Source organism: Gossypium arboreum, chromosome 6 (genome assembly GCF_025698485.1).
Source record: "Gossypium arboreum isolate Shixiya-1 chromosome 6, ASM2569848v2, whole genome shotgun sequence".
NCBI classification, from domain to species: domain Eukaryota; kingdom Viridiplantae; phylum Streptophyta; class Magnoliopsida; order Malvales; family Malvaceae; genus Gossypium; species Gossypium arboreum.
The window spans coordinates 9,648,907-9,709,854 of NC_069075.1; the positions used below are offsets into that span (position 1 = coordinate 9,648,907).

At 33.1% G+C, this 60,948-nt stretch overlaps 4 protein-coding genes across 4 annotated transcripts; 2 read left to right on the forward strand and 2 right to left on the reverse strand.

Moving 5' to 3' along the window:
* Positions 1–28,337: 28,337 nt before the first annotated feature.
* Positions 28,338–30,871, reverse strand: LOC108485057 (cation/H(+) antiporter 4-like). The gene is made up of 3 exons (XM_017788916.1): positions 30,641–30,871; positions 29,545–30,555; positions 28,338–29,447 (listed from the first exon to the last, which is right to left on the reverse strand). Exons 1-3 carry the CDS (start codon positions 30,869–30,871, stop codon positions 28,338–28,340), a joined length of 2,352 nt encoding a protein of 783 aa, XP_017644405.1.
* Positions 30,872–33,445: 2,574 nt separating this feature from the next.
* Positions 33,446–35,745, forward strand: LOC108484539 (staphylococcal-like nuclease CAN2). The gene is made up of 9 exons (XM_017788360.2): positions 33,446–33,773; positions 33,945–34,000; positions 34,073–34,187; positions 34,285–34,380; positions 34,466–34,653; positions 34,748–34,804; positions 34,873–35,032; positions 35,120–35,188; positions 35,475–35,745. Exons 1-9 carry the CDS (start codon positions 33,648–33,650, stop codon positions 35,571–35,573), a joined length of 966 nt encoding a protein of 321 aa, XP_017643849.1. The 5' UTR covers positions 33,446–33,647; the 3' UTR covers positions 35,574–35,745.
* LOC108484540 (uncharacterized) lies at positions 35,701–37,770 on the reverse strand. The gene is made up of 4 exons (XM_017788361.2): positions 37,078–37,770; positions 36,361–36,430; positions 36,191–36,282; positions 35,701–36,023 (listed from the first exon to the last, which is right to left on the reverse strand). The coding sequence occupies exons 1-3, from the start codon at positions 37,426–37,428 to the stop codon at positions 36,230–36,232; spliced, it is 474 nt and encodes a 157-aa protein (XP_017643850.1). The 5' UTR covers positions 37,429–37,770; the 3' UTR covers positions 35,701–36,023; positions 36,191–36,229.
* A 4,739-nt stretch (positions 37,771–42,509) lies between these two features.
* LOC128293817 (protein LURP-one-related 14-like) lies at positions 42,510–43,837 on the forward strand. The gene is made up of 4 exons (XM_053029361.1): positions 42,510–42,634; positions 42,858–43,164; positions 43,227–43,442; positions 43,527–43,837. Exons 2-4 carry the CDS (start codon positions 42,937–42,939, stop codon positions 43,653–43,655), a joined length of 573 nt encoding a protein of 190 aa, XP_052885321.1. The 5' UTR covers positions 42,510–42,634; positions 42,858–42,936; the 3' UTR covers positions 43,656–43,837.
* Positions 43,838–60,948: the final 17,111 nt, after the last annotated feature.

Below are 60,948 nucleotides of genomic sequence, written 5' to 3' on the forward strand. Positions count from 1 at the left end.
TCCCTAAGCAGTAGTGAAGCAAATCGAAGACAGCGAATCTTATCTCCATGTAGCGACAATGGAGCAGATTTAAGCCACTAGTTTTATCTCCCTAAGCAGTAGTGGAACGGGCTGAAAATTGCAGATCTTATCTCCCTAAGCAGTAGTGGAGTAGATTGAAGACGGCGAATCTTATCTCCATGTAGCGGCAATGGAGCAGATTTAAGCCGCTAGCTTTATCTCCCTAAGCAGTAGTGGAACGGGCTGAAAATTATAGATATTATCTTCTTAAGCAGTAGTGGAGTAGATTAAAGACGAAGAATCTTATCTCCATGTAGCGGCAATGGAGCAGATTTAAGCCATTAGCCTTATCTCCGTAAGCAGTAGTGGAACGGGCTAAAAATTACAGATCTTATCTCCCTAAGCAGTAGTGGAGCAGATCAAAGACGACGAATCTTATCTCCATGTAGCGGCAATGGAGCAGATTTAAGCCACCAGCCTTATCTCCTTGAAGTTGCAGTGGAGTAGGTTCAAGATACAAGTCTTATCTCCCTGAAATTATAGTGAAGCGGACCGAAAATTACAGATATTATCTCCCTAAACAGTAGTGGAGCAGATCGAAAACGATGAATCTTTTCTCCATGTAGCGGCAATGGAGCAGATTTAAGTCACCAGCCTTATCTCTCTGAGGTTGCAGTAGAGCAGGTTCAAGATACAAGTCTTATCTCCCTAAAGTTGCAGTGGAGCAGACTGAAGATAGCAGATTTTATCTCCCTGAAGTTGCAGTGGAGTAGATCGAAGCTATAAATCTCTTTTCCCTGAAATTACATTGGAGCGGATCGAAGCACCAATTCTTATACCTCTGAAGATACAGTGAATTGGAACGTGGTTACTTAAAGGGGAAGAAAAGAAGCGCCGATCCAGACAAAATTGGCCCTTTTATAGTCTTTGCTCCATTCTCGTTATACGACAATAAGCGAAGAGGGGGCAGCTGTAATAGGCCAATTTTGGCCTGGGCCCGGAAAAAATAATAACCGTATAAATAAAGCCAAAAATGGTCAAATTGAAAGACAATCATTAAATTGGGACCAAATCAAAAAGATTGAGAAAGCCAATGAGTTATCAAATTCTGTTGACTTGGTAAAAGGCCAAAAATAGAAAGATATTATTTTATTTTTATTTTATTTTAATTTATTAAATTAGTTAGGCTATTTTTAGTAAACTCCATGTATATAAGTAGGGATATTTTGTTCTTTGAAAGGGAGGACTTTTGGTATTCCTACTTCAATTTGGAATTGGATTATTCTCTCTTTTCCTATCTCCATTGGAATGGAATTATTTTCTTTTCTCTTTCAATTACGTGGGAATTTTGTCCATTTCATTTCAATTTCTTTGTTTTTTCTAAATTCGTCCAATTGCTTTTAGCCCTTCCTTTTTTTTATTGTTTTGCAATTAAGTTTTCATTATTCTTAATTTTTGCCCTAAAATTTATTTTGACTGCATTTTGGTCTTCCTTGAAGCTGTGCGTTTTGGAGGGTGGGAATTATTTCCCTTTTGGTCTCTCCTTGTTATTCGCACGTTCAAATTGGTCCATTTCCTTTTATTTATTTTTTATTTGCCCCAAAATTTTGCTTTAAGGTTCTATTTAATCTTTTTTATTTTCGCTATTTTATTATCAAATTAACTAATTTAATATATTATTGCTATTATTATTATGTTTCCATTTATATTTATTTTGTTATTCTAAAACTATTATTATTTATCTATTTTTATTTTTTATTTATATTTATACTATTACTATATTTCTATTTATTATATTTCTATTTCTATTTATATACTAATATTATTTTCATTATTATTTTTCTTATATATGTTTTTTACTCTTGTTATTAACATTTTATTTATTTATATCGTGTTGTTATTCATTTATTTATGTCCTCTTATATGATTTTAAAACTTTTATTATCATTATTATTATTATTATTATTATTATTATTATTATTATTATTATTATTATTATTATATTTCTATTTATATTTATGTATTAATATCATTATTTTTTATTCTTTTATAATATTATTATTATCATTATTATTACTATTACTATTATTATTATTATTATTATTATTATTATTATTATTATTATTTTTTAAAAGCATTTTACTTAATATTTTTATTTATATGTTATTCAACCTACTTTAAATTTTTAATAGTATTTTTGTTATTTCATTTACTATCCCTTTGTTCATTTTTTTTGCCCTCATTATTATAATTCAGTTATATATTTATTTATTTATTTATTTTAATACTTTTGCATGTTATGTATTACAACTTTTTTTTTTTGGTGTTTACTTACTTACTTATTATCATTATCCTTACTTTTAGACATTTTTATGATCATTTTATTATTCATTTACCTAATCTTTTTAAGCTTTAGATTACTTATTATTTATATTAATATTATCATTATTATTATTATTATTTAGACTATTTTACATAGCATCTATTTATTGGTTTATTTCTAGGTTTTATTTTTTTAGTTTTTACCTATTATTTTTTCCCTTTTATAGTTTCTTTGTTGTATTTCTTTATTCCATTTTATTTTCGTCATTGTTATTACCATTTGCATTACGCATTTGTTATTCTGGTATGCATCTTAGTACTGTAATTTTTTTCATCAAATTGCATTACATTAACCTTGACCCAATTCATGAAATTTTGTTTTAAAATAAAAGCAATATTCCATATTTGTAAATTTGAGAAATTGTGTCCTAACGTGCTGGGTTTCGGTTTCTTCGTTTGATCTAAATAACCGAATACCCTTTTGAAATTGAAACACACGAATTTCAAATAAGAAGCTTATTCTCGAGAATTTGAGATGTTGTGTCCTAACTTACTGGATGTGACATTTTGTTGTCTCGAGGTAAGAATTTCTAAGAAATAAAAGACAATCTTATTCTCAAAGGTTTCAAATGTCGTGTCCTAACTCACTGGGTGTGACATTTTATTTCTTCTAAATAAGAAGGTCTTAGCATCCAATTTAATTTATTCAAGTGTTCTTTTTAAATAAAAGGATCGTATTCTAAAATCTTTTCAAATTTTCAACATTAAGACATTAATTAATCAATTAGGTACCAATTTTGGGCGTTACGAGAGTGCTAACCCTTCCTCGTGCATAATCGACTCCCGAACCCTTTTTCTCGAATTTCATAGACCCAAAATCATTGTTTTAATAAATCAAAATGTTTTGTTAAAATGATCAATCTCAAGGTGATCCGATCACACCTCGAAAAAAGATCAGTGGCAACTCTATTTTTGTTTTTAAGTCGACTCCCGTTTTTCAAATTAAAAATGGTTTCGACAACGCGAAAATCAAATATGCCATAAGATCTCATAACATGAGAATGAGATTTTTATAATTTTCATATAATTAATAATCAACAAATCACACATCATACATATCACCAAAATCAATGGTTTCGAACCACTTACTTGACATAGTCCATAACGATGAGTTTTATCTCTCTTAATGGATACATAAAGTATCCTCATCAAACATAATTTAAATAATAATAATTTTAACAATATAAAACATAGGTTTAGTTTCGTTTAATGTTAAAACACACACCTAATCTAAGCAACTCTAATGCGAAAAACTCCTTCTAACGCCCACTTCCAGATTTAATTAGAGCCATCTCGGATCTAAACACAAAACAGATAATCCATCATTAAATCGTCACTCAAGTTATACTTTTAAATAAAAACAGATTAATCATGATTTCCAGTACCACACTTACGCTAATATGACTAAAATCAGAGATATGATTCACTTCCCAAAAGTCAAAAGTGTTCCAAGTTGTTAGCAATTGAGCTTTCACACAAGATCAATGTACGAGATGTTAATATCGAAGAAAAACGATGTCTAACACTAATAGTAAATTCGCATATTAATAAAAAGATGAGGCAGAAGTGATGATTTAGTACCCAATATCATTTCATACTTACGTTATTCTTTAACTGAATATTTGTTGAATCAATCGATCAAAAAGAGAGAAAGGATAAATCAAAGAATTAATTTATAGCAAATGATATTTTTAAGATAAAAGCAATAAAATTCTAGCAAGGATTTATCAAAACTAAAAAGACGGAAATTAAGGTAGAATTGGCGAATTTTTGAGAATAGAAAACAAAAAAATAGGAAAAATGGTGTCGCGGCAGTGGTCCTGTGGTGGTCCAGCAGTAGTAAGGTGGTGGAGCGGAGGTGGCGTGGTTAACTAATAGTGGTGGAAGATAGAATAAAAGTGGAGAAAAAGAGGTGCAATGGTGGCTCAAAGAAGAAGGAAATGGAAAAGAAAGGATGAGCAATGGAGGAATTGGTTAAGAAAGGATGATGAGACACAAAATGAGAGAAGAAAGTGAATGGTGGCTAACTTAGGTGGGATGGATGGTTCAAGCTTGGTAAATAGGAGAAAATGGAAGCTTTGGGAGACAGTGGCATGAAAAGTGGATCAATGGGGAACATCTGGAGTGAAAAGGTTGTTTTTGAGGGAAAGTTGGCTGGCTAAAAGAGTTTAGGGAATTAAACATAGGACCTTTAGGAAATTAACTAAACACTTAACCATTTAACTATTCCCTAGCTTATTATAATTCTTACAACATTTATTTTAACAACATGGTGTAACATTTGTTAAGGTTTGAGGTAAAATTACACCACATAGAAAATAATGTAAGGGAAGGGATTCGAACATAAGTCATCAATGATAGCTCCATCATTACTCAACCACTATACTTGATACTTATCTATTATCAAATGAGTAAAAGATCTTCTAAAAAAATTCAGATGTGACCATTCTCAGTTCATTAACCTGATTTCTACTAACTCAGATTTTGGGATGTGACATATCCAAATAAAAATCCATTCCTATTTATAAAAGTTTTCATGTATCTTTATAAAAACACTACTGTCCAAATGGATAGTAATGCAACATCTCGAGATAGGGCCTAAGAGTTTGCGCCTCGCAAGCAAAAGTTCACTTGTGGTTTGGTGAACAGGTGTCCGCTAAAATACTTTCAACAAAATTCGTCATTGATTCAGCAATCAGAGTATGCCAAAAGACATGGTAAGGAGGGTTCACCAGTTTTGAGTGAGTTGAGCACGCTAAGGGGTTTGGCAAAGCCGGTGTTCGCTAGTAAGTTTGGCGAGTTGAAGTTCGCCAACAAATTTGGTGAACGGGGTTCACCAGTATAAGTCATACTTGAATTAGGAAGTTGACTTGTATTCCACTTAGGATACTACTCATACACGTAACCTTTTCCCTTTGAAATTTTAAGTGTAAACTGATGAACACAACTCTATTTACTTACAAATTTTGCACTCAAAAATAGTTCCTAATCAAACAAGTAATGTGCTTTCTATCTCATACTTTCTAACTTAAATGAGTTGTACAATATATAGGCAATAAAAGGCTTGTTGTTATTCAATCAATTACAATCACTAGTTCCACTAAAATAGCCACTTAAAAGGTCTTTAAGTAATCACTATACAAGCAGAGATCATTTCAAAATCAATCTCCTTTAAATATCAAATCTTTTAACTAAGTGAACTTCAATTACTTTAAAAGTTTGAATTTGATCCTTGCTTGTCTTGATTCTTCCACATAAAGCCTTTATAATATGTTGGTAGTAATCCTTGAAAAAAAAACAATTAATGGTTCAAGCAGATTTGGGCAAAATACACTAATCAAATAAGGCAAGTTTTAATGTTCTGGAAACTTTTTCTCAAGTTACAACTGGCATTGTGATTAGCAATTATAACTAGTATTAACAATTTTTCCTTTTTGGCATTTATTAAACAAAAAAACTTAGAAAGATATCAAGTATGGATAATCAACTCAACACTCCCCCTTAATCCACATGTAACACCCTTTAACCCTTATCCGTCGCCAGAATAGGCTTGCGGAGTATTATCGAACATTTCAGAACAAATACGAACAATCATATAATAATATTACATATCATAATTTAACCATATCATCCCTTTATTGAGCCCTCAAAGCCCAAATTACGTGTTAGAAACAAATCGGGACTTAATCAGAAGTTCAGAAATTTTTTTATGAAATTTCAAAAAAAATTCTAAGTACAGGGCTCACAGGCCCATGTGGCCCAAGGAAATGGCCGTGTGACCTGAAACATGCCCGTGCTTAAAGCTATGTCTGACCCTGTGTAACTCTCTGACTTAGGCCACACGGTCAGCCACATGCCCGTATGCTATGCTGTGTGCCTCATATGATTGAGACACATGCCCGTGTGCAATTTTCTGGGCATTCTGTTTTAAATTTTTAAGATGTAGTGGACACACGACCTATCTACACTCCTATATGTAAGCCGTGTGTCTCATACGGTTTGGTCACATGTCCGCGTGACAGGCCGTGTGGACTCAAAATGAGCATTATACATCAAGTTTACCAACCTTGCAAACTTAAATAACAAGTTACTCAAAAACCAATCATTCAACCAATCCAAAACACATTCAAATACATTTAAAACATGTCAAATTAATCATCCCTAGTGCCCAATCAATATTCTCCTATAGGTATTTCACATATAATATCCAAAACAATTTAAATTAACATCATTTAAGTCATTTCTAAATTTATACCAATTTCAACTAAAACACATCATTTAATAGTTTTAAACATGATACATATGTTCATATATATATTCAACCCATATCAAATTAGAGCATCATTACAATCATTTCCCAAAATGACAAACACAACATCCTAGGTACATGCCATTACCAAAAAGAAACATATTTCACCACTTTGAGTTCAGGATTGACTTTGGATGTTGATTCAACGCTCTGACTTTAACCTAATGTAACACCCCAAATAATTTATTTCTGCTCCAATAAAATATGACACAAATAAATCTCTGATTCAGTGGTTAAGTGTTCTGGGTGTATGTGTGAGGTCTTGAATTCAAGCCCTACCTTTGGCAAATTTAGGTTCTTCTTGGATCTAAGCCTTACCTTTAATCAGTGAGATTATATTAAATTTCCTGTAAATCCATATCAAAATGAGTCTGCTAGTTCTAGTGGTAAGGGAGTTAGTGTGTTGGAGGTCCTGTCTTTGAATCTTGGCGCGAGCGTGGATATTAATTTTTACTTAGTTGCTTGGGAGAGAGTTTCGATAGAGATGGGATTCTGAGTAGTGGTTGTTAGTGCGATAGTGGGGGGGATTTGGATTTATTTTTATTTTTTCTTGTTTTTCAAAATTCCTCCCTATTCCAGGAAGAAAAAAATCGACGTTCTTTTTCCTTGCTTTGCTCTACTTTTTTGTTCTTCATCTGCTGATACTTTCACTTATCTTATTTCGACCGATCAACGAATCTTTGTATCACGTTGTTCTACTTCCTGTCAATTTTTCGATAAGTGGGGTTTTTTGTTTACGTAGTTCGTGTTCAAAATTGTCGGTTGGAGCCTTATTATTCTGTTTTGACAGTGGTGATTCTCGAAGAACGGGACTCTTCTATTTCAGATTTGCAGTTAAAGGCGTTCGAGGTTTGAAAGTAAGTGTTGAGCACTTGAATTGAGTTTTTGGTACTATAGTTTCGGATTATTGTGTTTTAAGACTGAGTTTGGGGGTTCAGTTTGTCGATTTTAGGTTTTGGTGGTTTCGGGGTTGGTTTCGCATCAAAATTGTAACAGGTGTGTTCCCAAAACGCGAAAAATCGAGTTTCAGCGTAAGCCGAAAAACTACACTATCATCTCCACACGAGCGTGTGGCCACCTGTGTGGATGGCCGTGTGCGAGACATGGCCATATGGTGGACGAAGGCATGGCCGTGCACAGCATACAGCCGTGTGATGGCTCAAGTGTGGCTGTGTGAGCTATACGGGCATGACCAAGTTGGGCGTGTAGGCTACACGGGCATGTTACACGAAGGTGTAAATTTTGGCCTAGGCCATGTGAACCACACCAATAAAGGCCTATCTAGGCGTGTGGGCCCACATGCCCTCTGAAATTTTCCCTAGAGTCGCATGGGTCATTCCGATCGACTGTAGGCCTACCGTAGGTTCGGTAAGGGCTAACCAAACCTTAAAATTGTGAATCTGATAGTCTGATATTCTGTTCTGAGTGTGAAAATACTATGCGTGTCTGATTAACTCGATATCCATTTAAAAGCATGTTGAGATATTAATCTAATATTCTATATCTAATTTCTGTATTTGTTATTGGGGTAGGATTTTTATGTATGGAGGAAGTATTCTATTTGGTGTTAATCGCCTATTTTCTAGCAACTTGGCTGTATAAATTCTGATATGTCTTAAGGGCACAATGTGGTGTGTAGGACTGGGTGAGTGTTTTAAACCACACATGGTGTGATGGGATGGTCGGAGATGGTGCGTTGAGGATGACGGTAAGATTTTGCATATCTTAATCTGTATCTGTATCTAACTGTACATATAGTTATGTATCTTTGCATGCTTATTTTTGTTAGGTTACACACTGAGTTTTTGTAAACTCACATCTGTTGTCTGTTTTGTCAGGTAATCCATAGACTTAGGCGGATCGGTGCGGCAGAGACTCAGCAGTGACCACTCATTTGTAAAACTATTAAAACTTGATTATTTATGGTTTATTTATGATTTTTGGATTATTTTTGAGAGTTTTTAATTTCTGAGACTTTCCAGACTTTATGATTTTATAACTGTTGGTTTTGGATTTATACATTGCTAATGCATGCTTAAGCAAAATGTTTCTCTAAAAATGACAATTTATAAGCAAACAAAGATTTTTCTAAAACACGATTGCATTTTCATAATACAACTGTTTTAAGGCTTTTGCTGTATTAAGTTTTGGAAAATAGATTAATTAGATGGTGTTTTCAAGTAAAAACATGAGTGTTCTGACGTGACAACTCCGTTTTCAAAACCCCTACCATGTGACACTTCTCGATGCGGCATAACGTCTAAGCTAGGTTTGGGGTGTTACATTTAGTGGTATCAAAGCGAGGTTGCAAAACTCAGCTGAGAATTTTGGGTTCCAAAATTTTGTTTAAAAAAGAAATTGGTTTTCAAATATCCTAAATAATTTGAACAATTGAGAAGGAATGTGGTACACTAAGTCTTCGGCACCAATCCTGTAAGTATTTCTAAAACTTAGTTAGAACTGCTCTGAAACACTGTAGATAATACCTTTCGAAACTATACTAAGTTAGCTAGAGACTGAAACCTCTGAAAATAATTTTGAACTTTTGAAAATTTATGCATAAAACATCTACTAATAACTATTAGAACTGATGCATAAAATTTTATAATGTATATAAAAGTCGGAAGTTTACGATGAGTGCTCGTGAAACTCGTAGACGTGGTATTTGAGGCCACGGTAGAGGCCGTAGAGGGCTCGAGCTGAGTTTTGCTCTCTAGGTAGTATGCCAAATCTAGATACTAGTGAGACACCGGTTTCACTTACCACTGAGCCTGGTCTCAAAGTCACTCAGCTAGGGACGGCACACCGTCTTAAGCCATGCTAAAGATCTTAGAGAGGGTCACTGGACCCCATTTTGAAGCTAGGGGCCGAGGGTCGGTAACTGAACGACTCTGGTCTAATGGTACTGAGTTATTTAGGGGTGTCACTGGAGTCACCCCTAATGTGGCCGAGTATTGGTTGGAGGCCACTAAGAGGATCATGAATAATCTTGATTATACTCCTAAGCAGAAACTAAAGGGCTATGAGGATTACCAGTGGTGGTTGATAGTTGAGAAGGGTACTCAGCCTGATCGACTAAGTTGGGATTTCTTAAGCCATGCTATGTGGATGCTCGTAGGCGTGAGTTCATGAATCTTACGCAGGGCGATAAATCTGTGGCAGAGTATAAGGCCAAGTTTCTAAGACTGAGCCGCTACGCTCGTGGCATGATGGAGACTAAGTATGAGAGGTGTATCCGCTTTGAGGACGGTTTGAGGGACAACTTGAGAGTTCTGATTGCTCCACAGAAGGAGCGAAAGTTTACGATTTTGGTTGAGAAGACGAAGCTCGCCAAGAATATTAAGCTCGTGGAGCGTCAGAATAGGGATTGAGAGTGGGATAAGACTAAGAGGGATGCAGAGCCCTCTAGTTCTGTTCAGATGCCTAAGAAAAAGGCTAGACCGGATGAGCTTATTAGAGTAGGGGCTTCTGTAGCTCCTACTGGGTTGCACCTATGCGATGATTATGGAAGGTGCCATTTGGGCTAGTGTTGGAGGAGGATTAGGGCTTGTCTGAGGTGTGGGTTATTAGAGCACTGTATTCAAGAGTGTCCACAAAGGGCTGATCAAATACAAGCTACGGGACCGGGTTCTGCGCAACCTCAGAGGGTAGTTCAGCAGCCACCTAGGGGTCATGGGTAGGCTAGAGGTGGTAATGGTATAGGTCGTGGGCAGAGAGCACCGGGCAAAGGTGCTGGTCAAACTGAGGCGAGTCAGCCTGCACTGGTTTATGTTGCACGACGCCGAGAGGATAGAGATGTTCCAGATGTTATCACCGGTATGTTCCTTATATTTGATGTACCTTATACAACTCTAATGGACATAGGTTCTATACACTCCTACGTAACTAGTACTGTATCTGAACATACGATCAATTTATGTACAATTCATAAATACATAACAAACATATTAAAATTAAATCATAAAGTCCCTTTAATGGACCCTCGAGGCCCAAATCGCATAGTAAAAATGGAACGGGACTTCTTCAAGTACTCTGAAATTTTTTTGTAATTTTTTTTAAAAAAAACTCAATATATCCCCTTTGTAAATATCTAACCTTCCTTGTAAATTTTCAATCAGCAACCAATACCAATTTCAGTAATTCAACCAATGCATTTACATACTCAAGTATACCTAAATTATACTTAACATATTGACTTGATAACTTAATTATCATTTCTAATTAATTAATAAAATCATTCAAACCAGTTTAATTCATACTAATACCATAAACAATTTTCTACCATTTCACTAGTTTAAAACATCAAAACACCAAATACTTTTATTTACAACATAATTATATAACATACTAAAATAACCATTATAATACCTATGTACATGCCATTTTCATTTAAGGAAGAAAACATCACCAAAAATTTTACGTTGAAGTCGGGATCATTTAGATGCTGAACCTAGACTCTGGACTTCTATTGACCTGCGCACGAAAACAACCATACACTGAGTATTTTATACTCAGTGGTATTACCATAACTCAAACTATATAATTCAAATAATTTAAATTGTATTTATTATAAACATTATAAATCATAAAGATTAATTTCTATTTAATATCATATAACAATTATATCATTTCATCAACAATATTACATTTTTACAATCTGTTCTTCCATCAATTCATAAGCTTTAATTACATATTATCATATCACATAAATCAACTTATACCTCCTTCTCATATTTTCAACCATTCAAATAATCAAATTCATTCAATTTACTCATTTCATTTGTCACCCTATTAACATAAATCAAACTTTGACAGATACACGGATTCCATCCAAACACACCAGAAATGTCCAACCAAAACACACCAGTATAATCTTCCAAAATACACCAGTATCATATAATCCTCCCAAACACACCAGAATAATATAATCCATCTAAAACACACCAGAATAGCACAGAGTGCCTCTTCAGATAAATCCGAAGGATATAAATATCAGCATATCCAAATCACATCTCCAAATCCCTTCTCAAAATCTTATGGCATGCCAATTATATATGACACAGTCCGACTAGTTAATAGGGTATTCTTTTACTTTTTTTATTTCAATTTCATTTCCATATCAATTTCAATTCCATTTGAATATACAATCAATTCAATATACTTCTAATCTCAATCCACATGTAATTCAATACTCATACTTATCCATACTTCATTTCAAATTTAATACTTACCTTATAAGGTACTTACCTTACATATAAATTTAAATATAACATTTAATAAATAATAGTTTGAGTTATAGTAATACAAACTGTAAATTTTCTCGAGCTACTGCTCGACTATCTTTTCCTTCCCCTTTTATGTTGACGTCTTGGATTCTTTATTAGCTACCAAAAATTAAAATAATTTATACTATTAATTACAACACTAGTTTAAAATAAATAATTAAATTCTATTCAATTTATATCCCACTTTCAATTTAATTTTAACTAAACTTACTTATTTTCTTAACTCAAATCATACTTTGTTTCTATTCAAATTCCTTCCATATTCAACTTATTTATCTAATATTCATAACAAAACCTTAATTTAAAATTTCTTTCAATTTAGTGGTTCAAGGAGTTGTCTTTCGAGCAAATCTGATAGAGCTTTTGTTTGGGGCGTTAGATTTAATTATGGGGATGGACTGGTTGGTTGAGCACCGAGTCAGTTTAGACTGCACAACTAAGAGGGTCTTTCTGAAGACCAAGGATGATTTGGAGGTGGTTGTGATTGGTAAGCTTCGAGATTATTTGTCCAATGTGATCTCCACTCTTGTGGCTGAGAAACTGGTTCAGAAAGGGTGTGAGGCGTACTTGGCTTACTTCAGTTTTTTTTATTCTGGGGATTCTTCTGTTGGGGATATTAGAACAGTGAGGGACTTTCCAGATTTCTTTCTTGGGGAGTTACCAAGTTTACCTTCAAATTGATAAGTCGAGTTTAGAATTAAGCTTCTACTGCGTGCAGCTCCGATGTCTATCGCCCCATATCGTATGGCACCGAAGGAGCTTATAGAACTTAAAGCTCAACTGTAAGAGCTTCTGGATCGTGGTTTCATCCGTCCTAATATGCCTCTATGGGGAGCACCAGTTATGTTTGTTAAGAAGAATGATGGGACCATGACGATGTGTATCAATTATCAATAATTGAACATGTTGACTGTGAAGAATAAGTATTCGCTTTCAAAGATCAATGACTTTAGGGCCTTCAGTGTTCTCTAAAATGTATCTTCATTTGGCTACCACCAGTTGAGGGTTAAGGAGGTGGATGTTCATAAGGCTGCATCTAGGACTCGTTGTGGACATTACGAGTTCCTAGTGATGCTTTTTGGTCTGACGAATGCTCCGGCAACATTCATGAATTTGATGAACTGAGTCTTCCAGCCATATTTGGATCAGTTTGTCATGGTATTTATCGATGATATTCTGGTATACTCTAAGACCGAGGATGAGCATCTTAGAGTGGTACTGTATATTCTAAGTGAAAAATAACTTTACGCTACTGTGGTCTTTGCGTTAAAAATCTGTAGGCACTATCTGTATGGTGAGAGGCACATCATTTACACGGATTATAAAAGCCTCGAGTACTTTCTTACACAGAAGGAGTTAAATCTCAAGCAGCGCCAATGGGTTGAGTTGCTCAAGGATTACGACTACACGATTGAGTACTATCTTGGTAAGGCCAATGTAGTGGCTAATGCTCTAAGTCATAAAGCAATAACTGATCTGAGGGCGATGTTCGCTTGCCTTAGTTTGTTTGACGATGGGAGTCTGTTAGCTGAGTTGCAAGTTAAGCTGACTTGGAATGATCAGATTTGAGTTAAGCAATTGGGGGATAAGTATCTAGGTTTGGAGTTTCATCAGGTTGAGAGTGGCAATACTTCAGATTTTGGGTTGAACAATGAGGGTGTGTTATGTTTTCAAGAATGGATCTGTGTACCGAATGATTCTGATTTGAAGCAGTCAATTCTGAGGAAGGCGCATAGTAGCCCTTATGCTATGTATCTCGGTGGTAATAAAATGTACCGCGATCTCTGTGAGTTGTACTAGTAGCCAAGATTAAAGCGTGAGGTTACAAATTTTGTGGCTCGATGTCCGACGTGCCAGCAAGTTAAGGCTGAGCACCAATTACCTTCGAGTTTGTTGCAGCCAGTTAATATTCCCTTATGGAAATGGGAACGAGTGATGATGGACTTCATTAGTGGGTTGTCCTCGACACCCGCTAAGAAGGATTCTGTTTGGGTTATCGTGGATCGATTGACCAAGTTTGCTCACTTTATTCCGATTCGGATGGGCTATTCTCTGTAGAACTTAGCAAAACTCTACATTTTTGAGATTGTAAAACTGCATGGGGTTCCTATTTCGATCATTTCTAATAGAGATCATCACTTCACGTCTCAGTTCTAGAAGAAGTTGCATGAGGCCCTAGGTTCGATATTAGACTTCAGTACTACGTTCTATCCTTAGACCGATGATCAATCTGAGAGGGTGATTCAGATACTGGATGTTATGCTTTAGAGCTGTGTGATAGATTTCCAAGGTAGTTGATAGGATTATCTGCCGCTAGCTGAGTTCGCCTACAATAACAGTTCCCAGTCTAGCATCCAGATGGCACCTTACGAGGCTTTGTATGGTCATAAGTGTCATACCCCGCTATGTTGGACTGAGTTGGGTAAGTATCAGGTTTTGGGTCCAGAGTTGGTTTCTGATACCGAAGACAAGGTTAGGCTGATTCGGGATCGTCTAAAGGCGGCTTCTGATAAGCAGAAGTCTTATACAGATTTGAAGAGGAGAGATGTTAAGTATTTTGTGGGGGACTTCGTGTTTCTTAAGATTTTTCCATGGAAGAAAATTCTCAGATTCGGTCGTAAGGGCAAGTTGAGCCTTAGGTTTATTGAGTCGTACCAGATTTTGAAACGTGTGGGACCGGTTGCTTATCAGTTGGAGTTACCTCCAGAGTTGGATCGTATTCATGATGTCTTTCATGTATCGATGTTGAGGTGGTATCGATCTGATCCATCTCACGTCGTCTCAGTTGAGGAGATCGAGGTTAGACCAGACTTGACTTTTGAGAAGGAGCCGGTTCAGATTCTAGATCGAGATGTTAAAGTTCTGAGAAGAAAGTCCATTCCTTTAGTGAAGGTTCGGTGGCAGAATCATAGTGCTGAGAAGGTCACGTGGGAATCTAAGGACTCAATGCGTCAGCAATATCCTCATATGTTCTGATCAGGTAAATTTTGAGGTCAAAATTTCTTTTAAGGGATAGAATTGTAACACTCCAAATAACTTATTTATGCTCCTATAAAATCTAACACAAATATGTCTCTGCTTCAGTGGTTAAGTGTTCTGGGTGCGTGTGAGGTCTTGGGTTCAAGTCTTACCTTTGGCAAATTTAGATTATTTTTGGATCTAAGCCTTACCTTTGTTCAGTGGGCTTATATTAAATTGCTTGTAAATCCATATCAAAATGAGCCTACTGGTTCGAGTGGTAAGGGGGTCAGTGTGTTAGAGGTCCTGTCTTCAAATCTTGACGTAAGCATGGGTATTAATTTTTACTCAGTTGCTTGGGAGAGAGTTTCGGTAGAGATGAGATTCTAAGTAGTGGTTGTTAGTGGGATAGTGGGGAAGAATTTGGGGGATTTGGATTTTATTTTTATTTTTATTTTTTCTTGTTTTTCGGAATTCCTCCCTTTTTCCAGGAAGAAAAAAATTGACATTTTTTATCTTGCTTTGTTCTACCTTTTTGTTCTTCATCTGCTGATACTTTCATTTATCTAATTTTGACCAGTCAACGAATCTTTGTATCACGTTGTTTTACTTTCTGTCAATTGTTCGGTAAGTGGGGTTTTTGTGTTTACGTAGTTCGTATTCAAAATTACCGGTTGGAGCCTTATTATTCTGTTTTGGCAGCACAATTCTCGAAGAACGGGACTCTTCTCTTTCGAATTTGTAGTTAAAGGCGTTCGAAGTTTGGGGGTAAGTGTTGAGTGCTTGAATCGAGTTTTGGTATTGTGGTTTTGGATTATTGTGTTTTAAGACTGAGTTTAGGGTTTTGGTTTGTTGATTTTAGGTTCTGGTGGTTCCGAGGCTGGTTTCGCATCAAAATTGTAATAGGTGTGTTCCCAAAACGCGAAAAATCAAGTTTCGGCGAAAGCTAAAAAACTTCACTGTCGACGCCACACAGGTTTGTGGCCACCCGTGTGGATGGTCGTGTGCTAGATACTGTCGTTTGGTCGACGAAGGCATGGCCGTGCGCAGCATACGACCGTGTGATGGCTCGGATGTGGCCTTGTGGGCTATACGGCATGACCAAGTTGGGCGTGTAGGCCACATGGGCGTGTGGGCTCATACGGGCATGTGGATTTTAGGCTAGGCCGTGTGGGCCACACGGGCAAAGGCTGACCTGGGAGTGTGGGCCACACAGGCGTATGGGCCCATAATTTTAAAATTTTTCCTAGGGTCGCACAGGTCGCTCTGATCGACTGTGGGCCTACTGTAGGGTCGGTAAGGGCTAACCAAACCTTAAAACTATGAATCTGATAGTCTGATATTCTGCTCTGAATGTGAAAATACTATGCATGTTTGATTAACTCGATATCTGTTTAAAAACATGTTGAGCATATTAATTTGATATTCTGTATTTGATTTCTGTATCTGTTATTGGGGTGAGATTTTTATGTATGGAGGAAATATTCTGTTTGGCGTTAATCGCCTATTTTCTGGCAGTTTGGCTGCATATATTCTAATATGTGTCTTAAAGGCACAACGCGGTGTGTAGGGCTGGGTGCGTGTTTTAAACCCACATTGTGTGATGGGATGGTCGGAGATGGTGTGTAGAGGATGAGGGTAGGATTTTGCATATATGTATTTGTATCTGACTGTGCATATAGTTTTGTATGTTTGTATGCTTATTTCTATTGAGTTACACACTGAGTTTTCACAAACTCACATCTGTTATCTGTTTTGTTAGGTAATCCACAGACTTAGGCGGATCGTGCGGCAGAGACTCTGTGGTGACCACTCATCCGTAAAACTATTAAAACTTGATTATTTGTGGTTTATTTATGATTTTTGGATTATTTTTGAGAGTTTATAATTTCTGGGACTCTCTGGACTTTATGGTTTTATAACTGTTGGTTTTGGATTTATATGTTGCTAATGCATGCTTAAGCAAAACGTTTTTCTCTAAAAATGACAATCTATATGCAAACAAAGGTTTTTCCAAAACACGACTGCATTTTCATAATACAACTATTTTAAGGCTTCCACTGTAATAAGTTTTGGCAAATGGATTAATTAGATGGTGTTTTCAAGTAAAAAAATGAATGTTCTGACGTGACAACTCTGTTTTCAAAACCCCTACAATGTGACACTTCCGAATGTGGCCATATCGTCTTGGCCGAGTTTGGGGTGTTATACCTAACCTGGGCATTGAAACAAAATGTGCGCTGAGTATAAACTCAGTGGTATTTTTATAATCCGAATACTTATTAAGCAAGAAATTATAATATATATATATCTAAACACACATAACAGAAATCATTCAAATAGATAATCAATTTCATAAACACATCATTCATAATACTTTCAATTCTCATCTTTTACTATTTCAATCTCATAATTGCTATTCAAATAGTTTTTCTTAATAGAATACACATATCATCTCATTATATCAATAACCATTTCATGAACTATATCAATAACCATTCCATTAACCTATGGTTCATACATTTTATTTTTATATCTCAATTCAATATCCCATTCCAATTCATATTCAAAATCATTCAATATCATTCATATTGCTAATTCATTTATTTACCCCTATTAACACGACTCGAACTCGGACGGATACACGGATCCAACAAAAACACACCAATTTGGCACCCAGTGCCTCATCGGATAATTCGAAGTAATAGATTGACACTCAATATCTCATCGGCCATGCCGAAGTAAGTTGGTACCTAGTACCTCATCGAATTTATCCGAAGTAATAGTATGACACCCAGTGTCTCATTGACTCGAAGTTGAAGTAATCCCCTAAAGCTTCTAATCCTATGGCATGCCAACTATATTTGACTCAGCCCGATAAAGTTAATAGGGTTTCACATCACTTTTCAAGTACAACATATATCCAATATTCAATTTCCACATAAATCACATATACATATAAATTCAATTCAATATCAAAATACTAATACTCACCTTAATTACTTACCATAAACATTTAAATTTAAAATATAACAATTAATAATTAAATTCGGATTATAGAAATACAAACCGTAATTCCCAAGCTATTCCTCGTTAACCTTGTCTTTTCCTTTCCTAGCCGAGGTCTCCAGCTCAACGTTAGCTACGGAAATAGAAACAATTAAAATTTATCAATACACTATAATTTCATATTGAATATTTCAATTTATACTCAACCTTTGCTCACATTTTCAATTTAGTCCCTAATCTAGACTAACTTTATTTTATTTAAACTCATTTCATATTTTCATTCAAATCTCTCTTTAGACTAATTTCAAATTTTAAATTTCACCATAAATCCTAATTTTTAAATTCTCTCAATTTAGTCCCTATTACTCAAAACTTATGATTTATTTTACAATTCAATCCATTTTTCACTTCTAGCTTGAAATTCTATCAATTTAACCCCTAAAACTTCAATTTATTTAACATGAACAACTTCTAAAAATCCACTAACTTCTAAAATTTCGACATAAATCAAGTAGTATTTTGTTCTAGGATTCTAAAAACATAAAATTCCTAAGAAAAGGGACTAAATTAACTTACCAATTTGAGTTTGAACCCTTGAAACCCTAATTTTTCTCTTTATTTTTCTTTCTTTCTTTTTCTTCTTTCTTTCCCCTGTTTCGTTCCCAAATTTGTTCTTTCTTTTTCTTTTTCTTTTATGTTTCATTATTTATTTGTTTTAATTATAATAATATAATATAATAATATTTTCTTAAATAATAAGTAAGTATATATGTTTATTACTAATATATGTATGTATTTATTACACAGGTATATTACCATTACCATACAATTGTCACAATTTGGTTTACTTACTTATTTAGTCCCTTAGCTTTTCTCTATTCTATAATTCAACTTTTACTCTATATGCAATTTAGTCCTTATACCTAATTACTCTTAATTTAGACAAACTCAGCTAACCAAAACCTAATTAACTACACAACTAACTTCGTAAATATTTTTAATAAATATTTACGAATTCGTTTTACAAAAACAGAGACCCAAAAATATAATTTCTGATAACCGTAAATTTCGGGTCATTATATCACACACTCAACTATGAATTTAAAAGATGGATCAACTATTAATTCAATATATCAAAAGCATTTAACAATTAAAACACAAGGTATTAAGAGTATCATAGTAAAATTGGGGAAATATTAAGTAAAAAACTAAGCACCATCACATATAAGTCCAAAAATCATCACTATATCATCATCAAAAAATTCCCCCCCAAAAAGTTATAAAATCAGCTTCAATTCAAGTTCAGCAACCACAAGTAATCAACCCCAGTTAATAATCTCCCATGAGCTCATTCTCTTTTTCTTATTCCAAAGTGCCAAAGGCATTTACTATTGTTGAGCAATAAGGTACAACTTATATCGATCTCTAATCCTCTATAGTTGAAGTATCTTCACTTGATTCTCATGATACTAGGTGCTTTTGTTAAGACAGATCAGCTTCTCATTCAAATGTTCCATGAGTCTAGCTTAAGCAGTAGTAATTGACTTGGTAAATGTTGAGACAATTGCAACAGCGTCTAGTGATGGCTTATCGTCCTTAGTATATCCATCAGAAATATCTTCTAATTAATCATGTTTGTTTATGTGAGATTTCTTGTTGTTTCTTATTATTTTGCACGTTTATGTTCCATTTTCCCAAGCTCAGCTTCAACAGCCAGTATTGTGTGCAAGATTTCTAATTTAGGAATGAATGAAGAAACTATTTTTAATTATTATTCTCATTTATGTGAGATTTCTAACAAAGCCTTATGTCTTGGTAAACGTTTATCTGGGTTAAAATTTATGCAAAATATGCTTCTATCATTGCCAAAAAGGTCTCCAATCAAAGTTACTACTATCGAGGAAGCTAAAGAAATAACTACTATAAAACTAGTTGAACCTAAGGGTAAAACTTGAAAGAAGTATTGCCTTCAATGTCAACTCAAGTGTTACAACAATGTTTTGAGGACCACCTCTATAAAAGATTCGAAGAAAAGATGGCACTCCCATCAAATAACATTAACAGATTTGTGAGAAAATTCTCCAAGAAAGGAAATATTTAAAAAGTTAGGAAAAATGTCAGCCGTAAAAAAAGGAAAGCTCTCATTAAAGACAAAGAATCTTGTCCTAAAGGCATTATTCAATGTTGTGAGTGCAAAGGTTTCAATCATATCCAATTTAAGTGTGAAAACACTCTTAAGAATAAACATACATCTTTAGTTGTGATTTGGAGTGATGAATCAAAAGAGTGAAGCAATTGTCAATGATGATCTAAAAATAAATTATGTGGCTTTTACAGCCACTATCGAATCCACTGTTGCACTTGCTTATGTAACATCAACAAAACAAAATCTGAAAATTACATTAATGGTCCTTTTGGAAGCACAAAAGAATCCAATAAGGCTGTGAAGGAAAAGTTGGGATATGGTATCTCAATTGAATTATTAAAGCATTGAAAGACAATATTGGCAGTATTAAGAAAAACCAAAAGCTTATTCTTACATCTAAAAAAAGTATGATATTCTTACACAAAAAGAAGCAAAGTTAAATGTTGTTGAAGAGGGGTTGAGTGTTGCAAAAGAAATTCTCAAAAAGCTTAGCACTCAAAGTGAGAAGCTTGATGATATATTTTGAGTGACTAGTCAGAAGGGATTGAGTTACATTGACATTGGGAGAAATCTATATCTCCCACTACTTTTGTTAAGGCTAACAAATCTTTTGATCCTCCCTTTAAAAATTAAGTAAAAAGAAGAAAAAAAAATATGTATATTATTATTGGGTTAGTATTTGGTACACTGGTCCCTTGACTCTACTCGTGAAGTCTAAAATCTCCACTGACAGTGTACCAAATATTATTTCGTCTTTATTATGTTATTATTGGCCATATTAGACCATGTTGCTATAAAATGTGGAATGATTTAAGATGAGGTGGCTCCATAACTATCACATATAATGTTGCAATATCTTGTAGAACATGCGGTAGTCGACATAAACAGATATGGGTGAGAAAGGATGAGATAAGTTCAAGCATATGTCAATTATGAAGATCAACAACAAATTGATGTTCAGTTAAATATAAAGCTACTATCTATATTGATAACCATGAAAATATTTTGACCACCATGAAAACTCTATTAAATTTTTGTGGAAGAGATTCTTATTGTTCCACGGGGTAAGAAATTTTGTTTGCAAGATTAATGATGCAGCACTCCGTCTCATCTCATTGAACAAAATAAATACAAACTGATAAGGAAGAATAGAGTAAGGGGAAGCATAACAATGGAGTAAAAAATAGAGTAATAATACTATTATAATGTTTCTAAATTTTGGTTGTTTTTGTTGGTTTTCTTTTCTTAAACTTATTTTTATTTCTACTTATATTTTGGTTTATCTACGGTGATTTCTTCCATGTATTGATTTTTAGTAATACAACAGGAGAGACAAACTTTATATTTGTGAATTGAGATGAAGAATTTGATGTTGCAACGTCAACTTTGATAGTTCTTGCACGAAAATTGGTTGTTGCATTGTTTTTAAACAGAGGGAGAGTAGCTCAATTATTGTTTTTCATTATTGAACACTTTTGACAAAAGGGGAGATTTAGATGCAGCAAATGGCTTGTCATGGCCTACTTTAGTTATGGTTTGGTTACTTGGTTTGTCTTGGCTTGCTTTGATGATTGTAGACTTATTGAAGCATCTACCTAGGTTGAGAAAATTTTTAACTCATTAAATTTATCTAATAAATAATTTTTTGGATTATAGAAAGACTCTTTAAATTTGAATTGAAAATGTAATAAGAGGTGGAGAAATTAAATTGAAGATAATATTTAATTATTTTGAAGATATGATTGGCTTTTAAAAGGAAGATGGCTTCTTTTATTTTTTATTGCACTGAATTAGTGAAATTATCTTGTTCATTTCAAACATACTAAGAGGTTATTTATTTTGATATTTTCACTTTCTTAAAGAGTGATTTTTATACTTTTGTGAAATGGTAGTTTAAGGGTGATGAGTGCATACAAGTTGTACGATTTTATTATAATTATCATTGGTAAACTTAGGTTATTAATTGAGTTCGCTATCAAAGATTGTACTATAAAAGTTTGTATAATGGGTTCATTCTCTCAGCAAGATTATACAGTGATAGATTATTAAACTGAACTGTGTAATCAATCTCTTATCTCTTCTAATGCATCTTACTCTTTATTGTTTTATTTAGTTGTCACTGCATATTGTTACAAATTTAGTTATAATTTTATATAAGTACAATTACAATATAACTCATGTAATTTAAAAAAATGTTTTGTCAAAAAAAATGGTGTTTATGCTATAGTTTATGTTTGTTTTTTTTTTGTGCGTAAATAGGCAAAATTATGAATAGATACCCCTTTTAAAAAATTCGAAGTTTAACCCTTTTTTTCGTATTGTTTAGATAAATAGGTCATTTTTGCTGATTAGATTGCTGCTTTTGAAAAACAACTTTTTTACAAAATGTGTTGTTATTATATGCCATTGAGAAATAATTAAATGCATGGTCGACATTTTTTTTGTGTGGCTCGGGTTCAAATCTCCTTTCAAGCATTTTCTGTTGTTTTTAAGTGTTTTTAAAAATTTTTAATTAATGTGTTTAATTAATAATTTTTTATTTATATAGATAAAATAATAAATATGTAATTATATAATGAAAATATGTATTTTCACTATATATATATATATGCTAAATATATTTTATTTTAAAACATCAACTAATTTTTATATATATGTTTTCTTATATATATTTTTATATGTCAAATATTTATTTTTTCATCTTCATTGTAGGTATGATAAATTATAATATTATAAAATAAAATAATTATTTCAAATATCATTATTTTTTAAGTATAATATTTATATATGAAATATTTATTTTCCCAAATAAGTGTGAGAAATTTTATTATATATTTTGTAGTGTAATATTAAACAATTATATATGATTTTTAAAGATATTAGCTATGTAGAATAAATTTTAAATTTTTATACAATCGTATAAAATTTATATATAAAAATATACCAAGTAAAATATTTTATAAAATTTATTTAATCTATGTGATGGGAAATTTTATTATATATTTTTATATGCGTATTAAATAAAATTCTAAAATTTTATATAATCTAATATAAAATTTTATATACAAAAACATATTTAAGGAAAATTTATATTATACCTGAGCTCAATTCAAATCGAATTCTACATTAAAAAAAATTCCATTTCCAAACAAAATTACCATAAAATATCGAATTTGAAAGAAAGGGTCGATAAAAACAGGTGTTCCACAAGGCAGAAATGAAGCAACTCTGATTCCATGATGTTAGAATTAAGTGACCCAAAATTCTTATTTAAATAAAATACGATGGAAAATAAAATAAAAGTAAAATCCATATAGAACTAGACTTCTTTTATTTTATTTTAGAATAAGGTTTTTAAACCTTATTAAACTCCATCTATTTTATATTGATTAGGATAAGGTGTTTCAATCCTACTAGAATATGGCTTTGCAAGCCTATAAATAGACATAGTCTATTCCTCTTGTATTTGAGTAAAAATTTTTCGACATAGTGAATTTTCTTCTCCTCTGCCCGTGGTTTTTTTTCCGAAAGGGTTTCCACGTAAAATTTATGTGTTCTTTATTTTTATTTATTTTATTCTATTTTATTTTTCACAAATTGGTATCAGAGCTTCTGGGTTATTCATCTCGATCACGGTAATGGCGTCTTTGAAGTATGAAATTCCGCTGTTGGATCGCAACACCGATTTGCGTTGTGGCAAATTAAGATGCAAGCGTTCTTGCAGATGGATCTAGAGGATGCCCTGCTAGGATAGATAAGATGCCTTCGACATTAACAGATGAAGAGAAGAAGCGTAAGGATCGAAAGGCATTAACACAATTACATCGCATTTGTCCAACGAAATTTTGCGAGGATGTGATGAAAGAGAAAACCGCCATTGCATTATGGAAGAGGCTAGAACAAATATGTATGTCGAAAACTCTAACAAGCAAGTTGCATATGAAGCGGCGTCTTTATGCTCATCGTTTGGAGGAAGGTGCGTCGACACGAACACTTAACGGTGTTTAAAGAAATTCTCTCAAACTTGGAGGCCATGGAGGTTCGATATGATAAGGAAGATCTAGGGTTGATTCTACTTTGTTCGTTGCCCGTCTTATTCAACCTTTAGAGACACGATTTTATATAGCCATGAGTCTCTCACAGTTGATGAGGTTTATGATTCTTTAACCTCGTATGATAAGATGAAGCATCTTGTGGTTAAACCCAACTCTCGGGGAGAGGGTCTCATTGTTCGTGGGAGACAAGACCGGAATGTTGATGATGATCGTGGTAGAACACAGAGCGGAATCCTCGTGGTAAATCTAAGGGTAGATCGAAATCTTCAAGCAGAGGTAAAACTTGCAACTTCGCAAGAAGAAAGGGCACATTAAATCTGAGTGCTATAAGCTACAAAATAAGATTAAAAGGGAGGTGCGAATCAAAAGGAAAACAGCCGGAAAATTCGGTGAAGGCGATGTTGTAGAAGACTACAATGATGGTGAACTTCTAGTTGCTTCATCAATGATTCTAAAGTAAGCGAGGAGTGGATACTTGATTCAGGCTGCACCTTCCACATGAGTCCCAATCGGGATTGGTTTACAACTTATGAAACAGTATCTGAAGGTGTTGTTTTGATGGGAAATAATGCTTCATGTAAAATCGCAGGTGTTGGAACAATTAAAGTTAAGATGTTTGATGGAGTTGTCGAACACTTAGTGACGTGCGGCATGTTCGAATTGAAAAGAAATTTAATTTCGTTGAGTACTCTTGATTCAAAAGTGCAGATACAAACTGAAAGTGGGGTTTTAAAGATTTCAAAGGGTCCCTTGTTGTGATGAAAGGGCAAAGAAAGATTGCCAAGTTATATGTTTTTCAGGGTTCTACTGTTACTGGTGATGCAGCTGTCGCTTCCTCTTCCTTGTCAGATGATGATATTACTAAACTTTGGCATATGCGCCTAGGGCATATGAGTGAGAATGGCATGGCGAATTAAGCAAAGAGGACTTCTTAATGGGCAAGGAATTTGCAAACCGAATTTCTGTGAGCCGTGTGTTTTGGGAAGCAAAGAGAGTTCGATTCACTAGAGGAATCCATAACACGAAGGAAACGTTGGAGTATATCCATTACGATCTGTGGGGGCCGTCGAGTGCCTTCGAGAGGTGGAGCTAATTATATGCTAACCTTTATTGATGATTTTTCCGAAAAGTTTGGGCGTTCTTCACGAAGCGAAAAGCGATGTGTTTTCCACATTTAAGTCTTGGAAAATTATGATTGAAAAGCAGATGGGAAAAGCAGATAAAATACCTCCATGCAGACAATGGCTTAGAGTTACATTACGATGAGTTTAATAGATTGTGCAAGTCGAAGGATCATGAGACACTTGACGATTCGTCATACTCCACAACAAAGCGGCGTTGCGAGCGAATGAACGAAGCGATCATGGAGAAGGTTCGATGTATGTTGTCAAATGCCAACTTACGAAGTCATTTTGGGCGAAATGACCTCATCGCATGTTTTTGATCAACCGATCTCCATCCGTTGCCATTGAGAAAAAGACTCCACAAGAGGTATGGTGCGGTAATCCCGCTAATTATTACGATTTAAAGATTTTTGGGTGTCTGCGTATGCTCATGTTGATAATGGAAAATTGGAACCGAGATCCATTAAATGCGTTTTCTTGGTTATAAAGTGGTGTAAAAGGCTATAAGTTATGGTGTCTGAAAATAGAAAAGTTGTGATTAGCGAGATGTTGTTTTTGATGAAGCGCTATGCTACCTAACTTATCTCTTAAAGACTCTTCCAATAAAGAAAACCAAAAGCGGTGGAGCATCGATTAATACGAATCAACTCCTCAAGCCGGTATAAAAATTGAGAATAGAGTTGCTTCTTCACCGCAATACTCTATCGCCAAAAACAGGACAAGAAGAGAAATTAAACCTCCAAAGAAGTATGCCGAGGTTGATCTAGTTGCTTATGCTTTAAATGTGGTGAAGATATAGATGCGAATCAAGAGCCATTTAATTATTTCGAGGCGATTAGTTGTGAAGACTCGAAAAGTGGATGTTTGCTATGCAAGAGGAGATGGAATCACTTCACAAAAAGAACATGGGATCTTGTAAAACTTCCTAAAGGTAAAAAGGCATTCGTTGTAAATGGGTGTTTAAAAAGAAAGAAGGACTCAGGAGTTGAAGAACCGGATATAAAGCAAGGCTTGTTGCAAAGGGTTACTGATCAAATTCCGAGTGGACTTCACAGATGTGTTCTCTCCGGTTGTTAAGCATAGTTCGATTCGAGCTTTGCTTGGTATTGTGGCCATGCATGATTTGGAGCTTGAGCGGTTAGATGTAAAAGCGCATTTTGCATGGAGAACTTGAGGAAGATATTTACATGCAACAACCGGAGGGTTTTATAGTCTCGAAAAAGAGGACTATGTTTGCTTCTTTGAAAAAGTCCCTTTACGGTTTGAAAGCAGATCACCAAGACAGTGGTACAAGAGGTTTGATTCTTTTATGACTTCTCATGATTTCAAAAGAAGTAGTTTTGATGAGTTGTGTCTACTTTAAGAAAAAGCATTGATGGTTCTTTTGTGTATCTACTTCTTTATGTTGATGACATGTTGATAGCGACAAAAGATAAAGAGAGATAAGAAAGGTTAAAGCCCAACTAAGTGAAGAATTTGAGATGAAAGATTTAGGACCAGCAAAGAAGATACTTGGTATGGAGATTCTCGGAGATAGAAAAGCAAGTAAATTGTACCTAAGTCGGAAGGGTACATTGAGAAAGTTCTTTGCGAGTTCAATATGCAGAGTGCTAAGCTCGTTAGTACTCCTTTAGCGACCCATTTCGGACTTTCATCGGCCTTATCTCCTCAATCGGATAATGAGATTGAGTACATGTCACATGTTCCATACTCTAGTGCGATGAGGATCTCTCATGTATGCTATGGTTTGTTCACGCCCGATTTATCATATGCGATCGGTGCGATTAGCGATACATGGCGAATCTGGTAAAGAACATTGGAAAGCGATTCGGTGGATTTTAAGATACTTACGAGGCACTACTAATGTTTGCTTACAGTTTGGAAGAACTAAAGATGGAGTTATAGGGTATGTTGATGCTGATTTTCTTTGGAGACCTTGATAGAAGAAGATCTCTCACGAGTTACGTCTTTACAATCGGAGGTTGTGCAATTAGTTGGAAAGCCACTTTGCAAACTACGATCGCTTTGTCTACCACTGAAAGTGAGTACATGGCGATTCTTGAGGCTTGTAAAGAAGCTATTTGGTTGAAGGACTATTTAGTGAACTCAATGAAGACCTTCAAATCAGCCACGATATTTTGTGACGATCAGTGCCATCTTTCTTACAAAAGATCAAATGTTTCATGAGAGAACAAAACACATTGATATTCGGTATCATTTTGTTCGTGATATTATTGCTCGTGGTGATATTGTTGTGAGCAAAATTAGCACTCATGAAAATCCTGCAGATATGATGACTAAGTCACTTCCTATAACCAAGTTTGAGCATTGCTTAGACTTGGTTGGTGTTCATTGTTGAAGTTAAACCCTTAAGGGGTTTTTGGAAGAGGTGAAGAACTTGTTTATTGAAAGTTCGCGGTGAAGAACTTGTTCATTGAGAATTTGTGTCAAGGTGGAGATTGTTAGAATTAAGTGACCCAAAATTCTTATTTAAATAAAATACGATGGAAAATAAAATAAAAGTAAAATCCATATAGAACTAGACTTCTTTTATTTTATTTTAGAATAAGGTTTTAAACCTTATTAAACTCCATCTATTTTATATTGATTAGGATAAGGTGTTTCAATCCTACTAGAATATGGCTTTGCAAGCCTATAAATAGACATAGTCTATTCCTCTTGTATTTGAGTAAAAATTTTTCGACATAGTGAATTTTCTTCTCCTCTGCGTGTGTGTTTTTTTTCCGAAAGGGTTTCCACGTAAAATTTATGTGTTCTTTATTTTTATTTATTTTATTCTATTTTATTTTTCACACATGATAATATAAATTACTACAATTCTTACAAGTTTTCTGTTAGGGTTTATTGAGTCGTATAAGGAGCATATTAGCACATGGAAAAATCCCCCCATAAACCAAGGGGCTAAATGTTACAATCCCAATCCAATGGCATTTTCATGGATTCACTTTGGGTTAGTTGCGCATTTAAAGCAATGATATTTGCATTAGGACCTGAAAGGGTGCATGCAACACTTCCATTGTATGGCAGAAAAAAGAGTGAAAGTTACACTCATTTTTCAATAACCTGTTGTTGAACCACAAGGATAGATATTGGTTTACTGATCTCTGCAGAAACTAACAGGTCCCCAATGGTCCCAAGCTCTGGTAAATCAGTCCATGCTGATAAGCCTTCTATGAGTGGTGAGTCACATTGTGCGTGTCGTCCCACACATATAAGATCAAAGTTTTCATCCAAAATTGACCCAATGAGTGCAGATGTATCTGCTCCATGTCTTACTATCTCTTCCTTGTACAAAACATTACCATTTTCATTGCTTGGGTGTTTAATGTCTCTCAAGCATTCGTCATCCATCATACCCTCCCATCCTGTGATCATATCCTCAGTTTCCTTTAACCTAATAACAGTTAGGAAAACCGAAGGCCATCCTTTCATCCTTCTTGCAATGGAAAGAGCTTCTCTGTCATCCTTCCCGCCCAAGAAAACCACACATATATTATATGTGGATGATTCGTCTATGATCGATGAATTACGACCTCGGTCACGATCGATTAGAATGGCTACTGAACAAGGAGCCTTGTTCATCACTTTAGTATTGAAGTCCCTCAAATCTTTGGAATCAGAGATTAGTTTCCCTTTCCTGTTCCATTTCCTATGAAATGGAAGTATTATTAAAGCTACTAAATTATCAAAGGCAACCCAACAAACGTCTTCATGCATCAATGAGGAAGGTGATATTGCTGTGTAGACGTGCACTTGAGTTGGTTTACTACTTTGGGTCTTAAAGTAATTGAAAACATCGATGATTGGTTGCCAACGACCGCCATCGCTAGAACTCCTTTGGCCTAATTGATGATTAAGAAGGAGAGGACTCGCTCCACCCACTAGTTCTTCCAAGTAAAGCCCGTAAACCGACAAGGGACTACCGGTACTAGGATTTGAAAGTTGAAGTAACTTGATCGCAGACAATGCATCATCTTGTCTATGAGCACAGGCTAGCATTCGGACACCCTCGTTTATGGAAGAGTCCAACACGGTTCTTTTCTGGTAACCTGCGTATGTCTTTGATGGATCATAAAGCTTTCTGGTAAGTATCGGCACAATTGCTGCGAAAATGAATACAATTATTACAGCCCAGGTGAATTCTTGAGTAACGGTGGACTGAAACAAAACAGCATTGGCTTATCAGCAAAAAGAAAATTACAAAAAAAAGAAAAAGGAAAAAAAGTGCTTTAAAAGAATTCCTAGAAGGGAGTACCTGCTTGTCTGCATTGGTTGCAAAAGTACCTAATTCAACAATGCCTTTGGCAGCCAACATCAATGCCAATGCTGTAGCATCCTTACAAGGCACTTTGAAACAAAATGCAGGAATGAACCCACAGGCTACTTTCAGAAAAAAACCGAAAGTTACTGCGAATATTATCCAATAAGGAGGTAGTCTGTTGAGGTTCCATAGATTTGATCGGTATCCGCAATAAGTCGACATAAGTGGCAGCATCCAACCTGATACAATAGTGTCTAGTTTTTCTATCAGAGTTGAAGCTAAGGGATGTCCTGTTGGTACTGTCAAGCCTAGTATAAAAGGACCATACATGTATTGAAGTCCAACATTTTCACCAACTATTGCAACAACTAGTAATGCTATAACAACAAAGAAAATGTAAGCATCTTTGACAGGCTTTCCTTCAGGAGTTTTTCTGATGATCCAGTATAACATTTGTTGTAAAACCGTTAGGATAAACACGATAAGGACGGCAACGAGGAACAGAGACTTGAGAGCTACACGTAACGATGCCAATAACATTATTACCCTGTAGTTACCTATATTTACCATTACTAAACTTACCATGTCACTAATCAATGCTGATGACAATGTAAGGTGTCCCAACTCTGAGTTAATGATCTTGAGTTGCATTAAAAGTATGGCTACCACAGGGAATGAGGTTAGCATTAGTACGCCAGTGAAGAACGAAACCTCGTACTGGGCGCTTTGTGCATCCACCTTGTCCACCACTATGCTTATGTGTCTCCCAACCATAACAGTGACCAGAAGGGGGAATAACATCACCATGGTGCCTATAGTCCATTCCCTTTTACCTGATTTCTTGATTAGATTTACATCCATCTTCACACCAATCAAAAACATGAAAAACAAGTACCCGAACCGTGTCAATGTAGCCAGGACTTTCACCGATTGTTCGGAGAATAAAACTGCCGATATGTCCGGAAAGAATCGACCAAGAACAGTCGGTCCAAGAATTACCCCTGCCTGTCATATTCACAAAACAAAACAAGTACAACATCTTATATATGTAAAAGAAATGAAAATGACACATAAGCTCAGAGGTCAGTACCAGCACTTCAGATATAAGACGAGGCAAATAGAAGCGACCAAGAAAGAAGTGAATGATGGCAGCAAGGGTGAAAATGACAGCTAATTGAAGTTGTAAGAGAATGAGATGATGTCTGAAAATGTCACGAGGTCTCTGGTTAAAAAATCCTTCTGAAATAACTGGAACGAATTTCCAACATGATCCATCGACCCTGTATTCAGGTTTCAAATCATTGAGAGATGAATCACCCATGGTTTGTTTTGGCTTTTGGCCTTGATCAACATTAACCTTTTTGTTTATGCTGGAGGAGGGAAATGTGGAGGATTGAAGAGGGTGGATGAAAAGATACGAAAGATACGAAGAATACGGAGAGTAGGTTTTGAGATGAATGGAGCTTGCTTACGATTTTTCATTAGCCACCACTCACCAACTGTTTTAATTACAATATTTTAGCACTTTCTTTCTCACTTTCCTTTTACATTTTCAGGCAACCAAATATTTGGCTAATACTTAGTCATTGTTCAGCTTTCGATGCATGGCCTACGATTACATCATTATTTAACATATCTTAAGAGGGAAAGAGGCTTTCTGATTAAACCTTTTTTCCCTCACCCAACCTCTTGCTATTGCCCATTCCCTACTCTTTTTTTTTTTTAATTAAATTTCACATTAGCAGCAATTCACATATATTTTGTATTAGTTTTTTGAACTTTTATAAACATATGAAATAATTAATATTATGTCAACGTAATTACATAAAATATTATGCTAATTGTCATGTCAAAATCGTTAAAAAATTAATGATTTAATCAGCATTTTATTAAAAAATAAAACAATTTAACTCTTTTAAAGAAAATAATAATTAAATTTAGTTTTAAAAAAGGAATATTGAAATTTAAATTTCACATTTGACAATTTCTAGGTTTTACTTTTCCAAAAACTTTTCCATTTAGATCCCTTTTAAAATTTATAAAAATTTAAATTAGTAAAAGTAAAATTATATTTTGGCTTTCTTAAAAATGATAAAATTTTGATTTAATCCTTTAAAAATTATAAAGATATAGATATTAAAATGGTGAAATTACATTTTACTATCGTAAAAATATACAATTTAATTTCAACTTTTTTCACCCTTGATTTAATCTTTAGATCAACTTTTTTTCATTAATTTCATCAAATAATCCAACTATCTTATTTAATTAAAATATGTATTTGATGTGACATTTTATATTATTGGACAAAGATTAAGCACATTTAAAATAGACTAAAAATGTAGAATATTTGTTTAACCATAAAAAAACATCAAAATATATACGATTAATCGAATATACTTTTTGAAAAGCAAAAGAATCAAATTGTGAAAAGTTTCAGCCAATGAAGTCTTAAGTAATCTGCCTATTTTGTTTTTAATTACAGGAGAAGGGTAAAAGCCTAACAGCAACGCAACTAACGTGACTTGAACTCAAGTCACATTTGCAACGGTGAACATCCTGATTATCAAGCCAACACACGGAGTTCTGGCCGATCTAATTTTAGTCAATGAATAAAGTCATTTGTCATAACAAGTAGTTATCGAGACTCAACCACTTGTTAAAAAGGACCTTGAGCAATTGAGGTTACAAAATAAATTAGGTAGGCTAGTTTACTATAGACTTGATTATGGCCAAGCCACCGGCATAAAAAATGATAGGGTTTAGACAAAAATATAAGCTCAAAAAATGAGTTTGGATAAAAAATAAGACTCGTTTTCTAAACAAGTTAGGCCTCAAGTAGGATTTTTTTGCTTGAGCCCGTCCTAACCCGAATCAGCTGTTTGTTGCCATTTCGTTGTTGTTTTACTACTATTTCACTATTATATTACTACTATTTTGCTATTATTGTTCGGATATTGTACAACTCTTATTTTACTATTAATTTTGCTACTATTTTAGAAGCACTTGTTTGCTAAGTTGAAGCTATCTTGGTGTTATTTTGAGTATAATTTTTTAAAAAATATATTTTCAATTTGTTGGGAAACATTAATTTTATTGTTTTAGTTATTTCATATATTATATTTTTTAAATTTTTTTATATAAAAAATAATCTTAACAAAATTAATACGGGCAAACCAAGTCGAACTCAAGTTTAGCATTTTTAATCTGAGTTGAACTTGAGTAGAATTTTAAACTTATTTTCCGGGTTGAACTTGAACCTAAAAACTAACTTAAAATTTTATATCGATCCAGCCAAATGCGGCTCATGATTAGTTCTAGCTTACTACTATGTTCAAAAAACCAATGAGAATGCTAGATATAAATACCCAACTATATCTTCATCCTGCATATCTACACTCTTTGAAGATTTATCATCTCAAACTAGCTTGATTTCCTATTCAATCTTCACCCATTGCCGACGTATTACTTGTTAGTACGTATAAGAAGCTTGAAATGGTTATCAATGGCCGTTGTAGCTTTTAACAAGTAATCTGACTAAGGTTTTTTCTTCATGGAAGCTCTTGGCATTGTCCATGGAGATTGGGGATAAGAGAAAGCTAGCTTATTACTTGTTAGTTGTGATTGAAATTTTCACAAATTTTATTGTAGAAATATTATATACATATAACACAACCACATATATTTCATATGCATACATTAGTACTTAATTGAAAAAAAAATCCAGAACTTATGCATGAATTAAAATTTTTTTTGTATTAGAAATTAAAACCACATGTAGCACAACCAGACCATGAGCTTGGACCGGGCTTTACGCCGAGCAATATCTCATACGCAAACGTTACTTACAACATACGACAAAAAAAAATGGTTGACTTTCGAGTTTAACCGCGTATGGCTCATAGATCTTCATCTTCATAGTAAAACAAAAAAACCGAACAAATAGTTAATCATTATCCACCAATCATACCTCGCCACGTTTCCATCAATGACCTTAGTCGTTCCTTTGTTAAAGGCTCCCTCCCTCCCGTCATGAATCTCTGCTACGTTCAAAACAGGAAAAGAGAAAAGAAGATTATTTTTGATAGAATTTGAAGATGGGGAATGCTCTGAGATTGTTGTATAGCCATTGCTGCAAGCCAACCACAGCTGGTGACTCCCGAGGCAAGGATGGAGTTTCAGCTCTTTCCCATGATCTCTTCCAATTTGATATCACCTCTCAGGTATCTTTTTTTCTCTCATGTTTTTCATTACCTTAAAAGTGAATTTTAATGGTTTAGGGTGATGAACCCATAATTGAGATATGACTCAGCCTAATTGGCTAAAAAATAAAATCTGGGTTAGTTTGATTTTCATCATTCACCTTTATTTGTATTTCCAAATTTTGTTTTTAGGTTCCTGAAGGGCTAAGTTATCACGTCGTTTCATCCAAGAAAGCTCAGGCTAACTGGTAAGTAATTTAACAGTATTATTTACGAACAATTTTGAACAATTACGATGTGGCTCTGGTCTGTCTGAAAAGGTATAGAAAGCTATTAGATGCTTGGAGAGAAGCAAAACCACCACCAAAAACACCTGAGGAAGCTTCAAGCCTTGTCATTCAGACATTGAAGAGACACCAAAAGGCAGATGTTAAGGTAGAATGATGCAGCAAACACCATTAAATCTTACAAGTCCAATTAGTTTAAAATTGGGAAATGAATCCATTGTTTGTTCTTTTTTAACTGTTTTTAGGGATTATTAGCGTACTATGGTCTTCCTCAGCAGTCTTCTGCCAGCGCCACAACATCATTGCCTCAAGGAGTTAAGTTTGAATTGCAGACTTTACCAGTAAGTATTCTGTCTTTCTTGAAACTTCAAGTCTTTGTTTCTCAGCAATATAGCTTCAAACTAACTTTCTCTTTGATTAAATTAGGTGGACACCAAAGCAGTACCTGATGGAGATACCATAACAGTGTATGTAAGTACTACAGATCCCAGGGAATCATTGAATGTACCTCGAGATGTCCAATCGGCAGCTGATCAAAGATCGAGAGCCCGTGCTGCCAAGAACTACACAAAAGCTGATGAGCTTCACAAGAAAATTATTGATTCAGGATACAGGTTCAAACTCTTTAATCTCCCATAGACGATCAGATTCAGTTGAGTGATTCATATATAATGGTAACTAATAATCCATCTTCTTTAACAATTCCAGGGTCTTAAATCTTCAGAATCAAGAGATCCTTGCTCGAAAGTATCGAATCCGGCTAAGGTAACATTAGTCCATTCTTGAAAGTCTATCTTCCATCAGCTAAATATCATGACAGTGCAATGAAACAGGGGAATCGATGCACCAGAGAGTTCAATGCCATACGGTAAAGAAGCAAAAGAAGAGTTGGTTAAGCTTGTTCAGGGTAAATGTTTACGAGTTCTTGTCTATGATGAAGACCAATATGGCCGCTGTGTTGGTGATATATACTGCGATGGCAAATTTGTTCAGGTTTTTTTCTTCATATATAACATTCTTCTCCCGGTTTACCTCATAAGAACAAGTTCAGATTTTTCTAATAATCTTGTTTCCAAACAGGAAGTAATGCTTAAAAAGGGGCTCGCATGGCATTACTCAGCTTACGACCAACGCGTAGAGCTTGCAACTGTAAGTAACCAACTGTAACAATCCAGGGTTTCAGATGTCTTCCCACGTCGAAATTCAGCTATCAATGTCACCACCAGTTTTTGTTTACATTAAAGGTATCGTTTTCTTTAAGTACCTACCTGCCTCTTAAGGATTCAAAGAGAGTCCTTGCCCATATAGGTGCTTACAGAGGACGGTACATTGACGGCGTGAGAGAGACGTCTTGAGACCCGGTTGTTAAACCATTTCTGCCTGTTAAAATCATAGTCTGTGAATTCTGAACATCATGTATTTGTATAAAAACTAGTGGGAAAAACAGGCTCGAGCGAAGAGAGTTGGTTTATGGGCTACATCAAATCCTGAGAAGCCATGGGAATGGAGGAAAGACAAACGACAAGGCAGATGACACAGTCCCTCCCTCGTAGAAGAGGTGACCATCTATCTAAACCAGCATAAAGAAATAAAGGGTTACCCTAATTAATTTGTTGCAAATTGTAAAAAATTTGATCAAACATTAAACAAAGTGTTCTAACTTTATATCAATTTTTTTTTTATTTTATGAATATGATTCTTACAAATCTATGATACTCTTCTGCATCAATAGGTGAAGTTCATCTAATAGAAATACTTAAACAAACATCTAAAAGCCAACAACCTGTGATCTCAATAGCAAAATATAAAAACACTTTGTGAAATAAAGATGTTAAAGAAATGACAAAAAAAATAGGGGATCATCTCTCCATTGGCAAGGAAATGCAGCTAGTTAAAGAGGCATGACTTAGAATACATTGCAGAAGGTAAAACGGATAGAGTAGCTTGGTATTCAACACTGTATACGTTCCTGATACTGTAAGATCTGCAATTATATTCAATATTATCGGTATTAATCAAAAAAAGGATTACTATTTCATGCACAAGAAACTTCGGGAACTAATATGTATATAACATATGGCATTTTGGAAAAATCTGCAAATTCGTAATGCAGAGGTAAAGAAGCATATTAACAATCAATAAACAACTTACATATTTGTGGATGATTTTAAAACGAATACAGGTCAAAACTTATTCTGCATCATCCCTCAATTCATCAGAATCGGAGTCACTAGCATTATAACCTGAAGGAAACCGAAGAAATATCGTTTTAGAAAGCAGAAACAACCCTACTTTCACAAAAGCACACACACAGAGAGTACCTGGATGCTTATCACTAACTTTCCATACTGAAGATCTGCTCCTTGAAGCTTTACTAATCCAAGCACGCCCCTAATTTCAGAAGAAACGATTAGCGAGCTAATACCGTCATGATTCCGGAGTTCACAACAAGTGCACAATACATGAAAGTATCCGAACAATAAAGCATCATAAATGTCAGCAAGGAAGAGTAGTCTATTAGCAAATTAAACATTTGAAAACACCATGGAGACCTTTCAGGTATCATTAAGCACCAATAGAGAAACAAATTCAGTAACATGAAGCACCTTTTTCTTGTAGAGAAATGCAAGAGGTTTGATAGAGGGTCAGTAAAGTTTCGGATTTCAATGAGTGAAAATAGTTTATCAATAGAAGAAATATAAAAAACATAGAGAGATTTATGATACATTTGAGACCGTTAGTAATCACACATCATAAAACTAAAGAGTCCCAATAAATCATACAGGCAAGAAAAACAACAAAAAAATGAAAAATGAATCAAATTAGCCCTTTTAAAGCATGTGTAAGACAATTGCTATATCACAAAAGAACTAAATCCATGAAAAGTTTCAAGAAAACAAAGAACAGCAAGGAAAAAAATTACCAACATGAAAAGCAACAAAATGCATCAGATTACCCCTTTTTTAAGCATTTACAACTACAAGAACCATAAAAGTTGATTCCATAAACCAAATTTAATAATAATAAAAAGATAGGACCTTTTGAACATCTTTAGGAACACCATAGCCATTGCAATACATCTGTCCAACAAGGACTTGCATGTTGGTATCACCAGCCTTGGCCTCCTTAAGAGCCTCTTGAAACCATCCCTTTACCAACTCGGAAACCACCTGAGCCAGCGGAATCCGGTCGTCGTTACCCCAGGTATCCATTGCTTTCAGCTTGACTCGCGCTGAGTTGACTCGCACCCCACTTGGCCCCGCCTTTTCGCGGCAAGAAACTCTGTTTCTCGATGCGGGTTTTACGTGTTTTGCTCTATGAAGTTTGTCTGATGTTACTGCTTTTGCAAAGTCTTGCCCTTTCGTCGTACAAACAATTGATTTTCCCATAAAACAATGTAAACAATGTTTCAAACACAGAGTTCCCTTTCTCTTTTCAAAAAAGAATAAAAAAAATCTAAATTCAGATAGTTTTTAGAACAAAAAATCAAGGAATTGAGGAATAGAGAGGATAGAAGAAATGGGTTTACTTTTTTTAGCGCTTTTGTTTTGGATTATTTGGTGCTTTCTTTTTCCTCATCTGGTTTTCAAGGTGACTATTTCCATGAGAAACGTACCAAAGAATTTTAGATCTTTCACTTTTCCAAAAGTTAAAATTTTACAAAAGGTGCCTGTAATATGCATTTTTGACAGATTTAATCCCTTAACTATAATTATAAGTTCAATCTTTTTCAGTAGGTTTTGTCAAATAATTTTCCCCCACTTATATTTCCAAACATGTTGCTATTTTTGTAAAGTTAGCCAAATATTACACATTTTCCCTTTTAATATATTAAAATTTGTCTAATTATACAAAAAGGTAAAGTACTTTATGTTATGTCATTACATGTTAAAGAAAATGCCACATCAAATTATTTGATGGAATTAACAAAAATTTGCTCATAAATGAGAATATACATTTCAAAAAATAAAGGGATTAAATTTCTAATAGCAGAAGGAATTGAAATATCAAATTATAGAAGATGACTAAATTGGAAACAAATGCATAGTATAAGGACTTTATATAGAATTTGACCTTTCCAAAATGTCATTTTTAAAATGTGCTCAAATATCCTTCTAATAAATAAAAATGAAACTTCTCATTATAAATAATTAAAATTTAAGTCGTATTATTCTTTTTCTTTAGGAAGATAAATATTTGGTTAAAACTTGACAATTTTAAAATGTTTGAAATTTTTATGCCCTTTGATAATAATAATATGAGAAAAAATTATTATATATATATATATATATATATATATATATATATATATATTACAATAGTTAGACGTAAAATAAAAAATATTTCGTATGGATTTAAACTTCAAATTAGAAAGATGAATAATAACTATTGTAAAAATAAGTCTTCTTTAAAAATAAGCGAAATTTTTCTCACTTTATGCTAAATATAAGTAATAGGAATGACTAAATAGTACCAATTGAATTAACTAACAAATGGTTAGGTGTAATGGTAAGCTATATTGCACTCTCAAGAGAAGGACTTAAGTTCAAACCTTGAAGATGATATTTTTGGGAGGGACAACTACGAATACTAAATATAAATCATAAAACGAACATAAGAAATATCAAATATTGTGGATTATTTTAAACAATGTCAAATTTTAAATGGCTAGCAATAAATACAAAATATTTGGAATAAATTATATTATTAAATATAATTTTTTAAAATAAATATTATATAAAAAGTTAATTAATTTAAATCATTTTATATTAATTCTCTTAAATTAATCATGAAATTTTGATACTCTGCCTTCTACATGAGATAAATTTTCATTTGATGCATTCCTGAATTATCCACGTCTTCATAACTTCATCAATTCTCAATAATGCTTGGAATAAATTAGAAAAACAATGAAAAATAGAGGAAAAAAACAAATGAAACATATTTAAAAAATTAAAGTATTAATAATTGAATTTTTTCAATAATTTATTTAAAAAGAACCTAAATTTATAATGGTATCACTTTTATCTATGATCTATTATTGATATATTTAAAATTTTATTATAAAGGGTTTTAATATTAATTCAACTATATTTAATTATTTTAAAATAAACAAAAATAATAATTTTATATAAAAGTAATTTAATTTAAAATTTTAATTATATCATTTACACATGAAAATATTGTATATGATAATGCAATTTTGAATTAAAATGCATTTTATTAATTTTGTTTATTTTTATATAAATGATATAATAAAAAGAAAATTTTTGGTATATTATTAACAATAAGTAGGTTGGAGTGATGACAAGTGAATGTAGGATATTTGTAATAAATAAAATGAGTGTAAGATATAATAAAAATAATATATATATATATATATAAAGACATGCAGTAATTTTTAACTCACACTTGTGGAATTAAAAATTGTAGTATGAATATACCAAATACCAACCCTTATAATAAATAATAGTAATAAAAAGACACAACTTACCGAACTTAAACAATAAAAACAACTTTGTAAAATAAATAAATGACCGGTTTAACGTCATTCTATTAAGAATAAATATACATCGTTAAAATTTTATTAAGAAAAACCTGCAAAATAAAATTTTAATAAAGGAAAAGAGTACATAATATTTTTTTTTATTTTATTGTTAGTTATCTTGTTAAAAGTTTTTATCGGGAAAATCTAATGAGAAAATAAAAAAATACTTTAATTTTTGTAGGGTTAGGTTTGAATTACCCTACTTAATATATAGGTTAGGTTTAAATAATATGTCAAGTTTTTAATTCAATATAAATAAAACTTAAATAAAGATAATATATAAAATTCTCTATCTAGATTTAGGTCTAAATTTAGGCATGGACAATTCTAAAATATGAGACATAGAATTTTTTACCACCCACGTAGTAGAGAGGGTAACATGCTTACACTTAATTAACATTGTGTTATATGAACTTGTTCATTTTTCTAATTTAGTATTTGAAGTTTTTCACTAACTTAATATTTTTTTTTCTTTGAATAACTCCTGCTCTTTATTAAAATAATAAAAAAAACAAAACAACATTCAATTAGACCTGCTTATGAGCTAGGCCGTCTAGTTTACTCGAAAAGTGAGAGGATTTTGGTAAAAATATAAGTTTGAGAAATAAATTTGAGCAAAATAATAAAGCCTGCTTAAAAAATGAGCCAAGCCTCGGGTAAGAATTTTTTAGCCCGGCCCCGGCTTGAATATGTAAAAAATAACTGCATTTTTTTTTGCTGTTTTTTTACTTTTTTCTATTTTTTACTATTTTACTATTATTTCACTTATGTTAATTTTTTTAAATTTATTTTCAATTTTTTAGAAATATTTATTCAAATATTTTAGTGTTTTTGATGTATTATATTTTTTAAAAGAAATTATATAAAAATAATATAAAAATTAATACAAGTTGAAACCGAATTTTAATATTTTTATCCAAGCCAAATTTGAACAAAAATTTAAACTCATTTTTTGAACTGAACTAAATCCAAACTTAACAAACAAGACTAAAATTTTAATTAAACTCAACTCAAACTCGACCCAGCCCATAATCACCTCTATACCCAACCATCAACTACAGCAGCTAAAGAGGAGCATTAAAACAGAGACCCAAACCACCCACCTATTCAAAACAGGCAAACAAACACAAAACCACCAAAATAATACATTCATTTAAATTAACAACAAATAAATTTAGCAACCATCATATAAAATGGTTTGAATTTTTTAACGTTATAAAAGTGTGATGATTTGTTAATTTTATTTTAAAACGTTTACTTGCACATAATAATACATTCATTTAAAACATGTGTTGAGCATATTAGTAAAATATATTATATTTAAAAAAATTGTAGATTCAAATATTAGAATTACCATTATTAAAACAATAATTATAAACTCTCAATTAGAGTTATTCATGAGCTTAGCCAAATAAAATTTTAGGTTCATTTTTAATCTCGAGCCCGACCTAAAAATGGGATTAAAATTTTCCCAAACCCGCCCATTTGTATTAAAATTTTTATACTATTTTTATGTAAAAATAAATTTTAAAAATTAAATATACTAAAAAACATTAAAATACATATTTCCGACAAATGGAAGAAAATAAAAAATATCTGAATAACATTAAGATAAGTGTAGTTTAGTAAGAAAATACTTTTAAAATAGTAGTAAAATTAATAAAAAAATAATAGTTATATAATATCCAAATAATGTCACAAAATAGTAGCAATATAATAACAAAATGATAGCAAAACAATGAAAAACAGTGGCAAAATAGTAAAAAAATAGCAGCCATTTTTTTTTTTGCAAAGTAAGGTCGGGCTTGAGGTAAAAAAAAAAAAAACTTACCCAAAGCCTAACCCATTAGGAAAGCAGACATTTTTTTTATACAAAACTATTTTTCAAGCTTATATTTTAGTCCAAATCCTCCTGCTCTTCAAACGCACCTTCAAACCGAGCTGAGCCATAGACAAATCTACTCAATATAGACCACAAAACAGAAAAAAAAAATACATGACAGTGATAATCTTATAATTAAATTTAATTTCATAAATCCAGATGATCAATTTCGTAAAAAAGAAATACACAAAATACTCGTGGGATCCATCACACCGTAGGCGTGATAAGATCAAAAGGATGAAGCTTTAAACAATAATAATAATAATAATAATAATAATAATAATAATAATCTCAAAACTAATAACTAAAGTGGTTTCTAGACATGTTTATGAGTTAGGCTCGAATGCCTGTTTAAAATTTGAGAGGATTTAATTAAAAATATTAGATTTGAAAAATGGGTATGAATAAAAAAAAAATTGGCCTGTTTAAAATATGGGTTAGACTCGGGCTTGAACATTCAAGGCCCCGAGCTTGGTCCAGCCCGTTTTAAGTTTATAATATTTTATATTATGTTATTTTAATATATTATGTAATTTAATACACATTAAAAACACTAAATATATAATACTACTTTAATGTAAACATTAAATTAATGTTAAGATGATTATATAAAAAATATTAAATATTGAAATAAAATAAATATTTTTAAAAAAAATTAAAAATGATATGATGGACCTAAAATGAGCTTGGATTAACCTTTTACAAATATGGGTGAATTTGAGTAAAATTTTATGCCTAAATATTGGGCCGGGCCAAGCTTGAGTAAGTATAAAGTATATTAATATCATATTTAGACCTGAACTGAACCCGACTCGACCCATGAACACCCCTAGCCGTTTCCTTCTAATTTATAAAGATATTTTTATCTTTTAGGATTTTTTTTAAACCAAAAAAGAAAATCTTAAAAGCTACTAATATTTTTTTTTCCATGCAGGCCTAGATAATGGGTGTGTTAATAAAACTAAGTGAATTAGCATCACGAGTTAAATACCCAATAATAAATGGTTTTAAATATAATTATTTTTTTACTCTCCTATCTTAAGAATTACTGTTCATAAGTTTTCTTCACCCGAATTTTGTTTCTTTTAAACAAAAATTTAATTTGCTTTTTCCCCCTCTTTAATAAGTTTTCTTCACTTTCATTCGAAACTTGGATTATCCAAAGGTATGCTTTTATTCACCCATTTTCAACTTGTTAATTAGATTCTAAGATTTTACGCTTGGAATGTAATTTTTCATTTCAAAAGCCTTGTTTTCCACGTTAAAGAGGTCAAATTCATGAAAGAAAACAGCTTTATGGGTACTTTTTTTTTTTTTTTTTTGTTTATGTATATATGTCATGCCAATTTTGCCTTGTTTCCCATATTTAAAAGAAATTCATTTTCCAGGAAAACGAAATAAAGGTTACAACTTCCCAGTGTTTCTCTTTATGAGTTTCCAGTTTAGTTTGTGAATAGATTCAGAAACATGGCGAGTGATGAAATGATTAAGGTTGTCGGGGATCGGTTCTGTGTCCCTTACACAATGGAACTCCTCGTCAAGAAGAAAATACAATCATTTTCCAATTCACACTACGATGTCTTCGATACCACTGGAAATATTCTGCTACAAGTCGACGGCGGTATTTGGAACTTGCAGAAGAAAAGGGTTATGAAAGATCCTGCAGGCTTACCTGTCGTCACTCTGCGGGAAAAGGTTGGTATGAATTTGTAATTATTGTTTTAATTGAAATGAGTAATGATGGGAAGATTTTTCAGCAAGCAATATCGTGGAAACAGGAATGGCAAATGCATGAAGGAGAAAGTAGGCATTGTCTGTGCAGTGTGAAACGATCGGGTGGTTTTAATATAAAAAGCAATCTGGATGTTCACTTAGCAAGCCCTTATAAAGATGCTGCCTGTGATTTTCGTGTCACCGGAAGTCTTGCTTCCCTTTCTATCAAAGTCCGGAGAGGCAATTCTATCATTGCTGAGGTATACAATATATGCTCTTTCATTAATGTGGATAATGAATGGATATGGAACATTTTATGATTGATTTGCACTTGGAAAATGCAGGTTACGCACAGTTACACATGGGGAAGCTATAAGGGCAAAGAATGTTTCAAAATAAAAGTTTATCCAGAGGTGGACTATGCTTTCATTGTAGCTTTGCTGGTGATTATGCACGAAAACGACAACGCATAATCTTCCATCCTCAGATTTTCCTGTTTTAACTTTCTCTCTACCTTCTATCAACTTTCTTTCTCTTGTTGTGTAATTATGCTCATCATCATACCATTATAAATATTAGGTTATGTTAGATGATTATAGGTGAATGGTAAAAATATGAAGTTATAAAATCACGATCATAATACAATCCATTATCATTTAAAAGAAACGGTGTATTAGTATTCGTTATTTTCTTTCAATAAAAAAGTCCTAGTCACTCAATTTTTTCAAATTAAATCCTTATTTCATATGTGGCAGCGGCCTTTATACTGGTTGCTGGTTCCAATTTTTTCAACATTTTTTTGTAATTTTATTTTGTTTTCAATTTCAAACCACATTATCGTAGTTTTGTCTCCAGTTTCGTAATTTTTATTTTGTCTAGTCTATTATCTTTGAAGCATATATGGTTTCATTTTTATTTTTAATTTTTAGTCAAATTCTGGTGTGTATAGAGATTTTTCAATATAAGGGTACCATTAAATTTAATAGGAACCGTTCTTAAAGGGTTTTATCATTATAAAGTATAGTAATGATGATAGATTTGAGATAATGAGGATAGGCTATCTAAGATTTAAATCTTTTGTGCATCACTGATGCGGATGTGGTGGATTTCTTGAGATTTTTAGTAGTATTTTCCTGGTTGTTCGGTGTTCATCGTCAATTTGATTTGATGATGGTCAGGCTAGGATGCAAATTTTAACGATTTAATCAAGTTGATACATCTCCAATCTGTTTCTAAATTATTCCAGTGTTGCAGTTACTGTGAATTTGTCCTCTTTTTTGAAATTATTTAAAAGACATGGAATTTATGTATTAATTTGTAGTGATTTATTTATGGTTTGTATTATATGCCATATTTTTGTATTATTATTGTTCATAGTTTCTACTAATAATAGTATTTTCTTAAAAGAAAGAAATGATATATTAGTGTTTTCTCACTAATCCATGCCACCAACTCAATTAAAGTGATAACGTATTTTCATCTGAATTTTTTCTATTAAACTTTTTATTATTAAATTTAACAATTCATCGTTAAATTCTAATATTTTTATTAAGGTAGCATTAATAGCAACGAGTCAATTAATTTTTCTTATATCACATTTTACATTTATCTCTTATATATTTTATTAATAAATAATTTAAATTTTATATAAAATTTAAAAGCTAAAAATTTAAAAAATATTTAAAGTTTAAAAATATAAAAAATTAAATAATTAAATTCACTTTTTTTTTTCTTTTACACAAAAGCATTTTTTTTTATATTTTTCGCTTTAATGACAAATTGGTGCCTAAACACTTTATCCACTTTTCCATATTAGTACCTAAAAAACTGTTAAAGTGGTATTTAAATTACTTTTTTTTCCCTTATATTGGTACCTTTGTCAGTTAATTGTTTGTAGACGATGATCAACAATGATGTGGCTCAATTATTAGGAATGTTCAAATAGTTTGTTTGATTATTACTGGAATCAAATTATCATTAATCAAATTAATTAAAGTTTCAAAACTCTTAATCGTAAATAAAATTAAAATTTTTCAAAAATTATTAACCAAACTAAATTAATTTTAGCCAATTCGATCAGTTAACCCAAACTTATAACAATTTCTTTTTCAAACAAATTTAAAACAAGCCAAAATCAACAAATAACACAACAGCAACACTAAGGGCTAGTTCTGCATTGTTTTTCAAAAGTACTTCTAACTCCAAAAGCACTTCTAGAAGAAAAGTTGTACAAAACAAGCTGCTTTTGGCTGAAATTTTTAGCTTTTTAGAAGTGTTTTTAAAAAGCACTTCTGAAAAGGAGAAGCTAAAATTTTTAGCTTTTCCTCTCCCAAAAGCACTTTTAGTGCTTAATTACTTTTTCACCCCTCTAATAACATAGTACTTTCTCTTTTTTTTCTTGGTACTTAATTACAAATATGTTAAAATCATTAATTAAAAATAAAAAATATTTTTAAAATACTAATTACAAATATTTAATAGTTATATCTAAATATTTAAAATATAGTTCATATATTCTAATTAAATTTTATAAATAATTAATATTTATTGCTTAAAATATTTAAAATTTATATTTTATATATTAAAATATTAACAAGAAGTTATAATAATTTTTTATATTCTTACTAAAATATAATAATATTAACTAATTTAAATATTATTTAAATGCATATTTGTTACTTGATAATAACATGACTAAAATGGACATTTTATTTCTCAAAAGCATTTTTGACAGCAATGCTAAACACTCAAATTTTAAACCAAACTTTTCAAAAGCACTTTTCAAAATTATTACCAAACTAGCCCTAAATTAAAAACATTACATTACATTAAATATATAATAATAAATATTACATTAAAATAATATTCATGACAACACTAAATTAAAAACATAATTAGCGTTCACTCAACGTACATATCAAAGTAATTATTACAATTTTAATGATAGCACAAACACAAGATAGAAGCAAAGCTAACATCAAATTGCAACATCAATCACAAAGTTACACAAAATAAAAGAAAGGTCTGATTTATGATTATATTTCAAAATGAAAAGGAAAAGGAAAAGATATATACGTTGAAAGCTTAAAACAAAAGGTTGTTGAACTTGAAGAGAATGAAGAAGGGAAATGTGGTTAATATATTGGGCTTATAGATATATTATATATGTGGGACTTACATAATATATATATATATATATATATATATATATATGAGCTTACAAACATATAATATGTTATTAATTTAGTTTAATGGGTTAATAATGTTAATTACATGTTTTAGACCGAATTAATTGATAATTAAACTTTCATAAATTTTTAATCGAACCCAATCAAATTAATTTCAGTGGTTAGTTGATTAATCAAACAAATTTGGTTCATTAAGTAATTTAGTTTTAACTAAAGTACACACATACAGATATGCAGAATAAAAAGTCACATAAGCACCGAGCATTCACTAGTGATGATGAATCAATTTTTAATCTCACTTTTTTTAAAAATTTATATATATATATATATATATATTAAACTATTTGATACGATCCACCTCAAAAGATGAGTCGAGTCGTATTTACATTGCCCGATTGTCTACGAGAAAGTATGGTTCAATTAGATGGATATCTAACTAAATCAATGAAATAGGCTCAACTGGGATTAAAAGATCAAAAATAAAATGGCTAATTGGAAAGTGAAAATATTTGGTTATCAAATAAGTGGTAAAAGTTGATTATGTTTTGGATATGGTAAAAGGATGGAAAGAAACCGTTCAAGAAGCAAGCAAGAACCAACACTAATTAGTGTCGACCCAATACTTATATGCTTTTGAAAAGGTTTGTAAATTCGAACAAACCCTCGACCCACTATCAAGAAAGATAGGAACCTCGGTATAGGGTTCGAACGCCACACTTGCGAAAGTGATAAGTTCGGGAAAAGCAAAGAACGGGTTGACGCCACTAGCTTTGTAGCTAAGCCAACAAGCCTTTGAACAAAATTGGAGAAAAGTATTTCTCACCAAATGAGCAGAATTTCATTAAAATGTCCAAACGTCCTTAAAAAATGGCTGGTTACACATATTTATAGGTATAGAAAAACTAGCTGAATAGTCACATCTTAATGTGCTAATTAAAACTGAAATTAAACTCAAGTCTCTTGGAATTCTTGTAACAATTAACTCCATCCTTGAATTCACTTTAATTCAGCTGAATAAATATCTTTGATTGCTTAAAAAATGTCTCTTGAGATGTTCCTTGGCTAGCCGAAAAGACACCAGCTAGTTAATAGTGTTTTGAATGCTTGTTTTAATATTTGAAAGAACAAAATTAGCTGGTAGGTGAAGAGGTTGTTGTCGAATTTAAAAGGGTGTTAAAATGCTCCTTAAAACTCCTTAATTGATGTATGAAACCTCCTTTGTAACAGCCCCTTCCTTTGTAATCGAAAAAAAAAGCACTTGAAAAGTCACTTCCATTAAGTTGTAACAGCCTTGAAATGTAACGGTTGTGAGATAAAGGGGCACCTGCAATCAACACATTAAAATAAACTTTATTAAACACAATTAATCACTAATTAAACTCAATCACATTAAATACTTGACTTCAATAAATGAACTAGAAACAAAGGCATCAATTAATGCAACAACTAGTTTAATTAAAAGAAGCAAAATTAAATAAACTTGAAATCATGCTTCAATAAATTATCCTAGTAACTAGATTAATTAAATAAGCATCTTATTAAATGAAGTTCAATAAAAACTGAAATAAATAAACTAAGATGAGTTGAATTAAAACCAGCAACTCATTTATTAAACTTAAGATGAGTTTATTAAAATTTAAATTCTACTTGCAATAAATTGCAAGTAACGTCTATGGGGTGCATCTATGCATGATTAATGGGTTCGACTTCTTGTTCTTCCCAAACTCGTTCCACGTAGCTTGTCAATATGTCTTTAAATTTCTTAGCTCGTAACCTAGTAATAGACCCTTGTGGCAACTCAATGGATTCGGTAGAGACATCCCGAGCTAAGGTCGTATCATTCCCCATTCTTGAAAGCGACTTGTCCTCAAGTCGGAACCTGCACCAAAAGGAGACAAATCAACAACATTAAAGCTTGCACTAACGTTATACTCACCCGGTAAGTCAAGTCGATATGAATTTTCATTGATCCGTTCAATAACTTGGAATGGACCATCTCCTCATGGTAACAACTTAGATCGTCGTTAAGCTGGAAACCGTTCTTTCTTCATATGAATCCAGACCCAATCACCGGGTTCAAAGATAACCCGTTTTCTTCCTTTTTTCGCCCTTTGAACGTAACTCTCAGTTTGGGCTTCAATATTAGCTCACACTTTTTGATGGAGCTCCTTAACGTATTCGACCTTTTTCTTAGCATCTACATGCACAAAATGATTGTTAGGCAATGGCAATAAATCAAGGGGAGTTAATGGATTAAAGCCATAAACTACTTCAAAGGGAGAAAACTTAGTAGCAATATGGACGAAGCGGTTGTAAGAAAATTCGATGTGAGGTAAACATTCTTCCCATGACTTTAGATTTTTACGGACGATGGCACACAACAAAGTAGTCAATACTCGATTTACCACATCTGTTTGTCCATCCGTTTGAGGATGACAAGTGGTCGAAAATAATAACTTCGTTTTGAGCTTTCCCCACAATGATCTCCAAAAGTGGCTTAAAAACTTTGCATAGCGATCGGACACGATCGTTATTGGAATTCCATGTAAACGAACAACTTCCTTAAAGAAGAGATTAGTTACATGAACAGCATCATCAGTCTTGGCACATGCAATAAAATGAGACATTTTCGAAAATCTATCAACTACCACATATATAGAGTCTTTGCCCGTTTTTATTTTTGGTAATCCAAGGACAAAGTTCATGGATACATCCGTCCAAAGGAATTCAGGTATGGGTAGCGGCATATACAAACGATGAGGTTGAATTTTGGACTTAGCTCGTTTGTAGGTCACACAATGCTCACAGACACGTGCAATATCTCTTCATATTCGCGACCAATAAAAATGTTCTTGTAGAGTTGATAGTGTTTTGCTTATACCAAAGTGTCCCATGAGGCCTCCACTATGCGCCTCTTGCATAAGCAATTCTCGAATGGAGCCTTGTGGTATGCATAACTTGCCTTCCTTAAAAAGGAAGCCCACATACCTATAAAATTTCTCAAAATATCCATTCTCACAAGCAGCAAAGATATTACCAAAGTCATTATCATTAACATACAATTCTTTCAAATAAAAAAAACCCAAGTAGCTTAGAATCAAGATAAGACAATAAAGTGTACCTCCTTGATAGGGCATCAGCCACTACGTTTTCTTTACCTTTCTTATACTTGATGACATATGGAAAGGATTCAAGATATTCAATCCACTTTGCATGACGCTTGTTTAACTTATGTTGACCCTTATTCATAAGACAAAAGATGTTTATGTAGTTAGATTTTCCTACATCTGCAGGGTCTTGTCGAGAGAGAAAATTCACTATCTTAACACCTCGTACAACAAGTGTATTCAAGTTCAAACACTCACCATTTTAGACTTCTCACTTTTGTGCCTAAGATCTAAACATCTTCCCTTTAAGTTTTTCCCTTAAAAACTTAGGAATCTTAACCAAGCAAAACACTTGATTATTACAGAAATAATGCACTCTTTAAATAAGCTCCTCACTGAATAAAATTGGTGTTCTCAACTCAGTACTTATCTTATACAAGTTCGCATACTTTATATGTGTATGGACTTGTTAACATTCTCAATTCTGACAGTTATCCTTTGAAATAAGTAAGATAAATATTACATAAAAATCTAAGATAAGTCTTCCATCACCTAAGGATATCTTTTCTTCACTAGGTATGATTCGATATTCTCCTTAGTATAAGGGATATCAATTGCTTCGATCCAATCTTAATAAGTCTTCAAGTTACCATGGACAAGTAGATTGGATATCAAGGATAGGTTGACAAGGATCCCAACCAAGTAAATCTCAACCTAAACATATATGTTACCAAGATTTGTTAATCCAAACATGACAGTTTTTCTAAGTTACCGGTGCAATAGGCAATTGGCAATTGGCATTTGACAAGGTACTAAAAGAAAAATGTCTCAACAATATTTTTAATTTTTAAATATATATATTTTAAATTATGTATATTTAATTTTCATATAATTAATTTATTATAAAATGAATTTTCATTAATATATATTTAATATTTCTATATATTTTAAATATAAAATTTATTTTTATTGTGAGAAGAAAAATAAATTGTATTCACTGAATTAAAAAAGACATTTCAACATTAACAACAATAAACAAAATTGTATTGAGTAATTTTGGCAACGATCATGTCTATTTTTTAATACTGAAATGTTACCTTATACATTTGAAAATTATTTTAAATTAAATTTGGTGTATGAATTATCAAGTAAAAATCAAAAATATTTTTATGGATCAAATAGTTCATGGATATATAAATGTCAAACAAGCACAAATCCTTAGTAATATATGACCAAATACAACAAATTATGATTAGCCACATACATACTCATTAAACATACTTACATTGTAACTTAATATAAGTACACATGCATTAAAATTTAAAACCATATGTCAATGTAGAATGCATATATATTTGGGACAGAGTACAAGAATTAGGATAGTCCCGTCTCTCATAAAATGAAATTTTTTATTTAGATTTTCATAGGTCTTTTAAATTTTTTAAAATTTTAAATTAATAAAGATAAAATTACACTTTCGTCCTCCTAAAAATGTTAAAAATTTGATTTAGTCCTTTAAAATTATAAAGATATAAACTATTAAAATGATAAAATTACATTTTTACTATCGCAAAATTACAATTTAATTTTAACCCTAAAAAATTTTTAATTTCAGTCCTGCTAAAAATATATGTGCTAATATATGAACATACAACCTAAATAAATTTACGATAAAATACATGAAGAAATAATAAATTTATATAATAACCAAATGTCATCATTATGCATTAACAATTTGCATGTTCTGATATTCTTAGCCATTACAATGAAATGTATACATGGAAAACTCATCCTCCAACATTTCTCATGCTATAACCACTTTAAATACATGTATGGACTTTAAGCCAACATTAAGGGAAGTATGATATCTATTGTGGGATTTAAATTTATGTCAATTAGATTAGTAAAATTTTAAATTTATTATCCAATTAAAGTTTTATTTTGATTTATTTTATATATTTTTATTTTAATATGCATAATTTATTATTTCCATCAATTTTATATATTAATAATGTTATTAATGAGTTGGTATTGTTGGAAATATATTTCGTAAAACGAAATCGTTAGTACTATCAAAAAAAATAAATTGAACGTAAATAAATCAAATAATCATTGTGCCGTGGAAGAATCACTGGCTTTGAAGCAAATTCACCCTGACCAGTGTAATCGTGTAATAGACGTCGCCCCCCAGATTAACACAATATTTCAGTATTCCTATACTCGTATAAGAAGATGGAACACAATTGATATTAATCTTCTCGAAAGGAATTGAAAAAATAGGTCGGGAAATAAAACCGAGGATTTGGTAAGAAAATTTGACTAGAAAAGATAACTGAAATGAAAACAGGCAAGCTGAGAAAAGAATAATAAAGTTGTTGTTCTGGAATGACTTGCTATTTGTTGTAGGCCAATTTTGGCCCGTTTACAAAATACCCAGGCCCATTAAACCATTTAACCCATCCTCAAACCCAAAACCTAAAATTAACCTAGCCCAACATCCAAGCCCAATCCCAAAACCCTAGACTCCCACTTGCCTCTTCCCACTCTCCCATGCTGTCTGCCACCAGCACCACTCCCACTCTCCCATGCTGTCTGCCACCAGCACCATCACACACTCCCATCGCACCTGCAAAGACAGAGGAAGGAAGCAAACATGCAACAATAGTAAAAATAGTAAAAAAATAATTTGTAAATAAGGCTATAAAAGCCGAATGAAAAAGATGGTATGGGGGGGACTCTTCTTCTTTTTTTTTCTTTCATTTTTTGCAGTGAGAAATGAGCACAAAAACAAGAAAGTGAAACATTCAATCTCAGATTCAATATAGTGATTCAATCAGCGTTTAAATACAGAAATAGCATTCAAGCATAAAAAATACCAAGATCAAAGGATTGAAAGCTTAAAAAACCTAAGGTGATTTCTTTTCTTTCTATTTTAAATTCGGTTTTAAGTTTTTAACCTATATATATTAAAACATACAAAAAATATACAAAAAATATACAAATTTTTTTTTTACCTTTTCCGGCCATCACGTATGTGGTTTCGCCGTGTTTCTTGGCGAGCCTCCGGTGGTCGTCGGTGACGCCCCGCCGGATTCCCTCCTTCTCTCTCCTTCTCTCTTCCTCTCTCTTCTTTTTTCTTTCCCTCTCCCCAAATGATTTTTTTGGTTATTTTAGGCCTTATATAGCCCTCCAAAACGACGTCGTTTTGGGGCTATAAGCCCCAAAACGATGTCGTTTGGCCATACCCGACCCATCGACCCGACCGCCAGGAGGATCCGCGTGTTTTGTTTGAATGGGTTATTTATGCGCATGTCCTTCCGCTTTTTCAAGGTTTTGCAATTAAGTCATTTTTTCTATTTTCAATTTGGCCCCATAATTTTTCGCTTTTCGATTTAGTCCCGCTAATGTGCTGCGTTTTAATGGGAGGGAATAATTGTTGTTTCGGTCCCCCTTTGTTTTGTGCGCGCTCTAATAAGCCCTTTTCTCTTTATTTCTTTTCACATTTGCCCCAGAACTTTGTTATTTGTTCAATTTTAGTCCTTTTTATTTGTTTTTGTTTCTTTATTAAATATTACATTTTTGCATTTCATATTATTATTATTATTATTATTATTATTATTATTATTATTATTATTATTATTATTATTATTATTATTATTGTTATTGAAATACATTAGTGTATATCTTCATGTATGTATATATATATATGTAGTAATGTTTCTATTACTTTATTTTAATATTTTTATTATAATGGCTTTTGTGTTTCAATATTATTATTATTATTATTATTATTATTATTATTATTATTATTATTATTATTATATATCCTTGTTAGGTGTATACATATGTATATTACTGTTTTTAATACCTTTATTTTAATATCATTTTATTATATTTACCTTTTGGTATTGTATTACATGGTTATTATTATTATATTTATTAGTGTATGCCGCTTACCCCGTATATATTTTTAGTACGTATTAATAGTCAATTTTTTAATATATATTATATGAATAATTCATATATAATATTATGTATATATTTTAATATTATCAGTTATATATACTATATGATTTCTAATACTATTATTATATATATATATATATATATATATATATATTCTTAGTACCACATTATGTATCTATCATGTATATATTTATTTTTACCAATATTGTATTTATTATTAATTTTAATACATTTATTTTATAATCCGTATGTATATACCTTTTTATTTGTATTATTTGTGTATGTTGCATTATTGATTTTGTATTTATTATTTTCCCTACTGCTACTTATCATATTATTATTTGGTGTATATATATCTTTTACTATTATTAGTATAAATATATTTTCCTTGTCCATAGTATTCCTAATATTATTGTATATGTTGAATTATACTATGTGTATTTGTATCTAGTACGTATATATTTAGTAATATTGCATATATATGTCTATTAGGCATTATATTTTCATACATCATGTATATATGTCATATATTATATTTTTGCATATTATCTTATGTATATATTACCTTATATTATTATTACTAAATGTACTTTATATTTGTTTATGTTTGGTTTTTATTTCTCTTTTAAATATTATTATTGTTTTGCTCTTGCTCTAGTATTATGTTAATATTTTTCATTTGAAAATGTCATTGTTTGCATATTTGATTTATTTCAAATTCTTATTTCATGAATAGTTTTCATGTTTTAATTACTAGTCGAGGCAATACACCGATTTAACGTTAAGTCGTAAATTTCATCGCTATGTTGGATGGAATTTGTCGGCTCGTGTTAAAACGGTATATCCTTCTCAAAAATCAAAATTGAAAGTTCTCGTCTTTTAAATTGGATCACGATTGAATTTAAATTGAACTAGCATTTTGAAAATTAAGACAACACATGTTTAAAAGATACCAATTTTGGGCGCCACGAGGGTGCTCATACCTTCCTCGCAGAATCGACTCCCGAAACCCTACTTTTTCTCTGATTTTAACGTAGACCTAAACTCGGCCTTCATTTAAAATAAATAAATTTATTAAGTGTCCGATCATACCTATAAAAAGGATCGGTGGCGACTCCCATCTTTATTTCTGTTTTTTCAGTTTATGTTTCAAAAAAAATCAAACTTCAGTTTTAAAGTTCTCAATAAATTGCCACAATTAGCTACCCCAAACCAAATTTTTTTTTACATCGCTACAGCTGGTGACTCCACTGGGGACGAAGGTTGCAAGTCGAGTCGAATTAAATACGTTTTGTCAAAATTTTCAAATTTCTTTGTTCAAAGTAAATATTTGGGTCGTGATCCGAAAATCTCGTTTTCAAAATTCATGCATTTGTATCGTGTTGTAAATATTTCTTCTAACTTGATATTTGGTTGTTTTTCAGTTTTCAATTTTTATGGTTTTAATTTTGGTTTAGTTTCTTTAAGTAAAACGTAAAAGTTTATGAGTTTTTCCCCACACACCGTGCACTTGCATTTTCGCATAACATGAGTTCTCTACCCGGGCTCCGTCCGCTTAAGTGAAAGTAAACGCTACGCCTTCGTGAGTTAACTCGTCCCTCCGCACAGGCTAGTGAATACTTTCGGGTTACATATGACTTATGCTTTCGTGAGTTAACTTGTCCCTCCGCATAGGCATAAGTAAATGTAATCCTTGAATTGAACTCGTGAGCTTTGTGATGGGTTATGGTGAGGCTTCGTGCTTGATCTTAGCAGATGATAGTACGAGCAATTCGAAAATTGTCTAGAACCGAGATTGCATATAATGAACCATACGAGCTATCCAATTAGAGCCATGCCGAACCTCTGTCCGCTTATAGTCACCGAAATAAGTACACGGGGAAAATGCCTTTTGCCTTTCATTTACACTCTTTATACAAAAGATTTGGATTGGGTAGTTTAAGTTGTTTCTCAAATTATATTTGTTGTGTTTACTAACCAAGTTCGTTTTTATTTTATTTTCATCATGCATCATAGGCATCATATTAGGAAGGTGTTGATTAAAGGTTGGTTGCCAAAAAACGGGTTTCTGATGGAGGAGTCAATTACACAGATAACTGAGAAGAATGCCGTGGTTCGGGACTGGTCTCTAAAAACTCAGAGAGAAAAGGGGGATAGTCTAGTGGAAGGGTGTGCTACCAATTTGCCCGAACATATAACTGTAAATGTTGGCCAAAATAACTTTGAGGACTTGGTTCGAATTTGGAATCAGTGGAATTCAGACATTAGGGGGATTTTCACTGGGAGGTACGGAGACATAGCTTACTTGATCACCATCCTTGTAGACGAACAGTTGATTCAAGCCATGGTTCGATTTTGGGACCCAGCTTATCAGTGCTTCACCTTCAATCAAGAAGACATGACTCCAACCATAGAAGAGTATGCTGCTTTACTCCGCATCGACAATGTACAATTCGACAAAATATATGTGAAGGAGCTTAAGCCGATGACCTTCAAGAAAAAGTTAGTAAGATCGATGACATGGTGATACATGGGCGAAAAATGATAAAGAAGAAGAATGAAACCATGTGCATTCCATGGTCCTCCCTACGAGATTTGGCTCAACCATCCCGACATCTTTGAAAAGGGTAAATCTATTCGCTGGCCATGTATGGTTTGGTCATTTTCCCAAAAGTTCTCGGACATCTCGAAGTTGCGAGTTGATTTCTTGAAAGGTTAAAACAAGGAATCAACCTCGTCCCGACCATCCTAGCTAAGACCTTCAGTCCCCGAGTAGTTGTCGAAGAAAAGGGAGGGACGATTTATCGGATGCTTGCAGATTGCTCAATGTTTGGATTTTGAGTCACTACGGAAGGTAGAGCGCACTGTTCCATATGTTTTCTAAAACATTCTCCCGCTAGAAGCTTACCTCAAGAAAGAATGGTCAAGGAAGTCACCGAGTAACATTGGGTATCGCTTTTCAAAATCTTCGCCGAGGATATAACATGGAGAGCACCTTGGATCCGTCCATCGATTCGCTATACAAATGTGGAAGCCAATATTGGGTACCTTTACTTGGGTTATGGGAGGAGTTGGATATGCTCGCTATTGGTCCAAAGACAATTTTCTTCGCGACAATTCCTCCCCAGAAGCGGAGGATTAGCAGATTCGAGTTCGCTTTCACGGGTGAAGGATATATGAAGAGAGTCCGAGACACCGCAAAGTCTTGGAAGGAAATTTATTTCATGGAATTAGCTTTGTATACTGATACCCTTACCCAAGATTACGACATATGGAGGAAGCAACGGGTAAATAGTCAGCAAATCTCGTCAACCAACTACACCATCCAGAATCCTTTCTCGGAGGAAACGCCGTCTGAGCTAGAAATGGCAAGACAAGAATTCGAACGAGAAAAGGCCAAAATGTCTCGGGACCTTAGTGCCCTTCAAGAAGAAAACTATCAACTGAAGATTGAAGTTTAGGTTGAAAGATCTAGAACTAAAAAAGTACAAAGAGAAGCCGAGATTGTGAGAAACGACTTAAGGGACCTTCATTTGGAAAACAAGAAATTAAGAAACACTATAAAGAATAGCGGGTTGGGCAAGTCGACAACAGAATGGAAGGAAGAAATTAGCAATATCAGGGGAGGAATGGAGTTTTGGAAGGGAAAAGCAAAGAAAGAGGAGGAAAAGGCTGCGCGCGCTGTGTTAGAGTTAAGAAGGAAGAACGCCGAGTATGAAATAGTGACTGCAGAATTGGCGAATAGTCAGTCTGAACATCAAGAATTAAAAAGGAAAACACGAGATCTAAAAAATATGCTGCAATCTCGTCAACAACAATTAGATAACCTCCTGAAGGCTCTAGAAGAAAAGAGTGAGCATTACGATAGGGACATTCACGCGTATGAAGGAACTCTCAAAGAAAAAGAAATGCAACTCGACTTCTTGATCAATGAAATTCGCAAAGCGGCTATGCAAGTTGTTCAATTATCAGATGAAGCCGAAGTTCTCAGTTGCCAATTCCCTCCGAGCCAAAGATCGAGCATATCAGAGTTTTTAGAGTAAGTGAAGAAACAAGGCAATGTGGCTAGGAAATTTGTGTAACCGTTGGAAAAATAGAAACTTTGTGTAATAGACTATGTTGATAAATGAAATGCCTAAATATGGGGCTATCTTGAAATCAATACCAATTTTTTGCATTCCTTGCATAACTAACATTTTGACATTCGTGCACTCATTCATGTATTCATACATTGCATATCCCATACTCGGTCGCTGAAGACAAAATATATAATTCGCAGTTGTAATACCACAAGACTGGAACAACGTCATCCGTATAAAACGCGCCGACAAGCTAGAGTAATAGAGGCTGAATTCAATGAGAAAATTGAAAGGTTGGAAAGGGCTCAAAAGGAATTGCAAGAGCAACTGGCCAAATCGCAACAAGAAACGAGAGACCTAATGGTGAGATCTCGAGAAGAATCACTCGAGCAAAGAGATCAGATGGTCAAGATGATGGAGATGATGTCAACTTTAGTTAAAGGAAAGGGACCCATACAGAGCCCTGACATTGTGGAATCTCGATCAAGAGTTAATCACAATCAAGACCCGCTCTATCCCCCCGGATTCACTCCACCACACGCCCGCGCAGCACAAAGAGGGTACACCCAAGGAGAACCCACAGACCCAAAGCAACGGCCAGTGCCACTGTGACATCCCTAAATTGACCCTAGTCGAAAAGTGGTTTCGGGACCACTAAACCGAGTCATAATAATAATTAACCATCATTATTGATGCTCATTATATGCATATATGCATGTGTGAAAATTTCATGTTTGGATTTTGTTAATTGTAAGTGAATTTTTATCAAATAGGACTTATGTGAGAAAATTTAGAAATGTGCTAGGCAAATGTAAGGTGGCCTATTAATACATGTGGGAAAGTGTTGTCCTTGCATGTCAAATTAGCCAAAATGAAGCATGATGGCCGGCCATGTTATGAGTGGAAACATGTTGCCAACATGTTTAGTTAGTGGATTATGTAGGAAGAATAAAGAAATGAAAAAAAAAGAGAATATGAAGAAAAACAAAGAAAAGACAAAAAAAGTGTTCATTCTCTCATTTTTCTCCTTGCTTGGCGAATGTACTAAGAAGAAAGGGGAAAGCTTGAGAAAATCAGCCATGGGAGTTTGCTAGACTAAGGTATGTTGATGTTATCCATGAGATTCATGCATGTTTTTAGTTGATAGTTTGAGTTCCACCTAACCCATGGTCTAAACCTTTACCATGAAATGGGGATGATATTCGCCATGGGTGTTGTCTTCTTGGTATCATTGATGTTTGATGTTTGATGTTGTGGTGGTGAGGCATGAAGATGAGTTAAGTTTCGCTAAGGTGGGTTTGTGTGGATGTCATTTGCATGCTAAGTGTCAAGCTTTGTAATGATATATGTGTATGGTGTCTTTGATGTTGTGAATGGAAGTAGAAGAAAAGTAAAAGAAATTTATGTAGAAATATGATGTATGTGGATTCATAGGATGTTACAAATAGATGTGAAGCTATGCTAGAAGAGAAAAGAAATTCGCCAAGTGTTCATGGGAGGAAAACTATGTGTTTGAAAGAATAAAAATGATGCCATAATTGATAGTATAGGTATTCGCCATTTAATCAAGTGTGTAGGTGATGTTAGATCAATTTTAGCACATTCGGCTATAGATAGGCATGTTGATAATCTCATTTAGACAATTAGACATAAAAGGGTGGTAATGAGGTTGAAAATTGTTGAATGGCTAGTTGGGTAATGAATGAAGCATTCGGCCATATGGGGTAAAAATGGGTCATATGCTCATGAGATAAAATTTTGTGAATTGATGTATTAATGATGATAGTATAGTTGATGTCATGTATATATGTATAAATATTTGGCAAGACGGTTAAACTAGTTAATTTATTGACTAAGCTCAAGAAGCTCGAGGTGGAGAAACAAGCAAAGGCAAAGGAAAGAACATCGAGTAGCCGAGTTGGAACCATTTTGCCCAACACAAGGTAAGTCATTAAGCACATATGTTTGATATTGCTTAAATGATTGTAAAATCTATGCAATTGTATTTAATGGGATGCTATATATATATATATATATAAATGAAATTGTATGTGTATGGAGTGATGACAATTGTTGAATGTAAAATAAATAGTGAAATGTGTAGAAAGTTTGCTTTCGGCACTAAGTGTGCGGGCAATACGTGTGTACGGTGACGAGATTGGCACTAAGTGTGCATGCTGGAAATATATGGCACTAAGTGTGCATGCTGGAAAAAATACGGCACTGGGTGTGCGAGCTCGAAGGGTATGGCACTATGTGTGCGGGCTTAAATTGCGTGGCACTAAGTGTGCGAAATCGAGTATTAAGCACTGTGTGTGCGTACTCTATATATATGGAGGGTGTGTCTCCATCGAGTTGAGTATGGACAGCGGATCGGGTAAGTACCTCGAGCTCATGACGAATAGAAAATACGTTCATGCTCGGGGTTGAATTTGGTAAGCCTTAAATCTATGTGATGATTGAAATTGTATGATTGTGGTGGAAATGAGTTAGTGTGTGAAAATGCTTCAAATATCTTGTTGTGTAGAATATGAAATGTGGATGTATGACTTGGTATGAGATTGGACCAAAAGGTCCGAGGAATTATGGTATAGATTCGATATGGATGAGTACCTAACCTCGTTTATTGTTCATGTTGTAGTAACTTTATCGCTGGATTGATGAATGCTTATGACTTCTGAGTTATAAACTCACTCGGTGTTTTCTTGTCACCCATTTAGGTCTCTCGGACTCGTATTGTTTGCGTGATCGAACCGTCGTTGAAGTCATCACACCGCTGAAATATTTTGGTATTGTCTTCGTTGTTGAAGAACATTTGGCATGTATAGGCTATTATATTTTGTTGAACTGTGGGTTGTAAACTTTAAGCCATGTGAAAATGGCCTATGTGGTCGTCGAGTGGGATGCTAGAACCTATAGCCACGAGTCTTAGAAACTTTAATTTTGATAAGGTGGCCATAATTTGTGTCATGTATGATGGATGATTAAGGCCAAGGAAAGATTCATGAAATTGGCATAGTCTACTGCAGTAACTGTTGCGGACAGCAGCAGTGAGGTGAGATTGAAAAATCACTAAAAATAGTAGAAGTAGAATTAAATAGGGAATAAATTATGAAATTGAACCTTGATGAATCTAGTTTAATATGGATGTAACGAAACGACCATATGATCAGTATACTGAGAGATATTAAAGTTCTCGTGAGACAGGGCCAGAACGGTTTCTGGGTCCCCTGTCGTGACTTTGAAAATTTACTATAAATTATCCAGAAAGAATTAGAAGTCATGCCTTAATGTGCAGATTCTATTTTGAGTCTAGTTTCATTAGAAACAAACGGAACCAGTATTAAAGCTCTGTACAGAGAGATATTCAAGTTTTAACGCGCAAAGGTCAGTGTAGTCGACTCCTGTAACATTGGTGACTTTAAC

What these genes read in the sequence shown, in the direction of transcription:
- LOC108485057 (XM_017788916.1), bottom strand. Translation starts at nt 30,871, where the DNA reads ATGGGTGATTCATCTCTCAATGATTTGAAACCTGAATACAGGGTCGAT. An exon ending in GTCTTATATCTGAAGTGCTG is followed by an intron (nt 30,556 to 30,640) that starts GTACTGACCTCT and finishes TGAATATGACAG; the next exon opens with GCAGGGGTAATTCTTGGACC. An exon ending in CAACCAATGCAGACAAGCAG is followed by an intron (nt 29,448 to 29,544) that starts GTACTCCCTTCT and finishes GTTTTGTTTCAG; the next exon opens with TCCACCGTTACTCAAGAATT.
- LOC108484539 (XM_017788360.2), top strand. Translation starts at nt 33,648, where the DNA reads ATGGGGAATGCTCTGAGATTGTTGTATAGCCATTGCTGCAAGCCAACC. An exon ending in ACCAAAAGGCAGATGTTAAG is followed by an intron (nt 34,188 to 34,284) that starts GTAGAATGATGC and finishes AACTGTTTTTAG; the next exon opens with GGATTATTAGCGTACTATGG. An exon ending in TTGAATTGCAGACTTTACCA is followed by an intron (nt 34,381 to 34,465) that starts GTAAGTATTCTG and finishes TGATTAAATTAG; the next exon opens with GTGGACACCAAAGCAGTACC.
- LOC108484540 (XM_017788361.2), bottom strand. Translation starts at nt 37,428, where the DNA reads ATGGGAAAATCAATTGTTTGTACGACGAAAGGGCAAGACTTTGCAAAA. An exon ending in TTCCTAAAGATGTTCAAAAG is followed by an intron (nt 36,431 to 37,077) that starts GTCCTATCTTTT and finishes TTCTGAAATTAG; the next exon opens with GGGCGTGCTTGGATTAGTAA. An exon ending in AGTTAGTGATAAGCATCCAG is followed by an intron (nt 36,283 to 36,360) that starts GTACTCTCTGTG and finishes GGTTTCCTTCAG; the next exon opens with GTTATAATGCTAGTGACTCC.
- LOC128293817 (XM_053029361.1), top strand. Translation starts at nt 42,937, where the DNA reads ATGGCGAGTGATGAAATGATTAAGGTTGTCGGGGATCGGTTCTGTGTC. An exon ending in TCGTCACTCTGCGGGAAAAG is followed by an intron (nt 43,165 to 43,226) that starts GTTGGTATGAAT and finishes AAGATTTTTCAG; the next exon opens with CAAGCAATATCGTGGAAACA. An exon ending in GCAATTCTATCATTGCTGAG is followed by an intron (nt 43,443 to 43,526) that starts GTATACAATATA and finishes TGGAAAATGCAG; the next exon opens with GTTACGCACAGTTACACATG.